The sequence below is a fragment of the Halichoerus grypus genome, chromosome 7 (assembly GCF_964656455.1).
Source record: "Halichoerus grypus chromosome 7, mHalGry1.hap1.1, whole genome shotgun sequence".
NCBI classification, from domain to species: domain Eukaryota; kingdom Metazoa; phylum Chordata; class Mammalia; order Carnivora; family Phocidae; genus Halichoerus; species Halichoerus grypus.
The window spans coordinates 145,531,141-145,603,229 of record NC_135718.1 but is presented as its reverse complement, the minus strand read 5'-3'; the positions used below and the strand labels follow the sequence as shown (position 1 = coordinate 145,603,229).

The following is a 72,089-nucleotide window of genomic DNA, read 5'->3' as shown; positions in this document are numbered from 1 at the left end:
CCCGCATCGGGCTCTCTCTGCTTGGCGGGGAGGCCGCTTCACCCTCTAACTCTCCCTCTGGGCTTTCTATTTCTCAAATGAATGAATAAAATCTTAAAAAAACCCAAAAAACAAAAAACAAAAAAACGAGCACTAGCATCTAGGAGACCAGAGTTCACTGCTCGTCTCCATCGTCTGCATGTGACATTGGGGAAACCACTTCAGTGCTCACTGCCTGTAAAATTCAAGCAATAATACTATAGCGTAGTGAACAAATGAACTGGTCAGTGTGAAAGCTTTGATTTTTCAGAAGAGAAGTGTTCCAGAAATCAAAGATGACATCAGTATGGCTGTCAGGCTGAGGTTTACTTGCAGACAAAAAAAGTGTCAATCTAAATACAGAGGTAAACTGAGGTCAGCTCAAATGACCAAAAATTGGGCTTATTTGGAAGTAACAGAGGAACTACAATTCAGGAAATGCAGGCTGGAGCAAGCAGCAGGCGAGTCTGTGGAGAGGTTTGGGGTGGGCTGTATATTTAGGGGCAAGGAGTGCAAAGAGGGGAAATCCAGTCAGACGTGAAGCAGTAAATTTGTTGGCTTGAGGATGGGGAGAGATTCTTGACAGATGTTCATCCGTCAGGAGATAAGTCTTGGTCTCCTGTCAAGCATGCATTTAATGGAAAGCAAGCTCTCAGCTCTTAAAGTTCCGGTTTTCTGAGGATACATGTGTGAGAACCTCCATTTCATGCTGAAATTCTTTCACAGAAGTGCTCTGCCTGGAGCAAGCAAATGCACCCCCGCTCCCCACCCACCCCTGCGGACTGCCTTTGGGGGGCGTCCCATTCTGTACTTCTGCGCATCTTTAGGAGGGATGAGGAGGTTAGCAATAGAAAGAAAAGGACGTATTTGCAGTTCCCGTCATGAGGAACTCTATCCCCACATCCGGATAGTTCTGTTTTCCCTTTGTCAGGTAGGGAGCGTGTGAGGTTGTGCGTGTTGGTGTATATACATGAGTTGGTGTATGAGTGTGAGTGTGTGAAGTGCCTGTGTCTGTGTGTGTTGCTGGTGTGTATTGTAGAGAAGGAATATTAATTTTCCCTCTACCCTTCTAGATTCTTTGCTGAGACCCCCTGTAATAAAAAGACAGTTTAACAGGAGAAAAACGAACAGAAGTTTAATATCATGTACACCTCCCGTAGGCATGGGAGAACCCCAGGAAGACGGACTAACTCCCTGAGACAGCCCACGCCATCACCTTATGTACCATGCCCAGCTAAAGACAGGAGAAGATGGTGGGGGCAGGCCAGTCAGGGGAGGTGACCAGTAAACTGGGGTAAGGCTGTTTTGAAGATTTAAGTCCTCATTTTCTTCACTGCTGAGAGTTTCTAGAGATGTACTTATCCTCCTTTTCCTGGAACCAAGAGGGAGATGCTCTCACAAACGGAGATTTCCCTCATAAATGTAAACGTCTCACAAAAGGGTATTCATTTTTCAGAGCTTCTCCCGTGTCTGCTGTTTCTTAAAAATAACCAGCCCTAGGGGCGCCTGGGTGGCTCAGTCAGTTAGGTATCTGACTCTTGGTTCCGGCTCAGGTCCTGCTCTCAGGTTTCTGGGATTCACCCTCAGCATGGAGTCTGCTTGAGATTCTCTCTCTCCCCCTCTCCCTCCCGCTCATGCTGTCTCTCTCTCTCAAATAAATAAATAAATAAATAAAATCTTAAAATAGATAACCAGCCCCAAATAATCCTTATGCCAAAGAAACAGATTTTGGGGTGGCATATTCTGCTCGCCTTCGATACGTACACGAGTGTGTCTGAGTGTGTGGTGTGAACGTTTGTGTATGTGATTGATAGTGCGAGCATGCCTGTGTGTGGAAGTACGCGCCTCTGTTGTTCTGTGTTTGTCTGTTTTTGTGTGTTGAGTCAGAAGTTCAGGCCTGCTGCCAGAGCACATGCTCCTTTTTTTCCCCTTTTCTCACTTGCTTCGTGCCTGATGGGTTACTTAATAGGTTTGATTATTTTACTTTGATGCTGATGAGTTTATTGGATTACGCATCAGCCCCCATGGGGTCAGACATTCTAGCCATTAGCGTCATTTCCTGCATGGTAGCTCACTTCACCGGAATCAGCATAATCATGGCAATCAAGTTTAACTGAAGATGCCTTTCACTTTGTACTTTGAAAGGAAAAGAGATAAGGTTCCATGAGAGAGAGGGTCGGATTTACTAATCCTCTGTACCCTACCGGAGTGCTGGAGAACATCCGTCACTGCGGTAATTACACCTGCCGCTGTACTTGCTGGTCTCAGTGCTGACAGAACCCAAGGAAACAGGAACTCTGAGCCATGGACTGGGTCAAACTTAGCTGGCACATGGCAGATACTCGGGGCTGGTCGAATAAATGTGGTACAGAGGAACAGAGAGGGCTCCTCTGCAAAGAAGTTTTAGAAAAATATAGAAAAAAAAGCAGCTTCCAGAACCAGTGTTTCACTTAACAAGAATGAAGATGTTAAAAACTAAAATATGATTTTTGTTATTTTTTTTCTAAAACTCTCTCTTTTTTTTTTTCTTTTAAAAGATTTTATTTATTTGGGAGAGAGAGAGGGGCAGTATGAGCAGGGGGGAGGGGCAGTGGGAGAGGGAGAAGCAGGCTCCCCACTGAGCGGGGACCCCAATGCGGGACTTGATCCCAGGACCCTGAGATCATGACCTGAGCTGAAGGCAGATGCTTAACCAACTGAGCCATCCAGGTGCCCCTGTCTACTTTCTTTATATATTCTGAACTTCTATAATAGTAAAATAGCTTTGCTGTGATATCATTTCAAATAAGTAAAAACCATGATTTAGCAAAATGGTATTTTTTTTTACACTCTAAGTAAAACAAATTATCTGAGCTCACGTGGAGGGGGTGCTGCTCCAGGTCGTGGCTCTGGCAGCAGTGCTCCCTTTGTGGGCTCCAGGAACTTAGCAGGAGATGTGCCCCACTCTCCTCTAGTCTCAGGGATGGGGTCTGAGAACCTTGCATTGTCTCAGCGCAAGAGGGAAGGCTCCGTAAGTGCGTAGGATGGGAGTTGAAACGGTAGCACACACACCCGAGTGGAGCAGACCTATTTGCCTGAAATCAGTTCATGGGATGACGATTTTCCGAACTATCATTCATTTCTACCAATGAATTACCTGTTGTTTCTATTCATTACAGTTTATAGTAACTTTTGTTTTACTACCACACAGCATATTTCAGGTTTTTCTGTCTTTGGGGCCTATGCTTGCTGGAAAAAACAATTTCATGTCCCTTTTGAATTTTGAATTGAATTCTATCATGATATGATTCAGGGCAAATAGCAGAGTGGGATCATCTCTTCTGCTGATTTTTCAACATAGTCATCTGCCTTTTTAATCTCCCTCAATTCACAGAACTGCTTTCTTTCTCTCCGCCTCCCCCCCCCCCCCCCCGAGAGAGCAAGTGAGCGAGCATGCATGCGTGTGCATGGGGGGAGGGGCAGAAGGAGAGAATCTTCAAGCAGACTCCCCACTGAGCACGGAGGCTGAGTCGGCTCAATCTCAGGACCCTGAGAGCATGACTTGAGCTGAAATCAAGACTCCAACCCTTAATGACTGAGCCACTCAGGCGCCCAGAACTACTTTCTTGAGTGGGAGACAGGGGGATGAAGTCATAGCTGGGTTATGAGGAATTGGATTTGAATTTGGGCTACCTGTAGGTGTCTGTCACCTGTGGTGCGTGTCGTGGTCCTCTGCACATCTCCACCCCCCCCACACTCATGTGTGCACACACAAACACAGACGCTTCTGTCCATTTCTATACAAGTCTCTTCCCCAGTCACATGTGAGCTCTTTCTGAAAGGCACATGATTTTGCTTGGTTAATTCAAGAAGTGAAAAAGCTGGGCTTCTGGTGAATTTTCACATATTCATGACAACTGAAGTTAAAAAAATAATAAAGCTCAGGTACCTGCTTATAAAATAATGAGCTTTCAAAAAGAGCTCAGATTCTGAACCAGAACGTATATATAAAATTGGCCTTTAACTGGGCTGGGTTGGCAAAGCCTAAAAAAAATGAGAAAATGAAGTGGAAAAAAGTGCAAACGGCTGAAGATAGTAGACGTACCTCAGAATTGGTTAGGAGCCCTGCGATTCTTTATATGTGATACCTTGTGGGACCTTTTGGAGACTGGCATTTCCGTTCTGCTGTTTTGAATGGATTCTTCTCGTGTTGTGATTTGATTTTGAGGGGAACATGCCTAGAACGTCACCATGCGCCTTGGCTTGGTAGACTCTGGTGGAAATCTCAAAGCAATTCGAGGCAGCAGAGTCTTCCTTCAGGGAACCAGAAGTCAGTGCCCTACTTCAAAGGTCCAGGGGCTTCCCTCACATGTCAAATAAAAGGTAACACCACTTACAGAGCTGTGACCTGCAGGCTGCACCCGGTCCTCAGCCTCTACTCCCACTGGGCTCCCTTCTGCCCCAACGACATGCACTGTGGCCACAGGTTTTCTCTCACCTCCCCCTCCCCGGCCCCACACAGGCCTGGTTCTCCCTCTGTCATGCCATGCCTCGCACTGGCTGCTTCCCCACTTGGAAAACCTTTGCCCCAGTTTTCCGTTGCTCCTTGTTGTCCTTTGGACCTCAGTTAATGATTACCTCCTCAAAATGACCTTCCCTGACCCCCTGCTCCTCACCAGCCCCAACTAATCTCTCAGGCGCACAGGGCTTCATTTTAATCATACTGCTCATCTCTGCGTGACATGAAAGACCTTTTTTTTCCTATCTGCCTCACTCATCACTGGATCATAAGCTCAGTGAGAGCAGGAACCTCATCTCCCTGCTTAGCTGTGTCCTTGGCACCTAAGAGCTCCTGACTGAGAGTGTCCTCAGGAAGTGTTTCTTGAAACTGCACTTCAGTCCAGAGAAGCATGAGCATCTTATTTTTCTCAGTCTCCTGTCAAAGAGGCCGTGCCATATGTTTTATTAATTTTTTTTTCTCTTTTAATGTGGGTGACAGTGGGTTTTGCCATCCAAATGTTTTGAATTCTTACGTGTTCAAATTTATCCTTCATGGTTTCTCATTCTGATGACATGATTAGAAAATTCTTCACATCAGAATTGTAAAAATATCCACCTAAATTTTCTTCTAGTGTTTTTATGCATTCGATTTACATTTAAATAATTAACCCATCCTGAATTTATTTTAGAATAAGACCCATGGTAAGAATCTAAATTAAATTTTATTCAAACTGCTAGCTAGTTGTCCTAACACCATTTATTGGAAAATTTTTCATTTCTCTACTGATTCAAAATGACAGCTTAATAATATGCTAAATTCCTCTGTACGCTGGTGTCTTTCTCAGGGCCTTTTTCTGTTCCGTTGATCTGTCAGCCTAGTTCTGCCCCAGAACCCCAACATTTTGGTTATCATAGCTTGATTATAGCATAGCTTCTAGTCTGGTAGGACAAGTTTCTCTTTCTCTACCACCCCCACCCTGCCCCCCAGCATTATTTTCTTTTTAAAGGTTTTCTTTTTTCTCAAATTAACCTTAGAATTCTTTCGTCAATTTTTTAAAAAAAATTGCTAGTGGGATTTATTGGGGTTGCTTGAGTGGACTATATTACTATTGTTAGGCTTGTTCATCTAAATATTTGGGCTGTTTCTTGATTGATTGTAATGGTTTGTGTCCTCCGGGACTTTGTTTTCATTTTCTTCTTAAATCCGATGTTCTCTGGAGAATAAGACACCCTTAAAGTCTTCCACCCCATTTATCCCATTTCCGTATGTTTCCTATGGCTTGCTTTATTGCATCTCTCTATACCCCACTATTTTCATCTGGGTTGAGTCAGGTGGGGCTAGAGTCAAATTGTTCTGAAGGTCTTGAGAGACTTTCTCTTTGAAAGAGTGACTAGAGCCTCCCAAGATCTTCAAGGTTTTGGAAAGCAGAGAGGAGCTTGCCAGGTGCCAGCCCTTCAGGTCAAACAATAATCCCCAGCAGGCCATGTGCTCATCTTCTCAAAGCAGGTAATTCGTTTGTCACACTGAGTTTGCGAAAGTAAGACAAACATTCATTTTGAACTCACTTTCCAGATGCACCAGCAGCTTGACTTGGAGGGCCTAGGTGTTGACAAGTAGCCACCTAACCTGAAAAGAGACATTATGTCAGGGGAAGTGTTGCATGGGGACAAACAAAAGCAAGTAAGATTAACTTCTGTTGGTAAGAGCTCAGGCTCTGGGCTCAGGCTGTCTTGTTCGATTGCTGACTCCATTATTTACCCGGCTGTCTCTAGGGCCAGGTACTTCACCTTTCTGTCCCTCAGTGGCATCATCTGTCAAAGCGGGGACAATGATCATCCTTCCTGCATGGTTTGCTAGGAAGATTACGTGTGATATGCCCTGTAAGTGCTGAGAACAGTGTCTCACTCAATACCTAATGACGATCATTTTCCTTACTCTCGTTCAGTTATTGTACTGGACTGAGAGGTCCTTAGAATCAAGGAGTATCCTCCTGAATCTAGCAGAGTGCTCAACATGTAATAAGGCACTCAGGGAATGGGTGCCAAATTCAACCTCCTTCCTATTCTTGGAGTAGAATTTGCACCACAACAAGCTATATTTACCCATGCATGTGTTTATAAATTTGTTCTGTGTGTTTTTATCTTCTTTCCTGAGTCTTTGGTTCCTCTCTCTGCTGGCTCTTTCTCCCCTACCCACACCCCCAAATATTCTTAATAACCAGCAGGAATAGTTCTGTCTTATTGCTGTCCCAGTTCTTGTATATCCCCAAACCCCTCTGACTGTTTCCATTTCTCCATGCCTTCCCGGAATTTTCCAGTGACCACCTACCCAATGACCACACTTGATGACGATTTTCATTCCTTCCTTATCTGACGTGATTTGTATGAATTTCCACTAGGTCACAAACTCCACGAGACGAAGAACTATCTGCCTTATTCTCTATTGAACTCCTGGTGCTTAGAACGATCTCTGCACATAGTAGATACTCAATAAATATTGTTGAATGAATACATTTGTAAATAGGAGTCACACTGTTGGCCATTCCTTTCTTCTTAAGACATTCTTTCCATCCTCATCCATAGAAACAGCACACTTTTGTTTTCTTCTGGCAATTCCTTGATTTCTTTCCTTTCTTTGTCCGTCTCTCAAATGTTGGTATCCCTCACAGTTCAGTTCTTGGCTCCCCTCTTCTCTTAAAAGCTTCCTCCAGGCCCTCTTATATATCTATGCTTTCAAACACCATCTACACAATACGGGTGACTTTCCCGTCTTCATCTGTACCCCAATTAATATGAACATCTTTAGACAATTTAGTCAATTGCCTGTAGAACACCTTGATATCTCTCTGACATTTAAAAAATATTTCCCAAATGAAGCTTATTATTTTTTTCAGACCTTTATGCTGAAAATGTAAAATAAAACAATAAGTGATTAGTTGGAAGCCAAATATTGTCATAATTGGTTACAAGTGTTAGTTTGGAGGGCACTATTTTGTGTGATAAATGGTCCTACTGACTGAGCCCCAGCATTGTTTGGACCTACATAGTTCTGAACTGAGTGAATTGAGAGTGGGATACTCCTGTTTACAAAGCAAGCACCTTCTCTTATGTGCAGGTGTAGACAGTCCTTGGCAATATGGTTGTGTGGTTGCTGAAGGCTAAGACATGATCTCCATCATATGTCCTTAGGCAATTGTGAACCAACTTGAGACCACTTGGTGGTGGCTCATTTTTGAGTTGGGAAGCACAACACCTAAATCCAAGTGTAGTTCCTCCTCCTTGTGTTCTGGCACTCAACTTACTGCGATGGTCCTCACCGGGGCACTCACCTCGGACCCCTGCCGCTGGCTGTCCCATCTCAGTGTGGCCGTCTGCTGTACTGCATGGCCATCCCCGGGTGTGCAGCCTGTCTGACACGGGTACGGTGGCTGCTATTCATCCTCATTCATTCTGTTTCTCTGGGATCAGTGCTCCCCTTTGCCTAAGGGCAATGTCCCAGGATTGTCCAGGAAAGTCTGTCCAGTTTCTCTCCATCGCCCTGTCCTATGTCATTGTTTTCAGCCAAATTGTCTACGTTCACAAAGGATGGGCTGGGCAGTGGTCCACTGAGCCTCAGTTTGCTCTTCTGGGCTCAGCGAGATTTGGAGCAAACCAAATCTGAGGCTCGGTTGCCTCATTTGTGGAAATGAGATTGGACTTTTGTGAAGTTGATGTCTGGCATCCTTTTCTGTTTCCGGGAGTCTAGTACGCACACTATGTAACAGTGGCAACAGACTGACCCATACACTCAGTAGTTGTCTACTGAACACCTGCTATAATGCAGGCATTGTCTTAGGTGCTGTGAGAAAGCAGTGAACAAAGCAGCCTTGGTTCTATGTGGGGGGCTACGCTCTGGCTGGGGTTGCCAGGTAAGCAAGTTCATGCATGCATATGTCAGGTGGTGATGAGAATGATAGTACAGTTACTGAGTGGCTGATGAGCAGAGACCTCAAGGAAATGAGTGCTCTTCAGAAATCTGCCTGCTAGCCATTCAGAGACAAGTGAACCCTCCCCCAAAATCCATTCCATACTTTTCTTCCCTGTCAGTCTGCTACTGCAAGCTTATATCCGTGGACTTCCCATTTCTCAGCAAAGCTCTCAGAAAGACAGAAAAGACAATGGGACAGGCTCTCCACTTGCCGTCATTCCCAGCTCCACTCCAAACCTTGAGCAGAGAGGAGGATGGCCAGTGGCCAGCTGCACCTTAAACCCCAGGCACAGCTTCTGGGACAGTGGAAGGAGATGCCTCACAGCAGAACAGCCTCCCTGTGTGAGTGCTCTCTTTGCCCCACACGTAGCACCCTGGAGCAGTTAGTGAGAGGAGACAAGTGTTGACACGGAAGGCTGTAGAAAGGACTTGTCAGCTTGTTTCGTGGGGCAAACGGCTACAGCTGGGCCATCTGCCACCTCAGCCTTCTTCAGAATACTCCACCTGCTCAGGTTGGGGTGCTGGGAAAATCACATGTGACTTGTGTGCCCTTATACCTACTTTTCATTCCACCTCCCATTCCTAAGGCTTTTTTGGGAAAAGGATGATAAAGTGAAGTGGAACTTCCTCTTGCCAAATTTATTTTCAGTACCCTTCTCTCCGCCTTATTTGGAGCTTCACTGCAATTTAAACAGTTGATGGTGATTTGAACATAGCTCTAATCTGGTGAAGCTAATGGACATATTTACCTCCCAGTTCCTCGGGGGTTCAAGGACAAAGAGGTAAGCTTTGAGAGGTCCCACTTCTGCTTCCCTTCTTTTGTGTGTCCCATACCAGGAACCCCAAATAAAACTAAGTAAGAGAATTGTGTTAGGAAGAAGGAAATTGCCCAGAGTCTTCTGTTCCTTGAAAGAACTCTTTGGGTAAACTATCAGTGGATCAATTTATTAGCCACTAGTGGGCTTAGGGTCATACATACACATTCATGACTTACCTACATTGAAAAGAAGCCAGTTTAAGGAATCTTAATACTCACTAGGTAAAATAAAACACTCAAATAATAAAGGAGATCCTCTTTTTCCACCTCATTTTTCAGAGCAAACATTTCAAGTGAATTTTTTTTTTCCTCAGGTAGAGCAAACCAATGACAGAATGGCCTTCCCATTCGTGAGGTAGTCCTCACCTGGCTTTCTCCTCTCAAATTTTCATAGATCCCAAAATGAACTAGCTGAATAAGGGAAGGGACATTTTATTTTTCAGTGGTAACTGAGGACAGGAGGAGGAAGTGAGGTGTAATTTAAAGGATTAGGTCCGAGCCAAGGTCCTTGAAAAGCTTGGGAGCTAGAAATTAATTATAGGAAGAAGTAAATAATGGTATGAGCTAACATTTATTGTTAATGCCTTTATTGAACTCTCATAATAATGAACTATCATTTATTGCTTAGTGTGTGTAGGTAATATGGTGAGCATTTTACAAGTGCTATTCATTTTATTCTCACAATTGTCTGAGGTGGAGACAACAATCATCCTGTTTATAGATAAAGGAATTGAAGCAGAAAGATATTACATATAGCAGTCCACTGCCCCCCCCATCCATGGGGGTTATACCAAGACCCCCAGTGGATCCCTGAAACTACGGATAGTACCAAACCCTATTTATAGGTTTTTTCCTATACACACAGACCTATGATGAAGTTTCATTTATAAATTAGGCACAGTAAGAGATTAACTACAATAATAATAAAATAGAACAATTATAACAATGTACTGTAGTAAAAGTTACGTGAATGTGATCTCTCCCTCCCTCTCTTTCTCTCTCAGAATATCTTAATGTGCTGTACTCACCCTCCCTCTTGTGATGATGAGATGATAAAATGCCTGCTTGATAAGATAAGTGAGGGGAATGACGTGGGCCTTGGGACGTAGTGGTGGGCTGCTATTGATCTTCCCACAGTGTCTGGAGGATCATCTGCTTCCGGGCTGTAGGTAACAAACCACCGAAAGTGAAACCATGGATAAGGGGGCACTACTGTCACTTGTTCAAGGTCATGTGCCTAGTAAGTGGAGTATTTGGGAAGGCCCCTCACTGGTTCCAGAACGAGCACTTTACCTCCATGCAGCACCGCCTCACGGAATGGCTCTCTGAGTTTTGGGGATGCCTGCTATAAAAGAACAGCTCTCGACCGCTCCATTTTTGCTGTAGTCCCCGATTCACACAGGTGTGCTGGCCACACCCCTTCCACGTGCTCACCGCAGGGTGGGGAAAATGCAACAAGAGGTGTCATCAGGCCAGGGGACAGGTAATGCCCTTTACCTGGAGTTTTTTCCAAAAGAGATAGAATATTTAGTTTTATATTTCAGTGGCTTCTAATATTGAGGGCTCTAGTTTGCACGAGATAAAATTTTTACAGTCTCCACGTCATCGTCATCGTGGGATGCCTGATGATGACATTTGGGCAGGGTTTGCTTAGGTCACTCCTGTTGGAGGTGGTCTCAGAGTCTGATTCAGAGGGAACTCAGTGTCTGGGAGAGCTGTGGGAGTAAGAGATGGATTTGTCTCCTCTGGTTTTATGTCTACAATAAGGCAATGAGTGTATTTCCTTTGGAGGAGGAAATAAAACAAGAAAACTTCCAAGTTTAGAGATTCAAGATACTGGCTTTCAAAATTTTACCATAAGCTCTAACATGAGGTTGACAATTTCCTGTTCTCCATTGCTGGTTCCTTTCACTATATAAATTCAGGTTTGAAAGAGGTATTACTAAATATTGGAGAGAGATATTAAAGAAATATCTTGAATAAATATATAATACCTTTAATAAAGAAACTGATATGGAGCTGATACTTTTTAAAAGAACTGAATGGATATTTAAAAGACTACAGATTTGGTAGAAAGGGAACATTTTCCTTCACCTGGTGTATGTATAAGGAATGAGTGTCCCAGTTAAAAGTCAAACCCAAAAATTTTTGCAACCATGATGGGTAAAAACTATACAACCTACCATTTAAACTTGCTACATATTTTATACCTAATTAAAATTGGAAATATCAATATTTCCTTAGGAAAGACTATCCCTTTGTTCTAGAAGGTTAGTTAGAATATGCCATCTGATTACCAGTTTTTAAGCAAGTTTTGAGTCAAAGTTCAAAAGTGTCATTAACCTGAATAAAACGGTGTAAGAAAATAGGTGTCTTGCTTGGTCATGTAAATTGTAATATATGGCTGGGTCAGAGCTATATTCACTTTTTCTTTTAATGCTCTAGAATTTTTCAGAGGAGAGGAAATGGGGGACATAAATGTTTCTGGCTTTGTGTGAGTGTAGAGTACCCTGGCTACAATCTGTGGCATGTTCCTAGGGGCTTGTCGGTTTTGGCTAGAGCAATGACTGACAGATGAGTAAGTAGTGATAAGATTATAGAAATGACTTGCCCCCACACTATTCACCACTTGATAGTGTAGGCAAGTTCAGCACAGCTACCCCTGGGGGAACTTTTTGTCCTAACTGTAGGGTTATTTTCAAACAAAATGACTAAGGTTTGGGGAAATGTACTAATGTTTGGTATCATATTCCGATAAGATTGTCCTTCTGGGTCCAGAGAATGAGGCCACACTTCCTGGGGATTCCCTGGATGGGTCAGGGAAGGAGGGTATGTGCCTCATTATGCATCCTGAGTGGAGGCAGAGATTGAGGCAAGAAATGGGAATTTGCGTGATGGAGTGAAGTGGACATTTTTCCCATGTGGGGTTGGTAGCCCCAATAGGGGGTATGAATTTTGAAACACAGATACATTTGGTACCCTTGCAAAAGTGGGATGACCCAGCCCAATCATTCACTTATTTATCTAATTTCCAAAAAATACGTATGGATACTATGTGCTAAGCACAGGAATACAACAGTGAAAAAGTAGACATTGTCCCTGTCCTCAGAGAGCTTATGGTCTAGAGGGGGAGATAAGTATTAAATGAATAGTCTTTTATGATGTAATGTATGGTGATTAACATAACAATAAAAAATTAAAAAAAATAAATGAATAGTCTTTTTAATTAATTAATTAATCAACCAATTGTGGTGAAATACACGTAACGTCAAAGTTATTGTGTTACTCATTTTTAGGTGTATACTCCAGTGGCGGGAGGTCTATTCCCGTTGGGCGCTTATCATCATCATCCATCCTAGAATTTTTCATCTTCCCAGACTGACACTCTGTATCCATTAAGCAATAACTCCTCATCCCTCCCTCCTCTCTAGGTCCTGGAAGCCACCATTCTACTTTCTGTCTCTATAAATTTGACCACCATATACATCTCACGTTAAGTATAGTCACAGAGTTTGTCTTCTTGTGACTGGCTTATTTCACTTCAGATAAAGTCCTCAAGGTTCAACTGTATTATACCATCTGTCCTAATCTCCTTTCTTTTTTAAGGCTGAATAATATTCCGTTGTATATGCAGACCACATTTTGTTTCTCTGTTCACCTATTGAGGGACACCTAGATTGCTTCTGCCTTTCAGCTATCGTGAATAATGCTGCTATGAACACAGGTGTGCAAGTATTTCTCTGAGACTCTGCTTTCCATTCTTTTGAGTAGCTAATGGCTTTCTAAATATGAAAAATAAAACATACCTCTGAAATATGAAATAAAAGGGCACACCAAGCAGTGAATATAAAAAGGCCATTGTTGTCTGTGTAGTGAGAGGCTCATCACGGCAGCTTCTTGGAAAAATGGCCACTTAAGACAAGGCCAAGATTAGCCCAGAGTTAACCAGGGGAGGGAATAGAAGGGAGAGCATTCCAGGTGGCCAGGGAACAAGCCAGAGGCTTGAGGCAGCCTAGCACAGAGCACTGGAAGAATCTCATGTGTGGATTGATCTGGAAGTCCACAAGGAGGTTAAGATTTCCTAGGAGGTGGACCTGTTGACTCTAAGCAGAGTAAGATATGCAAATACTGGCAAACCTCAGTTTACCCGGTTATGATCATTTCTTCATTCCTGGACGTTTAATAAAACCTTTTCAGAAAGTTCTACTGTATCTCAAGAATCACAAAGGCCAGGCTAATAGCACATCAAATTATTGCTGAGTATGTGTGAATCATGTTTAAGTTTGTGGCTATTAGCAGAGTCAAATACAGTGGTGAAGTTACAGCTATAAAAATTGGGCATAGGGGCGCCTGAGTGGCTCAGTCGGTTAAGCATCTGCCTTCGGTTCAGGTCATGATCTCTGGGTCCTAGGATGGAGTCCCACATCTTGCTCCCTGTTCAGCGGGGAGCCTGCTTCTTCTTCTCCCTCTGCCCCTCTCCTCTGCTCGTGCCCCCCCATAAATAAATAAATAAAATCTTTAAAAAATATTGGGCATATACTTCATAGGGGATGAAAAGCTTGAATCTTGGCCATTTGGGGTGTGTGTGTGTGTGTGTGTGTGTGTGTGTGTGTGAGTGATAAGAATGTAAAACACACATATAATAATCAGTATGTCTTGTTAATCAGTTAACTGCTGGGGCAAGCTCGTCATAGTAAAAGGATAGCAAGCTGAAAGTAACAGCAGTCTGGAGCCCTGTGTCCTTGCCCAGGGAAAGGAGCTTACAGTCAACACTAATATATTAAAATAATCAGACACTTTGTGTATGAATAGAGGACTCTGGTAGTGTTTTAGAAAAGGTTTTAAAAATATCTACTTGCAGGTCTTTTTAAAACCATTACCTGGTAAAATTCCCATCTCTACTGATCCTGTTCATCAGACCATGTACACTATAAAAATAAAACTCAAGGGACGCCTGAGTCGCTCAGTTGGTTAAGCGTCTGCCTTCGGCTCAGGTCATGATTCCAGGGTCCTGGGATCGAGTCCTGCATTGGGCTCCTTGCTCAACGGGGAGCCTGCTTCTCTCTCTGCTTGTGCTCTCCTGTACTCTCTCTCTGACAAATTAAGAAACAAAAGCAAAAACAAAAAATCCTCTGTCCTTGGCCAGTGAATATATTTTTAGGAATCCTGATAAATTTATGTAAGTGGGTGCATAGGATATATTCTACATACTACAAACGATTTGGATGCATATAAGATTGTGCTTTCCTAGTTAACAGACTACTGGAGATTGGAGGGTGCAGAGAAATGAGGTGTATTATTGCTTGATGGATCTCAGACCGGGCGTGTCATACAAAGAGAGTGAAACATCTCATTCATTAGCAGTGCAGCCCTGTGAGCTGTTCCCCTTGCAGTTCTTTTTTTTTTTTTTTAAATTTTTTTTTTTTTTAAAGATTTTATTTATTTGCGAGAGAGAGAATGAGAGACAGAGAGCATGAGAGGGAGGAGGGTCAGAGGGAGAAGCAGACTCCCTGCTGAGCAGGGAGCCCGATGTGGGACTCGATCCCGGGACTCCAGGATCATGACCTGCGCCGAAGGCAGTCGCTTAACCAACTGAGCCACCCAGGCACCCCCCCTTGCAGTTCTCATAGAACTGCAGGTGGTCTCTGTAAATGCTAACACCTTCACATTTTTTTTTTTTTTTACCACTTCTGGCATAATTTCTAAAGTTCATTGCACATTTCCTTATTGTCTTAAATGTTGGTAGACATTTGTGACATGGAAGAAACATACTTATTTGAGGTAAAAATAGCTGCTGGTGTCACTTCTCTCTGGGAATTACCTGTACCGTTCACAGTAGGTAAAGGGGTGGCCCCAGGCTGTTGTATTTTTTGAGGGTTATGATCCTCTCTAGTCACACAAGATGAAACCAGGAATGTCCGCCTGACTCAGGCCCGTCCCACAGATCCGAACTGTGAGAATTTAGGTTTGGGACACGGAGACACTGAAACAGACGAGTGAGGCTGGCTGAGTGGTGCCTTAACTCTGTTGGGGATGGCGAGCTACCCCGGGCCAGACAACGCTCCCTACTGGCAAGCTGAGGCTCCGGGGCAATGGAGAGCTGTAGATCACAGGAAAGCAGACAGGAGATGCGGTCCAAACAAAGGGGCCACCTCCAGGCAGGGTAACAGGGTCACATGACACCAAGCAGAACAACTTCTGGATAAGGACTGCCCCTAGGTTTTGTTTTCCTGTTTTTGAAATTGTTAGACACTTTGAAACCTCCTGATACCCAGTATTCATCTGCTACTTCACTTCAGGCACCATTCCGTCCCCTGAGCTGTGCTAGCAGCTTCTGATGCATGCTCCCCAGGTTGGTCTTTGCACCTGTGACTCCTTCCGCCTGAATTTTCTTTTCTTCCTCCTTGCATCTTGCATGTGTGCAATTCTACTAAGGCTTCAAGGCCCAGATCAGATCAGATTTTCTTCAAGGCTTCCTTGGATCACTGAGCCAAGGGAACGTCTCCCTCTCTTGAACTCCCACAGTGCTCTATGAACCTGCTGGTGGCTATCTGCTGTCAGAGTCATCCATACACATTTCTTCTGCCTGGTGATTGACTACCAGCCTCTTATGAGCAGGATCTCTTTCGAAGTCAAATCTCCAATGTACCTGGCATGGGACACAGGACAGAGTAGCTGTTCCTTAAATATATTTAAATGAATGAAAGCATGAACATCTCTTCAGCTACAAGAATTCAGGATCAACATTTTTTGGTTTATCCTAGATCTCACCGTAATTGTACAAAATTATGTTCTCAGAAATGTTTCTTGTCTCCACAGCCGCCATCTTTAAAATCAAATCTATGTGGTTGTCCAACCATAATAGGTAACGGTTTCCCCTTTGACCTTGTAATAAGAAATCCTAACTTTGTAATAAGAAATCCCCTTTAACCGTGTAATGAGAAATCAGAAATCTATCTGATTTTTGAGCTGGTACTATCTTCCTCTTTCCAGAGTAATCAGGCAAGTCCCAAAGGAGCCCAGCACCCGAGGCACTCCTGGTGTTGGGATTGGGATGGGGAGGATGCAAGGTAATGAGCAAAGTCTGGGCTGGGTGACTTAGCCATTGTTTCCTATCTATGACTTAGGGCTCTGTCGAGGAAAGGTACCAAATAATGCATTTTTGAAGTGGCAGCATTGCAAGCAAGTGATGATGACAGAAGAACTTTGATTTGCTCCCTCTCTTATTTGATTTAAAAAGCAGGAAAGGAGGAAGCAGGAAAAAGAAAAAAGAAAAAAACCCAAACCCTCTGAAGCTGCTGAGCTACTGACGTCCTTGCTTTCCCAGTGCAGCATTAAGCGTAGGCCAAGTGCGTAGTGAATGCGTAAGCAGGAATATTTAATATGCGTGATATAATTATGTGGTGTTGGTTCACTGATTTCCCAGCGTTATTCTGCACATCTCTCTCAAAGGAGCTATCCCAGTGAAATGAGATTTTAATAAAAGGAATCTGTATGGTATATTGTTGAACATTCAGGACACTGCCTGCCTTCCCCAGTGATGCTGGGCTGAGAACACGATTCTATTTGAAAATATGATGTTTAGATATAAATGTAATTTGCCAGAGCAAAATAATTTCTCTCCAGGATCAATTGAACACATGCATTTTATTAGGCTGTCCTTTTGTAGGACATTTTTTTTTTTGGTGGGTTCTGTTCATTTGTTTGAGTTCTTTCCTCCAGTTGTTGCATAGGAGCCTTGTGCTCCAAAGGTGAATCATTCTTAAAAATTCAGGAATCAATAATTTAGTTGGGTTCAGGACAGCTCACTGCAGCCTGCTCTTTGATGCCTGCAAATCTCCACGGATGCAGTAGCTTTCACAAATGTAACATACAAGCTGCTGTTGAAACCAATCTGACTCATTTAACATCAGTATGCACACTCAGAGCAAGGTGGACATAAGGATGATTTTCGATTTCCCTTCTCCTCCCTTTCTGACTACCGGCCAAGATGAAAAATTTCTTGGCTGTCAAGGTGTAAGCTGTTGTTGGTCTCCTTGTTAGAGTCATGCAGAGCAGTGTAATGCTGACCTTTGAAGAGCTCGGCAATCCTTGTAGACATTATCTAAATGAGTACTCACACCCAGGTTTTGGAGAGAGGCCCAAAAAGTCAAATATGTTTCTAGCCAGCAAAAGCGCATCTGTAGCTGGCCCTCCAGCAGCCTCATCAAGAGATGGAGATCTGCAAGGCATTAATTTCCATATCTCAGCCCTCCTACCTCCCCATCATTCTGGGGGTGTGTGTGTGTGTGTGTGTGTGTGTGTGTGTGAGAGAGAGAGAGAGAGAGAGAGAGAGAGAGAATGCCCTAGTCACAGCAGATAAAGAGGCAAAGATTAAGGAAAGAAGAAGCTTTGGCACTTTTACTCCAAATAAGGCTAGGTCACCAGTAAGTTCCTACCTGTCCTCAGGAATGAGGACCAGAACAAAGGAAAGAGCTGGGCTGGAGACATGAATTTGGGTTCTTTCCCGTCTCCAATCCATTCTATAACCAGTAGGATGTCCCCTGCCTCTTCAAGCCTCTACTTTCTTCCCTGTGCGTGGGGATAACTGGGGCACGTGCCTCTTGCCATGCGTGGGTTTGCTGGGTAGTGGCCGGGAAGGGCTGGACTGGGGAGAAAGAATAATCTCAGAGGGGGCAGAGCAGGGACGATGAAAGCCTGGAAAGTCAGAGAAAGAACATGAGTGACTGCAGAGTGATGTTCCAGAGAGATGGAGGTGAAGAGAACAGAAGGTGAGTTCTGACCTCAAAGGAAACCAAAGCCTGAGGTGATGCTGGGTTACCAACCCCACCCAACATGGGTAGTAGATTTCAGAGTGGAATCATAGGTCCCGCTGTGGAATTGCTAGGTCCTTCTCCTGGTTTATTGATTCCCGGACAACCCTTGTATTAGAGATGCTCCCACCACAAACACCTAAGACCTGACAAGACTGAGGGTCTGACCAAAGGGGGAATGGAGCATCCAACAGCAACTACACGGACAGTCAAGCATCCTGGGCACAACGGAGCCATCTTCACTTGCAATCCAGTTAATGGGGGAAGGTGATGGGGCATCTGAGCACAATTCCCAAGATGTTTCACTGAGTGCACTTGAGGGGGGTTCCACATTATGGGATTCAGGGGAGGGTGCCAGCTCTCAGGAGATGACCAAATTGGGGCTGACTCAACGTTTGGAGAAGAGTGGCATACAAGGTGATTTAATAGAGCTAAGTGCTAGAAACAAAGACCAAGGAAGAAATATAACTCTAGAAACTGGAGACCCAAAATGGTTAGAAGGTGTGATTTGGGGGAATGACAGCAGGTAAATCTATTTAAATATTTAGTTTTTAAATTTTGTTTATTTCTAAATCTCCCCATTAGGATGTAAGTACCAAGAAGACAAGGGTTTTTGTTTGTGCTGTCACTTGCTGTGTTCCCAATGTTTAGAATAAAGCCTGGCATCTAGAAAGTCCTCTGCAAATATTTGTTAAATAACTGACTCCAGATTGTTCAGGAGCTGGTGGGTGTGCTTGTGTGTGTGGTGGTTGTGGTGGGGCAGTCTGCAACTTCATGTGATTAAACATGTTTCACTTGAGGAACAGGGTCCTTCTGTGGCTGGCAAACCAGATGGGAGCAGACAGGCAATCTTCTCTGCCATGGGGCTGCCATTCTCTACATTGATTTCATTGGCCAGTTTTATTTGATATATGGTCACTGTGGCTTATAGTCAGGCTTTTGAACCAATGACTATTAAATAAAAGTAGGCAACATTCAGATTACAGAGTACAAAGGAGGAATTTGGGGCAACAAAATGGTTTTCATTTTAATTTGCCTCCAGTTTTATATCAGAGAGTAACACGATGTCAATAATCAGGAGAGAGAAGGGAGACCCAGAACTACAGCCTGGTGAATTCCCAAACTGGGTAACCTTCTGCCACTTTAACACCCCAAGAGACGGATATCATGTACCCATTCCTGGTTGTGTGTCTGTCTCACCCTAAGGAAGCTGCTTGTTGGTGAAGGGAGCAGGGGGCCCTGGTACCCTAGGGCTGTCACACCATAGAGGGCACTTTGAACCCAAGTTAACAAACCTTCCAGGTTCTAGAATCTTGAGAACTAAAAGACCTCTGTGGACACAGGAGAAGAGGATGATAGCAGGAGTCCTAACCTAGACACTGTCTGGGGGCTCTGTCTCTAATTCCTTCTCTGGCCTGGGGGACATCGTGGACCTCTCCAGACCTCTGTTTTCTCATCTTCAGATGGACATAGCTGGTTTCTCTCACAGCATTGTTGTGAGGATCAGAGGGGAAAACTCCGGAAGCCTTACATGATGGTAAAGGAGTATCAATACTTCTATATCTCAAATCTAATTAATGACTGGCAAATATATTTAAATCAATGCTTGTCTGGCTTTAGTGTTGGGACTATGTGTGCATGTCATGTAGATGAAGTAAGCCTCCAACGCTTTCTCCTGAAGCATTAAAGTCATCAAAGCCAACTGTGATTAGTATTATTACTTGGTGGGGAGGTGAGAGAAGGGGTTCTGTGGATGGTATTCTGAGGGGTATCATGGATCCTGAGGGAGTTATCCTGGTGATCTCTGGATAGAGTAACCACCACTGAGCTCACTGTGAATGTGACAGAGCAGGAAATACGGAGTAAATCTGAGGTCTCCTTGCCTCCAGCCGCCTGCCCCAGACTTCTGGTGGGAGCTCTATGCCACACGGGCACCTGCACACAGTGTTAAAGGCACTTAAAAAAATTTTTTTTTAAAGATTTTATTTATTTTAGAGAGAGAGAGAGAGAGAGCAAGAGCAGAAACAAGGGGAGCGGCAGAGGGTGAGGGAGAAGCAGACTCCCCACCGAGCGGGGAGCCTGACTCGGGGCTCCATCCCAGGACCTTGAGATCACGACCCAAGCTGAAGGCAGATGCTTAACTGACTGAGCCACCCAGGTGCCCCAAAGGCACTTTGTTTTTTTAAAGTTAAACATCAGTGTGAAATCACTGTGCTAGATCCCCAAGGAAAGCTTTCTCCTTACTGTGCCTCCCGCCTTCCGAAGGGTGACAGAGCTCCCACTCAGTAGAAACCCACCTCATGAAAGCCCAAGGCGATCCATTTTAGAAGGATCACCAGAAACTGCCCTTGTGACCCCCACAGCTTGGACTGTTTTCTGCTCCCAGCTGTTCTGTGGGCCCTGCGAGCTGGGTTCTGGCTCCTCCCGTTTCACACTATTTTTAAAGTTGTTACTCTTTTGGATATGACTGTTGATATTTTCTTAGAAAGTTACCATTTTTTCTTGGCAGTATACATCATTTCTTTCCTTAAATGTCATTTCATTACAGCCAGGGTCTAGAATGTCTCCCAGTACAACTTCTCCTCAAGAGTTACACAGGAAATCAGTGGGAAAACAGGATTCCTTCTCAACTGTTTTTTTTTTTTTTCCTTCTCTTGTCAGAAAGATGGATTCTTGCAACTTTTCTGATCTATGTCCTGCAGCATATACTTAAATTCTGGATCTTTCCATCTGCTTTCCCATCGCACGAAAACACATACGAGCTCATGGCAAGCTTTAGAGACAGGACAGGTATCATCATTACCATTTTACAAAGGAGAGAACGAACCTTTATATGCTGAGTGACTTTTTCAAAGTTATCAGCTAGTAAGCAGTGAGGTATTGAATCTCGGGTGTCCTGGTCTGGTGGTGGCAGAGTTGGTGGTGGTGTGAATGTGTTTAACTGTACCGCGTGCCATTTATAGATCGGGAAGTGGCTTAGCCAAGCAGTTGAAACTGCAGGCTTCTGGAAACTGCCTGGTTGTGACTTTGGACATGTAGCATATCTGTCTGCATTGGTTTCCTCATCTGTAAATGAGGGTAATAATAACACTCCTATGAATGGGGATAATACGAGTACTCATCTCATACTTACATGTAAAATACCTAAAACGGGGCACAGCACATCTTAAGCACTCAGTAATTAATTGCTAATATTTTAATATTTTATTAATCAGATTTTCTCCCATTTGAATTTATTTTAAAATTTTAACTTTGGGGGCATCTGGGTGACTCATACAGTTAAGTGTCTGACTTTGGCTCAGGTCATGATCTTGGGGTCCTGGGATTGAGCCCCATGCTGAGCCCCACATGGAGCCTCCTGTTGGGTTCCATGCTCAGTGGGGAGTCTGCTTGTCCCTCTTCCTCTTCCCCTCCTATGGCTTGTGCTCGCTCTCAAATAAATAAATAAAATCTTTAAACAAATTAACTTTTATTTTATTATATTTTATTTCATCTATTTATCTTTATTAAAAATTTGATTTGGGGTGTCTGGGTGGTTCAGTTGGTTAAGCGACTGCCTTAGGCTCAGGTCATGATACTGGAGTCCTGGGATCGAGCCCCGCATCGGGCTCCTCCCGCTCTGTGGGGAGCCTGCTTCTCCCTCTCCCTCTGCCTGCCACTCCCCCTGTTGTGCTCTCTCTCTCTGTCAAATAAATAAATAAATAAAATCTTTAAAAAAATTTGATTTGGGCATTTTGAATTTTAATGTTCTCATATGGATCAAACATTCAAATGATCAAAATGTATATTCTTAACATTTTCCCTTTTCTTCCTGTTTCCTATCCTTCCCAGTGTTAACTCCTGTCCTCAGAACAGCACCACTGTTACTAACTTCTTTTTGTGTATCTGTCCAGGGGTTTTCTCTGAATATCCAGGGAAATATAAATATTTAATTCCTCAGACTCACAAACTTTTACATGAATAGTAACTTACTCTGCCCCTTGTTTTGTGTCTTTATTTTCTTTCTTAATACTAGCCTTAGTGTTATTCCTATCCCATGTACTTAGAGCTTTCTTACATTTTTCTTTTCTCTGTATTCAATTTTACACCTGCATTCTATTCCATTGTATGAATGCATCTCCCTGATGGACAGGTAGGCTATTTCCTATCTTTTGCTATTATTACAAAACGTGATAGAATGAATGACTTTGCACCTACGTTATTTTGCATGAGCATATTTGTAACATGAATTGGACAGGTCTCAGCATCCAAAAGTATGTTTGCTTCCAATTTGATAAGTACCATTAGCCAAATTTCCTTCTATAAGATGAAACCAATTCAAACTCCTGCCAACAACGTAGGAGCATGAGAGAGGGCTTCCCCACAGCTTCACCGACACAGGAACAATTACATCCCAACTTTAAACTGACATAGGGAAATTGATATATTTTTGGTGCTGTGTTTTCGTGTTTTCCTAAAAACATAATTTTCATAGTCACTTGTTTTAGTCTTCGGTCATTAGAGGCTGTTTTAAAGTGCTTTATATATACTTTACCCCTTGCCCATTTCTTATGATACTTATTTCTAGATATTTTATCACATTTTGTTGCTAGTATAAATGGAATCTTCCATTCTCTTCTCTATAATTTGTTGGTGTTTGCACGGGTGTAAGTCATTGATTTCTGCATATTAATTTTGTTCTCCATAACCTCACTGAATTCTCTCATATATACAGTGCGTTTTCAGTTGATTCTCTTGGATTTTCTAGATATACAGTGATAGCTGCAAATACTGATACTTGTCTTTATCTTTCCATTTTTTTACCCTTCTCTTGTCTGCTTCCAATGGGTAGTAATTTATTACGATGTTAAACGAGAGTGGTGAAGTGGTATCTCTTTTATCCCTGGCATCAGGGGGAATACATGTGGTGTTTTCCTGTTAAGTATGGTGCTGGCTATTGGGCTTATTTTATAAATGTGTATTGGCTAGCTTTCTCCATAGAAACAGAAGCAGCAGGATGGTTCTGTTTCTAAAAGAAGATATATTATGAGGAATTGGCTTATACAATTATGGAATCTGCAAGCTGGAGACCGAGGAAAGCCAGTGGTGAAATTCGGTCCACATCTGAAAGCTTGAGAATCAGGGGAGCCAAGGATATAAAGCCCAGTCCACATATACGCATTTTTTTCCTGACATATGTACACGTGTATAGGTATAGTGTGTCTTTTTCTATTCTTGAGTGCCTTTTATCAATTCAATTATTTGAGTAATGTCAAATATCTTTTCAACATCTGAGATGATTATTTGATTTTCTCTTTCAATGTATGATTAAGATAAATTTTCTTAATATATTTCCCAATATTAAAGTATCCCAGGATAGTTTCATTCCCTGGAGTATATCCCACTTGCTTATGGTGTATGTATGATTCTTAATGCCCCACTAATTTGTTTTTGTTGTTGCTGACATTTTATTTGGGATTTTTGCATCTAAATGAATAAGTGTCTACATTAATAAATGTTATCTTTTTTTGTGTACTGTTGGTTTTTGTTACCAATGTTGTATTTACTTTTTATTATGAATTTAGAAGTTTTCAAATTTGAATTTATTTACTTGGAACTGAGAGGAAGAGTCTTTTGTGATTCTTTTGTTTTCTTCAGTTCCTGAATTATTTCCCACAAACTAGTTTTTTATTGTTTTTATAAGCTCTCCAACTTTTTTCTTGATTAGGCAATCTAGTAATCGATCTAGTTTTTGCTTTTGCTTTTTGGTTTATTGTTTGTTTATTTTTTCCTTAGATCCAGCTTTTGAATCTGTTTGTTGGTCCTACTATTTTTCTGTTTTTTTTTTTCCTAACTCATTAATTTCTGCTTTTGTCTTTACAAATTCTTCCCTATTGTTTCCTTCGGGGTATTTTGTTTATTCTCTTTCTAACTTCTTGAGTTGTATACTTATTTATTTTCATTCTTTCTTACTTTCTGATATACGTATGGGAAGTTATCAATTTATAAGAATTAAAGGGTATAAATGTACACACTTCGAAGGTGTAACATGTCATAGAGACCAAGAAGAGTCTGTTCCCTGCTCTCTCTCTTTGGTGACTCTCACAGTATTAGGCACGTACTATGTTCCCAATAATTATTTGATTCAACAAATGCAAAGTAAACAGATCCATGGCAGAAGAAAGTGCCCCCTTTTCTTGCCCTTCTACCCTGCAATACAAGTTTTGTTGCATCATTGTTGTTAGTAAGCCCATGGGCTTTTGCTTCAGCAGAAACACTGGAGTGCTTTAGCCAAGATGATTCCTCGCCAGCCAAGGATCCTGAAGATTGACTGCTTGATTTCTCAACAGAAAAATATTTTGATAAACTGCTTGAGTTGGCGGCAATGCTTCCAGATTCCTTGCCCGAGGGCACAGGGTTTAGGTCCATCTGTAGATCTGTTCAATAATAATGACAGCTTGTATTACAGAGGACTTAGTTTGGAAGAGTCTGGTGTTCCTTAAACAGACTGTGTCTTTCACCCTCTTACCATCCCAGAGAGGTAGAAGGAAGAACATCAGGGACATAAGGAGAAACTAGAATCCCGTCTCTTGCTAAGAATTTTTATCTCCTGTCAGTGATGGTCTATAACCTTTTTACACTAAATATGGTCATTTAAAATAATATATATTGTTATATATTATTATTTAACATATACATGTATATATTATAAAATCAGCTTTGAGGCATAATCTATATACAATTTACCAATTTGAAGTGCACAATTCAGTGAGATTTAACAAATGTATACAATTATGAAAGCATCATAAACATCCATTTTCATCATCCCAGAGAGACCTGTCATGTCCCTTCGCAGTCAATACAATTACCTAAATTCCTGGCAACCACAGAAATACCTCTTTCTTATCACTACACTTTTTTTAGAATTTCATGTAAATGAAATCGTATAGTATGTAATCTTCGTGACTGCTTTCTTTCACTTAGCATCAGTTCCTTTAAAATCCATCCATGTTGTTGTATCCATCAGTAGTTTGTTACATTCTTATGCTAAGATGTATTCCATTGTGTGGATATACCAGTTTGTATAAATATTCACCAGTTGATGGTTATTTGGATTCTTCACAGTTCTGGGTATTTTAAATAGTGTGCCATGTCCATTCACACAAGAATCTTTTTGTGAACATAGGTTTTCATGACTTTTAGGTAAATAGCTAGAAGTAGAATTGTAGTATGATATGTATATATTTAACTTTATAAGAAACAAATTATTTCCCCAAATGGCTATGCCATTTGCATTCCCACCAGCAAAGAGAGTTCCAGTTCTTCCACATCCTCATCAACACTTAATTTTAGCTATTCTAATGAGAATTAAGTGGTATCTCATTGTGGATTTAATTCACATTTCCTTAAAAAATAATAGTGATGTGAATTTTCATGTACTTTGCTGTTAGTATATCTTCTTTGGTGAAGTGTCTGTTCAAATCTTTTGCCAACTTTTTAATTGGGTTGTCATTTTATTATTGAATTGTAAGAGTTCTTTATATATTCTGGATACCAGATTTAAATTAGATGCATGTTTTGCAAATATTTTTCTCAGTCTGTTGGTTGCCTTTTCATTTTATTTTTTTATTTTATTTTATTTTTTTTTAAGATTTTATTTATTTATTTGACAGAGAAAGACACAGTGAGAGAGGGAACACAAGCAGGGGGAGTGGGGGAGGGAGAAGCAGGCTTCCCGCGGAGCAGGGAGCCCGATGCGGGGCTCGATCCCAGGACCCTGGGATCATGACCTGAGCCGAAGGCAGACGCTTAACGACTGAGCCACCCAGGCGCCCCACCTTTTCATTTTATTAACAGTGTTGTTGAAAAGCAAAAGTGTTTGATTTTGACAAAGTTCAATTTATCAGTGTTTTATAGTGTATGCTTATATATCCTATTTAATAAATCTGACTAATTCAAGTACACAAAGATTTTCTCCTCTATTTCCTCTAGAATTTTTATAGCTTCAACATTAGATTTAGGCCTGTGATCCATTTTGAGTTAATTTTTGTATATTATTGGGGTAAAGGTCAAGGTTTATTATTTTCATATATAGATATTCAAGTGTTCCAGCATCATTTGTTATAAAAATTGTCAATTTGCACCTTGTTGAAGATCGATGATCATATATGTTGGATTCTTTGTGATTATCTGTATAGATATTGGGTTGTCTGCAATACAAGTGAATCTTTTTCTTCTTTATTTCACTGTATGTTTTTATTTATTTTTCCTCCCCTTATTAAATTGGCTAGGACCTCCAGTACAATGTTGAATAGAAGTGATGAGAGCAGGCATTTTTGGCTTATTCTCAAATTTAAGGGAAAACATTCAGTTCTTCATCACCAAAAGGGATTTGTTGCCACAGAAGACCTGAAGGATGTTTAAGGCAAGATGTTTATGAGTAAGCCCAAACAAGCCTATGCAGAGAGAGGATGTAGGACCTGAATCTTTTTGCCACCCATAAGAAGAAATACTCTGACTCTCATGTCCCTCTTGCCACCAATTTATGATAAATTTGCCCATACTCCTTTCCTAAGCTGAGACCTGGAGAAGCTAGTTTAGTATCTCAAGGTCACCTGGTAATCCAGTGGCGCAATGAGGAACAGATTCCAGATAAAAAATTTCAGGCTCTTAAACTATGAAGCTGGGTTGGATCATCATGACGGTCTATGGGCCTGTGTAGGAGATCTCATGTCTAGGTAGCTCCAACTCGGCTCCCTGTGAGAACTTTAGGTACCCTTACCCTCTTCATCTCTGTCCTTTCTCCATGGCCCTGTAGGGGACCAGGACAAGCTATCCCAAAATGTGCCACCATGGCATATTGATTATTTTGAATTGAAGCTACGTGGGAAATGGCTGATGCAAGAACACCCAGACCCTCCTCTGCCCCCTGAAAGCAGGAAACAAATCTCCCACATGAAAGATACCCACCCTGTACCAAAAAGTAAAAAGACATCCTTATTGGCAGAGATACAAACTTTAAAGCTGAGAAAGCTGTAGAAACAAACCTTGATACTTTTTACTAATCTATTATTTCAGCTCAAATTCTGTTTAGAATTCCTTACTAATAAAGCTCTCAAACATCTGTCAATTCCTCATAAATTTATTATCTCTCTCTCTCTCTCTAAAATGTATAAAAACGGTCTGCTTTGATCATTTCTTTGGGTCTCAATTTCATTGTATGGCCTTTGTGCACATATAATAAAACTTTCATTTTTTCCTGTTAATCTGACTCATGTCAATTTAATTCCTAAACCAGCTGGAAGAAACCTGGAGGGTAGAATAAATGTTTTCCTGCCCTACAGTCTTTATTTTGTTATAGTTACTTCTCCCTACCATTGTAGTAAAGAGGCAGCATCAAGCCTAAAATAACTTTTCCCAACCATGCCCCTGCCTCATATTTCCATTTAGAAAACTCAGAAATAGGTCCTAAGGCTGAAATCTTTGTCACAGAGGGTTTTTTCTTTTTTTTCTCCCTTGATAATTGTCAACCAAAGCTTCCTCACTGCTGGAATCAATACTGCCCCAAATGGCTAACTTCTGAGGCCATTCACATAATAAAGAAGTGATTCCACAGAGGTTGCTAACATGGAGATCATCATACTGAAGCAGAAAAATCTCACACAATCGAAAATATGTAGCCCATTTTTAGAGGCTTGGATGCTGCTTGGAATAATCTCTAAGGTTAACTAGGCCATTTGCACGTTCAGAAGAAATACCTTCTTGCTTGTTAGGAAAGAGATATTGTTGGATTTTAGCAAGCATTTTGTCCTTTGTTACTAGAAGCTTTCCCAGTCAGGCAGAGGGCTAGTTAATTAGGAAGGCTGAGGTCACAAGCTGGTTTATTGGAACAGTAGCTGCTAAATGACAGATTTATTGTTTATCAGGCATCTTGAAGGTGATGTTTTGGTGTTCAGCTTCTCCTTATCCAAGATTTGGGGATATTACCACACTCTCAATCTTGCACCATCCTTGTTAGGATCTTGTTCAATGTATAATGGTGGTATAGTGGTTTAAGGTGAGAGTAGATCTGTTCCCTGGGCCTCATATGCTTGAAGACCTGTGGTCATCAAACTTTCTCTCTTCTGGCAAGGCAGAGAGGGATAAGAGAAAGCTGATGAAAATATCACAATTTTGTTTCAATTAGTAAGTCAGTCTGGTCAACAAGAAAGATGCCTACAGATTTTAATTGGTCTCAGGGGAGGAGATCAGAATGTTCTAAGATGTCCTTGCTCACCCTGATATTGCATTATCTGGGCCACAGGGCAGCTGCAATCTTTCCTCCAGGGCTCAGGATGTCTGCCTGAAAATAAAATTCAAACTTTAAGTATTAACCTTTTTACCACCATGTTGCTTCAAAACAGATACTCTTTTTTTAAAAATTTTTTATTATTATGTTAATCACCATACATTACATCATTAGTTTTTGATGTAGTGTTCCATGATTCATTGTTTGTGCATAACACCCAGTGCTCCATGCAGAACGTGCCCTCTTTAATACCCATCACCAGGCTAACCCATCCTCCCATCCCCCTCCCCTCTAGAACCCTCAGTTTGTTTTTCAGAGTCCATCGTCTCTCATGGTTCGTCTCCCCCTCCGATTTCCCCCCTTCTTTCTTCCCCTCCTGCTATCATCTTCTTCTTTTTTTTTCTTAACATATATTGCATTATTTGCAAAACAGATATTCTTAAGTGGAATTAGCGTTAGACATGCAAAGTCTGTCCCATTTCTAAACAGGCTGATCTTATTCCTAGAATACTAACCCCAGAGGACACAAATATTGGGGGAGAGGAAATTCCATCCAGGAAGAGTGATCAGAAATTGCTTAGATGAAATTGAGGTCTGTGTTCTCATGCTAATTTCACTCATAATTCCAGAAGCCAATCCCTTCACTTCTCTGTGCCTTGGATTCTCCATCAATATAATGGGGATGCTTATGTTCTCCTAGAAAATGACTTGTATTTGCAATCATCAAATCCATGGCACAAATCCTGACTTGTTCTAGGTTATGAAAAGGTTTCACTATCAAATGATAGCATCTATTCTAAGAGCTTCTCTCCTACCTACAATTTCACATGAAACTCATATGCTGTATTAGTCAGGGTAAACTAAGTTTTGTTGTGGCAACAAACCTTCAGATCCTGAAGGTTTATTCCTCACTTACACTAGTCTGATATAGGCCATTCTGCTTTGCTTGGTGGCTACTTTTTAACAGTGGTCAGATTTGAGTTGCTTCTAGCTTACAACTTTGCTGTCTCTGGGTTCTTTGCTTCCAGCCATAGTGGCAGGAGAGAGAGCATGCATGGAGCTCATGTCCCCTTTTTACTGCCCCAGACAGCAAATATCACACATTGCTTCACTCACACTCACTCCCATGAACCAGAATCAGTCACATGACCCCGTCACAAATGCAAGGGAGGCTGGGAAATATGGGGGAGCTTGTAGAATATTTGGAGAGCACTAGCGTTTATGTCACCTGTTATTATTTGTTTTGTTATGTCCAACCCAGGCAGGGATTCAAAAATGAGGAAAAGTCCATTCGAAAAACTTGCCAGGTACTACCAGCTAGAGATACAAAGATAAATAAGACTCAGGTCCAGCTGAGGAATTCTTAATTGGGGAATGGGGGTGGGGAAGGCTGCACAAGAGGAAATGACTGGGCTATACGTAATAGCCTGGAGGTATAAAGGAAATTTATGGAAGGCAGAGGCAGGAGTGATGAACCTTGTAATAGTCAGGCAAGGCTCTACAAAAGAACGGACTTGAAAGATGGTCCTCTGGTTCTTGAAGGAGAGTTAGGAGTTCACCAGGTGGTGGTGTTGGGATGAATGGATCCCATAGTAGAGAAAAAGAAGCTTAGAGTCAGACTTCCTTTCTTTTCCAGCTGAAGTCAACAGGAGACACTCCTTCAGTCCACCGGGGTAAGCCTCTTTAAAAACAGTGAGTTCGTAAACGCAAAGGCCTCCAGTTCACAGCACCCCAGATAACGGGTAAAAATGAGAAGAGAGAAAATAGATGGAATAAAGATTTTGAAGACAGCGGAGGAGAGGCCCTCACAAATTTTTTTTTTTTTTAAAAGATTTTATTTATTTATTTGAGAGAGAGAATGAGAGAGAGAGAGAGCACATGAGAGGGGGGAGGGTCAGAGGGAGAAGCAGACTCCCTGCTGAGCAGGGAGCCTGATGCGGGACTCGATCCTGGGTCTCCAGGATCATGACCTGAGCGGAAGGCAGTCGCTTAACCAACTGAGCCACCCAGGCGCCCGAGAGGCCCTCAGAAATTACTCCCTGCTAGGGTGGCTCAATAAAATTTTGGTTGGCACCAGTGGCCTGTTTGCTGTGGTATTCAATTATTGGGCAGAAAAGCTCTGAGAGTAATGATTGCTGCCTTTGCCTGAGGGTGCCTCTCACTCATTATTTACCACCCCTATCACCCTGGAAGACTGACATTTAGGCCTAAGAAAATAGGATCCAAACCCAAAAACATTATTTCCAGAAAATGACAGGATATAGAATAAAACCCTCTGGAGCGTACTGCCCCATCAGGGGCTTGAACAGCTACTTTTGATGTGGGGCCTTTCAGAAAAGGTTACTAGTCATAAGACCTGGCATTTGCATAGCATTTAATCATTTGCAAAGCACTTTTAAATATCCATTAGGTGAGCCTCTAAAAAAAATGAAGACCAGTGTTGAGAAGGATGGGGGGAGCTGGTCACTTCTTTGCATTATCGGGAGAAAATGTAAATCGCTGTAGCCTTTTTGGAGGGCAATTTGGCAAACCTAAGCAATCACACCTTTAGGGCTTTATCCTCTAACTACATTTATGCAAAAGCTAAAGAGGAACATACAAGTAAGTTTATTGCATGATAATGTAGAATAGAAAAAGGTGAGGGCAAAACTTACTACCAATTGGGGAACATCCAAAAAATTCATTATATGCTGGAACTAGGAAATAATACATATCTATTAGAAAATGAGAGAAATTTGAGGCCTTGCTATGGAAGAGTATCCACGATAAATTACTTAGTAGAAGTCCCAAGGATGTGCAGTGTGTGTGTGTGTGTGTGTGTGTGTGTGTGTGTGTGTGTGTGTAATTTGTATAAGCACAGGTATTGCTTCTACAATATTCAGTGGTTACCTCTTGGGAGTGGGCTTGAGGTTGAGAGGGACATTATATATGTACTTTACATAGTTCCTTATGAGAACACAAAACTGACCTCTTGCCCTGTTTTATAAGTGTGTATATCACCCTTAACAGGACAGGCAGGAGGAAAGCAAACAACAATAAGCACTAGGAGGGTTACCCTGTCCCCATGAAGTCCCCCAAATAAATGAGATCTTAGGCCAGTTGCCATAAGTTCCAAATTCCTTACCGAACAGGATTATCTACCAACAGTAGCTGGTGCTCAGGGATACAAGGGATGCAAGAACACCTGACTCCAGGGTCCCAAACAGGCCGGGTCTTGTCACTTGCCGCTGACAAAACCCAAAGGCAGAAAAACAAACAGTGGTGAAACAAGAAAGGGATTTATTTCAGTGAGGCCAACACTGGGAAAACAGTGGACTAACCTTGCAGACTGTCTCCAAAATGCAGAAAATATTTCCAGGTATATTAGGAAAACATGGGGCAAAAGTAGGTGCGTACCTGCAGGGAGGCAGTGAAGGTTCAATCAATCATGGGCAGAGTCAGTCACAGGCGGGCAGGGTCTTGCTGGCTCAGGGCGTTCCTGGCAGCTGGAGGGCAGAGTTTTGGTTCCCATCTGGGGATGCTTTGCCCACAGGGTCTTCCGCCTGAGCCAAGGGACAAGCTGGAAACAAGAACCCAACTAAAATGTTTGAGGTCAAAATGGAGGCAGCCAAAGTCCTCTTCCACCTTGACCTTTCCAATGGCTGATATCTGTGTGCGACTTTGCCATGTGCTAGCCATTTGTTAAAATGGCTCTTTTCCCAGTGTGAGCGGACAACCTGTAATCTGTGTCTTTTCTTTGCATACCTGGAGTATATATTCTTTAACCCGGTGAACTATCCTAGAACTATAGTTCTCAATCATTGCACATCAGAATCACGTGGGGAAGTTTTAAAAACGATTCATGTGTAGGTTCCATCCCCAGAGATCCTGATTTAATTAGTCTGGGGTGTCAGGGCACCAAGACTTTAAAATTTCCCCAAGAAATTCCAATACACAACCAAGATTGAGGACCACTGTTCCCAAATTTAGACTCACTTGTGCAAGTAAATGACTATCATTTTCTAAATGCTTTTGTCTCTACACATTCTTTTCAGCAATTTTTCCTGCAGATTATTTACAGCCACCATGTATTATTTTAAAATTACAGAAAAAAAGAAAAATGTTCTCGATACAAAAAAAAAATCATATTGCTAATTGATTTTGGAAAGTTCTAGATTTTCTCAATACTGTGTGCAGTAGATGTAAATGAATGCATCCTCTCCACTTACCAGTGAGGAGATTGAGGCACGGAGGGGATGATGGGATTCACTGAATTCTGCATCGACCAAACAAAGAATGGGATTCATACCTATGTCATCTCAGTATAGACCTGGACCATCCACAGAATGCCCTCTCTGGCACCACTGGGTTAGAATCAGGCCATAAATGAGACTCCTTGCCAACCAGCTCCAGGAAGTTGGGAAAAGAGAAAAATCTAGAGGCGGTCACTCCAATTAAAAGTGACAAAATTCAGGCTTCAGGTCCTGCTCTTCCACTGTCAGCCGTGTGACAATCTCCTGACATCTCTGGCCTCCAACTTTCCAACCTTCCTTATCCTGTATCCCTCCCTGCCCAGACTCCCCTCTGTGCTGTTCTGTGTGGGGCATCATGGGCCACAGGTAGCTATTGAGCCCTTGAAATGTGCCGAGTATGACTGAGGTACTAAATTTTTAGTTTGTTTGTTTGTTTTAAAGATTTTATTTATTTATTTATTTGAGATAGAGCAGGCGCTCGAGAGAGAGAGAGAGAGAGAGAGAGAGAGAGCACAAGCAGGGGAGAGGGGCAGAGGGAGAGGGAGAAGCAGGCTCCCCGCTGAGCAGGGAACCTGATGCGGGGCTTGATCCCAGGACTCTGGATCATGACCTGAGCCGAAGGCAGACGCTTAGCCGACAGAGCCACCCAGGCCCCCCTTCGGTTTGTTTTAAATTTAAATGACTTCAGACAAAAATGTATGTAGACACATATGGCTAGCGGTGGGGTAGTAAACAGTGCTATTCAGAGTGGTTTTGGAGAACACCCCACCCACCCTGAGAATGATTGCAGAACAGGCAAGGTGTATTTGATGACACTGGGCTTATACATAGGGTGAAGGCTGATTTTTTAAAAACTGGCTTGAGAACTGTTATGTACAGCATAAAGTCAAAACAAGTCAGCTTGGCATTTGCAGTCCAGCTGCTGTGTCTGCACTTACATTCCAGCCATACCGATATTCATTAGGCTCCAAAAGACCATCATTTTTTCTCATGCCGTTCCCTCTGCCTCTGATGCTGGCCACCATTCTCTTTACCTGGATTCTGCCGTTCCCTCAAGACATGCACCTGAATGCACCTGCACCTGGGAAGCCCTTTGACCTTCGCCAGCTCCCCGGTGCAGTGACCCACTCCCTACTAGCACTTCCAGCACTCGGCTAGCTTTCATCTCTTTACATTCAGGTTAGTGGTTCAGGTCTCAGGAGGAGACCCACGGAGATAGCACAAGGTGGTATGGTCAGTCCGCCGATGGAGAGAGATCTGGATTGCTCTGGAAACCCAGAGAAGGGGCCTCCAGAGCCAGGCTGGAGAGAGGGGGTCCTTTGAGAAGCAGCTGTGAAGACAGGATAATAGGAGCAACAACATTTTTTGAGGGCAGAAGCCTGTGGGGTAAAATGGGGCTGGAGCTGGAGCTGGAGAGGCTGAGCAGGACGGCAGACCACGCCGCGAACACACTGTAGCTTCCAGAGCAGCGTCCGGGCCCGGAGCCAAGTGTGCTCCCCGCGACTGAAGACCTTTGAGGTGCCTGAACCGCCAGCCGCAGAGGGCGATGCACTAAGTAAAAATACCTAGGAAATCACTTTGTAAGTGACTAAGTGCTACACAAATAACAGTCGTTTTTATGGTAAACCTGTAGGAACAGCTTTAGTGGCGACATCAGGAGAGCAATGCAGCGCTAACCAGGAGGCCCGCAGGTGGAAATTGAACAATTAAACTACAGAGTTGTTTTGAAATTGAATAAGAGACGGTATGCAAAATGCAGGCTTTAGTTTTGCTATCACAACCTCTTTCTAAATGAGTTTAGATTTAGGATTTGGCAACTGGTGAGGCTGCGAAACTCCTTTTCCCTGGGGTATTAAAGATTGAGAACAACCAAGCAACAAGTGTTGAGTAAGTGTCTGCCATGTGCTTGTCCCTGTGCTGAATGCCACAGGGGATTAGAACCCTGAGAGGAGGCTAGTTCTCTGGAGGAACACGTTGGCGAGAGGTGACCTGAACTCATAAACGACAGAAACAGAAGGGACCACACAGATATTTTGTCTGTAATCTGGACAGACACAATACAATCTGCTCAGAGGAAGGAAGCAGCACTTGTTATGGGCTGGGAAACCAGGCAGAACCCACCCGGGACTGTGTTCTATCAACTCCTCTAATCAAGGTTAAGTAACTGACGTGACAGAAACAAGATAAAGATGGGAGTGAAATCAGTGAGATGGAACGAATGGTAATCTGAAATGAAAGTTTTTCATTAGGTGACTGAGTAGGATCTTCCTTGGGATTCTGGACACAATGTCCCACCTGTCACCCACGCTTCTGGGATAAACTCATGTTTCCCTCTGAGTTTCTGAGCCACTGATCTGAACTTTACTCACCCCATCCTTCATGCTTTCCAGGTGAGGGGCAGTTCCGGTGCTCTCCCAGCCATAGATGGGTCTAATCGACAGTCCCCCCCACCCCCGGCCCTGGCCTCAGAGTCCCTTTTCAGGGAGTGGGAGGCTTGGGCTGAGTCATCCCAGTGATAAACGCTGTAGTCACTCTAGGGAGGTGTCCCCAGATGCCCCTTCTGGAGGGCAACCAAGTGAGTAACCCTGCCAGTGTCACATGGTCCTGGAACGGAGCTGGCTTGTGCTCGGGCCAAGTCCATGCGATGAACAAGGTTGCTCACAACACACACAAACCCTGATGGGTTCCATTGAAGGGACTGGAGGTCTGCCTGGGGGTCTTGTAGACTTACCTGAGCCTGCAGAAGGAAGGCTTATGACCCAGTGGACAGGCAACTGATTCTCCCATGATGGAGCTCTAGAGAACGTTCCTGGGGAAATGCTGTTTGCAAATCCCTGGGTGGAGATGTGAGGGAATCACCTGTCCTCTTCCATGTATTTCCTTGTTCTCCTCATCACAGCTTCTGTGGCTGACACAGAAATGTCAGCAGCTTGCTCACTCTGCGCAGAGAAGGAGAGAAGCGGCAGTCTCCCAGATACAGGATGGTGTGAAAGCTAAGAGCCATTGTCAGACTGTGAGTCAGGAACTCAGGTGACCAGAATGCTTCCCCTGGGAGCTGACTGCGGTGGCTAGAGTTGTGAGAGGCGGCACAGCAGCCCAAGAGCTGAGCTTTGTGTCCCTCACCCAAGGGAATTTCTTCCCAGGTCCCTTGTATTACTCACGGTGAGGTTTGGATATTTGCTTTGGGTGTTAGTATGCATGTCCTTCCAGCTGAACTTCCAGGTCCCTTTAATTCTCATATTCTCTCTCTTCCTCCCTCCTGCCCCATCTCCTCTTACTTCCTTCTGTCTCTCCCTCTCCCCACTCCCATCCCAGATTGACATCTGTGCCCTGCAGACACTCCATTTCATGAGGACCATTAGTTTTCGGTGGTCAGCTTGTTCTTTCTCTCTCTCTCTGCATCCCCTTCAGTGTCTGTCCAGGGGCTCATGGCCAAAGTCTGGGTACCAGAAGTGGCAGCCCATCAGCAGGTGGCAGAAGATACTTAGATTACCTGCTCCAAGGGCTTGTCCTGCAGAAGCACGCAGCTCATCATTTCCAACAGGAAGCCATTCCATTTTCTGGGGTTAGCTATGAAGGCCAATGCTATTCCAGCCTCCAAGAACACCATCAGTGGCTTCTATATCTGAAAATGGAGATAAATTAGAATAACTTGTATGTGTGTGAGCTTTGATTTTTTAAATTCTTTCCTTCTTTCCTTCATTCAACCAGTACTTTTTTAGCATCTTTTTTATTAGCAAAACATTCCCTTATATTCAGAATAATAGCCTAGGGACACAGGACCATGTGAACACTCTGCTCATTTTGTAGATGGGCAAACTGAGACAGTTAATTGTGGGTCACCCTGATTCCTGGTGGGAAAATAGGGTCTAGAGATTAGGTCTTCTGATCCTCCACCACAAGGGCCCCTTTTTCTAGAATAGGTAAGGTATACAAAAGTTTGTATATGTAAGGATCAGATTGGTGAAGATAAACAGTTCTGGCTTTGGAGCTAAGAAACATGAGTTCCAGATCCAGCCCAGCCCTAACTAGCTCTGGGGCCTAACAAATAACAACATTTCTCTGAGCCTCTGCTACAGAAAAAAATGAAGTGATGAGCATAAATGACTTCCAAAGTGTCTCCAAACCCCATCGTTCCAAAAGTCTGACTCCCTAGAACTAAGGAAACGGTCCTGAATGAAGAAGAGTCTGGGTCTTTCCATCTGGCTTAGCTACAGTGTGGCTTGCAGCATTCAGCCTGCACAGCCCGTGGGTTGACTGCCCTGGTAAAGCAGCAGGAATATTTTCTAGGTTGATCTGTCTGTGTAGGTACACCAGAAAGCAACCTAGAGTGTCCTTATTGAGTGTGGCCAAGGGCCCCCAAATAGCCCACGATACCTTGTCACTGGCCTATAGGGAGATCTCCTAGAGTGAAGACACCTTTTGGTATTGATTTCTCTTCTTTCTTTCTTTTTTTTTTTTTAACTACCTGGGATATTCAATTACCAGTGTTTCACTATGTGATGTTCACCCACCTTGGCAGGTCACCCATTAGCACTTATTAAAACACTGGCATAGATGAATTGATCAAATTAGCCCTATGCCTCCTACTTAAGTGAATAATTACCCGGAGAACCTGGGACTCAAATGGTGGGGTAGAGAGAAAGAAGGTTGGAGGCAGTGTCTAGGAGATTCAGACAAGATACCAGTGGTAGTGGGGGTAAATAAAGGGAGTGGGGCCTTGTAGGGAATAAATGAAGCATTGCTGATAATAAACTTGATCAATGTGCCAGGACAGCTGCAGGAGTTCAGCTTCTTTCAAAAAGAAAGAGGACTAGCGTTAGCAGTGGCTAAAGTCTTGGGACTGGAGGAGATGCCTGGAGATTACTTAGCCCAGTGACCTGGTTCTGGACACGAAATTACTTGTGTCATCTAAAAGAGAAAATTCTATTATCTACCATTGATTTAGTGTCCACTATGTGTCAGATATTATTTCTAAACTTCACAACAACCCTGAAAAAGAAATATGATGATCTCCATTCTATGTGAGAACCTGAGAACTTTGCCCAAAGCCACGTAGGAGAGCTCGGGTTTCTTTAACCTGACAGTTGATGTCTTCTCCATTCTACTGCAAGCCCTATCAGTGCCAATCTTGCAGACCTCCAAGGAGGAGAGCTTAGTAATATTTTCCACTGACTCTACACACAGCCAATGATATTGATACCAAGGGAGGTCCTTGCATTGGGTATAAAGCCCCTCTATATCCAGTACAAGTCTTCTTCTTTTCATTACGTCTTCATTGAAGATAAGGCCCAACTGATTAGAATTCTTTCTATGCTGCCTCTTCATAAAAATATCCTTCTGGGTCCCGATTTTGGGGAAATAAACTTTTGACTTTAATTGTTGGTAATTGTTTTTGGTGCTGTGATTTGAACTGTGGGTTCTTGGGTGGGTTTGGGCAGTGATAGTAAGGGGCCTCTCCTGGTCCAAGTCCAGCCTACCCATTGAGTTTCATTATAGTAGTCCGTCCACAATGTCCCCCAAGCCCTCTTGTCCCTTCTACTGCTTTTAGTGTGTACGCACCTTTGTTATGACACTTGCATTAGCACTTTACTTTGTTATGGAGTAGTTTGTTCACTAGACTAATTTCCTCTATTAAGTGGAGACTGAGTATTCCAAATGGAGCAAGATAATTTGCAGTAAGATTCATTTCTGTGTTGTCCTTTCTGACGTAAGTTGTTCCTCCTTTACATCCCAAGAAGATAGCCAAACCTTTCTATTACCTTGACTGAAATATTTATTAGTGGCTTTTGTGTTACAGGGCCCAAAGCAGATGTTACCAGACCCCCAGAGGACAATCTAAGGAGGTTTTTGTGATTGGAAGCTTCATCTGTGTAAGTTAGAGGTAAGTTTTCCAGTGTGGGGGAGATCCAAGTGTTCGGATAAATAGAATCTGCTGGACTGGGGTTGGGGAAGGAGTTTTTCTTGAGAGGAGACAAGATTCTGTAAGTTCTGTAAGCAGTGAGGCATACCTCACTATGACTCTAAGGAGAAGGCAGGCTCTCAAGGGGAGTGGTTTCTTGGTTACTTACACACGCTGGACAGTATTTGAGCAGAGGTTTGGCAGAGGACAGTGGGGCTGTCTACATTCATAGACAATGAGCAGGCCATCAAAAACTAGTGTTCACTAAAGGTCAAAGGCCTTTCTCAGAACTCTGGACTGGTTTAGACCCCAAGACTCTTCTATGAACCTAAGATAAAAAGCAGCCTGTCATAATAAAGATTAGAATTTACATTTACCTTGATGAGTGAAGGTCTCAAGCAGATTGAATTTGATTTAAAACAATAAAAGAACTCTATATTTCTTCTAGTTGAAAATAATAAAGTAAAAAGCAATACCTAATACCTTCATCTTTTCTCACCCTACCTTAACCATCATACAACTTCTCTGGTTCATAATGCTTCTCAGTATATCTTTTGGGTTATTTCAGCAGCCTATGACCAACTCAAGTTTGGTGAGTTGCTGTAAGGACTCACTTATTCTTACAACAAAGTTTATTATAGCAAAGATTAACAGCAAAAGCAACAGGAGAAGGATACACATTGGGTGGAGTCTAGAGATGTGAGATATAGGCTTCTGAGTCCTGCCCCATCTGGGGCCATGCAGTCTATACTTTTTCTCTAGAAAAACTACAGCGACATGTGTAGAATGTCTCTGCCCAGGGAGGACCATTCCAATCTCAGCATCTGAAGCTTCTAAGGAGGGCTGACCATATAGGTATATACTTCTATGCAGTTAGCCTTGCTAACCAAACTCCCCTAACAATGAAACCAGATACATCATGACTCTCGCTAAATAATCTTGCAAAGTCTTGACTAGCTGGTACAGCATGCCCCCTTTATCTAGGCATATACAACATCATCAGTCAGTAACGCGAGAACACAAGGAGTTGCCCAAGTGTCAGTTATGATTCCAGCCTTCCCTGGACGTGAAATAACTCAGCAACCAGACTTGCTGTGTCAATTTCTTCTCCATAGTTGCTAATTAAATGCATGACATTTATAAAGATATAAGAGAACTACTAGAATTGTCAAGTATTTAAATACCACCGTATCATTACCTGTCTTTCTGTTCTGGATCATTTTTTAAAATATATTTTTTAGGATTTTATTTATTTATTTGAGATGGTGGAGAGGGACAAAGAGAGAGGGAGTCTTAAGCAGACTCCAGGCTCAGCGTGGAGCCCAATGCAGGGCTTGATCTCACGACCCTGAGATCATGACCTGAGCCAAAACCAAGAGTAGGACGCCAAACTGGCTGCACCACCCAGGTGTCCCTGTTCTGGATCATTTTTTTACATGAATAAACACATACACACACAAACACACACAGGCCTTTTTAATTACTTCATTATATGCATGTTAAACCATTGAGAACAACAAAACTTAATTGAAGTGTGTTGTTGATATCAAACATGCCACCTCACTCACCAGGGTACTCTCATGGCTGGGTTGGAGCTCCTCCCAAGTATGTTCTCAGAACTTTATACTTTTCTTACTCACATCTCATCCATTTGTATAATTAATGCTCATTTATTGATGGTTCTCCCTCTCTAGAAGGTGAGCATCTTGGGTATCCAGACTATGTCCTGTTCATAGATATAAACTCAGCACCTGATGTAGGACCTGGGCCCTAGTAGGTGGTCAATAAATATTTTTCAAAGAATGAATAAATGAGTGAGTGAATGAATTTTTCTTGTCTGGCAGCTCTAAACCCTCAATTATGATCCTTTCCTGAGCAAACATTTTCTGCCTATTATGGATCCTTGTAATTCAATGGTCAAAACTGAATATTACATGTAAACTCTCCAGGCTCTACTGTATTATTAGGTGGAGACTTTCTTCCCAGCATCTTCTAGTTGATAGGAAAAATTCTGGAGCTTCGCCTGACATTAGCCCCCGAAGATTCAGTCTCAAGCACCTGTCATATGCCCAGCACATGAAAAGTCCACATGAGACTCAGAAGTCCCACATTTCAAGCTCAATTCCCCAGACACCCTATTTCTCCCACATTTTACCTTCTTCCCACTCCCTTTCCTTTGTTTTTGGCTTTTAAAAAATTTGACTTTTTTTCTAAAATTTCCTTCTCCTGTTTTCTCCCATAATTATCTTTTTTGTTTGTTTGTTTGTTTGTTTAATGGGGAGCCCATGGGCTGCCTCTCCCTCTAGGAACTGACAACACTGCTAGGTGGGGCTACTGCTTGCACAGGAAATGTAACACAGGGGATCCCATGATCCTTGAGAGTGGCCCAGACACTAGCACCAGAAACTCTGAAAACCTAAAAGCCAAGAATAATGCATTAGAATTTTCTTGCTCCCCCCAAATTCATGTTCAATAGTGAGATCTCTTTAAAAAGGGCTTCAAAAATAACTTCAGCATTGGTGTATGTAGAGTAATCTAGGGTGGAGCCCACATGACATACTTGGAACATGAGAGGAAATGATGACTCCAGAAGATGTCAGATTTGTGGTGCAACCTCTAGTTCACCATCTACACACATTCGGCTGTGGGCTACTGGGGCAGGAACTGTATCCCTATCTCTATATTTCCAGTCCCTGATATAGTGCTTATGACAGAATAAGTGATTAAAAATTATGGGTTGTTTGAAAAAAAAAGAAAACTTCAAAAGTAGTGCTTGCAAAATTTGAAATCTAGTCAATTAAATTAATCCAAAATATAAAGCATAAAACAAACAAGTTTCTTTTCTGTTCTGTCAGTATGAGGGAGAGATAAGGCAATGTTCTTAGATAATCAGTGTCGTGAACTTGGCCCTCTTTCATAGGTCCCAACTAAAATATATTCAAAGTATGCTTATAATTTGCCCCTAAAGTTCGAGGCAGACTAGAACAATCTGTGGTCCCATTTTGATTTGTATTGGAGGGGGGTGCAGGATGAGGAAGGAGAACAGATAATAGAATCCATACTAACTTAAGGAGAATAATGTGTAAATACCTCTTCCTCCCATCACCACCAACCCCATCCCAAAACATATTCCATCACACTGTATTTGAATCTCAACCTTTCTAAACCAAAACTACATGGAACATTTTTATTTGAGCAAATATATTTCTTACTTTGGTCAACTCATAATCTTTCCTAAATGAGGATTCTTTATCCATACTGATAACAAAAAAAATATTTTTAAAAAATCGAAATGCTGGACTTCCAAGAAATAAAATCACAAAAGTTCCTCTTGCCCATTGTAACCTGCTTTATAATCAGGTATTCAGTGGAGCAAACTACAGTAGACTCTCTTGAAATGAAACTGCCTGGATAATCATTATTAAATAAGAAAGACTTATTTTGTGCACAGCTTGAGCTAAAGAAAACATAACAGCATAGGTAGATGAGCTTTTGAATTCCATGGACTTGGGTTTGGGTCCCAAACTAGTACTACTTTACTAGTAGTCTTATATTGGTCAATGTACTTAGCTTCTATGAGCTTACGTTTCTTGCTTTGTAAAATGGATATATTGATAACTATTTCATTATTTGGGGTAAGGATTCATTTAAATAAATGAATTTATGTAAATTTCTTTTTTTTTTTTTTTTTTTTTTTTAAAGATTTTATTTATTTATTTGAGAGAGAGAGAATGAGACAGAGAGAGCACATGAGAGGGGGGAGGGTCAGAGGGAGAAGCAGACTCCCTGCTGAGCAGGGAGCCCGATGTGGGACTCGATCCAGGGACTCCAGGATCATGACCTGAGCCGAAGGCAGTTGCTTAACCAACTGAGCCACCCAGGCGCCCGAATTTATGTAAATTTCTGGGCCCAATGCCTGGCACATAAAAAGTGGTCAATAATTGTTAGCTATTATAAGGATGGAATGAGGTTCAAGGGATGATAAAATATAGTTCCCACCTTTAAGACGCCTTTCATCTAGTTCCAGAGTCAAAACCAACATTCACAAAACATGATGAATACTGAAGATTAGTATTGAAACAAATGTTAAATTATTTGATTGTAAGGATTAGGGGATTTGTCAGTGGGGCTTGTGTATCTATGAGTACCAATGCTGAGTTGCAATGTATCATCTTTTTTGGATATTAAATACAAAATGAATTTGATTACATTTATTAAAAAATTAATTAAATTTTTAAATAGATTTCTTACAGATTACAAATTAAAAATAAAAACACTTGATGTATTTTTCATCTCAACTCAAGTATTTCTAAATATTTGGACATCTAAGCAAGGAGGGCTATTCTTTCCTGCATAATTTAAGGACACATGTTGGTTACATGTGGAGGGTATTTCAGGTTGATGGACTAAAAGTGGCTCCTTTGCAGTTTTCTTGTGGGTCTGAGGTTGTTATTATGCTGTTGGTCACAGCTCCCAAGAATGGGTCACGGACAAGGGGCAAGACTGTAAACCAGGATACAACCCATAACTGAGTACATATTCCTAAATTCAGACTCTCTTCTGAGTTTTTGTTGGGTGAGGGTTCAGGGAACACATTCATCAAATGCTGTTCCAAGCACAATGTCAACCCTCCCCATAATTTCGGAGTAAACAGACCTCAGTAAGTGACAGGTATAAAATATTGTGGACAAGGTCAAGACCATTAAGAGATCCTTGAAGAACCTCATGTACTCACTGGGGTAAGAGGAGTCATGGCAGGCCCCTGTTTCACAGGGAGGTCACTGCCTGGAGGCATGGGACCAAAGTGCAGGACAAGACATAGTGATTGCCTGTGGTCAGGCGTGTGAGCCCTGCCCCCCATTGGGCTTTGACACTGGCTTGTCGCCAAGGGCTGCAGCTGCGTTCCATCCCCCCACCTCCCCCAGCCTATTTCTGGCTCTGGATTGGGACATAAATATTCAACACTATCTCCAGGAAGAAGTTTACAATCAGAGACTATTGGGGTTGGAGGGGACCTTAACGGTCACCCCATCAAAGGACCATCCTGAAGTGTGAGTCCCTTCTGCTCCGTCTTTCCAAGTAGCTGATTAGCTGTTGTATAAGAATAGCTGCTGATGGGGATTTGATCCCTATATAGATGCGGGCTTCTCTCTCAGGACTATTCTTGCAAATATCAATCCACTTCTAGATTGGATGGTCCTTGAGGACTGACTGTGTGCTATTTACCATCATAACCACGATGCCTAGTGCAGAGTCTAGCATTTAGTAAGTGCTGGTTGAATTATAATAATAGTTAACAGTTATTGAGTGCTTAGTGTATGCCAGACCCTATACTAATCACCTTCCCTGCATTGACTCATTTAACCTTCAAAACAGCCCTTCATGAAAAGTATTCTTCTTATCCCTGTTTTTGCAGAATAAAAAACATTAGATTCAGAGAGACTAAGTAAATTGCCTGAGGTCATGTAGCCAGTTAATGATAAAGTGGTGATTTAATGCAAGTGTGCAGCTCTGAGGTTGAACTCTTAATTGTTAGTGTAGATAAATGAAAATAAATAAATAAATACACAAATGAAAAATCAGTAGACCTGTAACTTCTACCATTATTCTTAAATCTCCATTTGTGGCTGGTCTAATGCTTTTTCATATGACACGAGTCATATTTCAAGCCAACCTCAGGTCGTTTCTCCCTCTTCTTCCCTTTTTCAACTGCGCATCATTGTTTATATGTTCCTTGTAGGAGTAGTTCCAAGTACCTTCATCTTCATCACCCATCTTATATGGACTCAGCTAGTGAATTTCCTTTAAATGATCTTGGCTATTAATATCAGATCTTTTACCTGGTAGGATTTTGAACTGCTTGCCCTTCCTCTCATTTGGCAAGCGTCTTCCTGATGGGCACTTTTGATGGGCCAAGCTTCTTTCAAGGATGGAGTCATGCATGCCCTGCAAAGCCAGGATCCAGCTGCTCACTGACTACTTACTAGCCCCCATGCCCTGTTGTGCTACCTGGGTGATAAGATTCTGCCCAATTGTACCCCCCCACACACACATAGACAGCTGGCTCTTCTGCAGATGCTGCAGTGGTGAGCCCCGAGGCACTCTCTCACCTCGAGTCCCTGGACCCAGAGACTCCATCAGCATGGAGCCTCATAGAAGATTACGTGTTTAATACAAATGACACATCTGAATTTTCTTTTATGTCATCTGGGGTACATTAGGTATAAAACTGATACACACACACACACACACACACATGCATCAGTTGTGTCATTGGATGCTCCTAACAGCTGCTTCTAAAGTGGGTTGAACTGGGGCTACATGACTTTCAAAGACAGCACAGCCCATCAGTGACAGATCAGGAGCCAGAACAAGGACTTGAGACTTCCGGGCCCCCAGCCCCAGGCTGGGGCTCCTTTTGTTGCACCACACAGCTTTCGAGTCCAGATGTCTAGAAAGCCACTTCCCACTTGGAGCCCTGCAGGCCTCTCCACTACTGATTTAACATGAAGCAGCTCTGGGAGCTGAGTTATAAATAAAACTCATGTTGGCTCTAGGAAGGAAGGAAATCAAGTATTCTGCCAAATTGCCATTTTTCACGAGGCCCTGACCAGCCCACTTCTTAACAACCCCTGGTTTCTCAGGTTGGTGCAGTTTCTCACCTCTCCCTCTTCTTTCTGCATTGTGCCGGGGTGGAGGTGACTAGGGAAGTTGAAGCATCGATGTCCCTCTACCCATATTGCTCCATTTTCATCTTACTATTCTTGTGCCTCCTAAATCTTGTGTGAAGCTAACAGGAAAAAGTCATCTATTTGGAGAAAACACATTCCGTGGCTCTACAAAGGAAGCACATTGTCTAGGGAAAATTAAAAAGGGAAGCATCTTGATCATTTATAATAATGTCCCCCCCACCCCCACAGACCTCATCCATGCAGACCTCATCCATGCAGCAGGCCCTGAAAACAGGCATGCTTACAGAGGTCAGGCAGGTGGGCCAAGGAGTGGAGCAGGCCAGGTGTGAGAAATGAATGGAGAAAGGTGAGGACTGTGCCATATCAGAAGGTTCGTGTCCAAGGGGGCAGCTGTTCACTCCAGTTAATTGTTGCTGCCGGAACTTCTGACTTGTCAAGAGGAGCCAGACATTAGGGTTTATATAAATTGTTAAATGTCTGCAATGAATTCAATTAAAAACAACAAAATGAAGGCACCATGTGGGACATGTGTGTCTCCCGGTTCTCGTTCTGCAACTCTGCAATAGGAATGCTCTTATAGATGAGGCAGAAGCTAATATTCCATTGTATAGAAAAGCTGAAGCCAAGACGGTTGAAGCACATTGTCCCATGGTACCACTGGCACATGGCAGAGCTGGATTTTGTCTAACTCCAGAGCCAAGCTCTTTCCACTAGGTTGTGTTGCCTCCCATACCAACAAGGACATTGAAACAAACCAGTCTCAACTAACAAGATGGGGTATTGACACATGGATCCTAAAAACAGGCAATTGGTCTACAAGTTACCACCTCCCAGAAATTCCTTGTCCTCTCTGGGCCTCCATGTCCTCATTGGTTAAGCGAGGTACCAGGATGAGAGGACAGCTGAGACCTCCAGATTGGGACTGCATGTCTGCTTTGTGAGGTATGGTATCCCCACACCCTAGCACAGCACGTGGCATGTAGAAGACCCTCCATAAACATTTCTTGTCTGAATGAGAATCTTACAAAATGCATTGTGAAGTACCTACAATGTCTAAAAGAAAGGTTACTCCATCCATTCATTCGTTCAATTTGCAGAGAGGTATTGAGCACCTGCCATGGATGGAGTGATGTTCTATGGGCTCCATGAGACTGCATAAATGAATTATTCCTACATAAGGAGGATAATAATGATAAGAGCCAAGCTTTGTAACACTCATCATGCATATGGTCAATACTGTCCCAAGCACATTGTATATAGTCATTTATTTAAATCCTTGCAATATCCTATTGGAATAGGGTCTATGATTCTTATCCCCACTTTACAGGTGAAAAAGCTGAGGTGAAAAGAAGCTAAGAAATATGCCCAAGGCTACACAGCTAGTTCAGCCGAGCCCAATTTTAACATCAGCTGTCAGGCTGCAGGGTCCACGTTCCTAACCACAGTGCTACACACTTGTCAAGAAAGGAAGAAAAATAGCATTTTAAAATATCCTGCTTCTTGCCAGGTACTGACTTAACTAGACACTTCTGAAAAACACTAAGGATTTATTTCTTATAGTAATGCAATAGGTTGATACTTTTATCCCCATCTTCTTATCAACTTGCTCGGTTGCCCAGCTAGCAAACTATAGCACAGGCTAGAAATGACAAGGCTGCAAGTGAGGGCCGGTGACACTGCCCAGGGAGTTCACAGAAAGGGGACTTTGGGTCCAGGCCAGGGGAAGAAAACCCCGTTCTCTGCTCCCATTGCTGTCACATTTGGCTTCCTGTTGCTTTGGCCCCTGGATGGAGTCATTGCTGAGAGCTTCACCTTCCCTGGTGGCCCAGAGGGCAGCAGTGGCCAATCTGGGGCCCTGGACCTCAAGCCCCTTACTTGTTTGTGCTTCCAATAGATTATCTGTGTCAGGCTCATGATTGGTCATCCAAAATTCTTTCCAGAATTATCTGGTATTTCCACTACAATGCAGAGGTGCTTTAATTCCTAGTACAAAAGTGGATTTTCTCTGAAGACCAGACTTCTGAGGAGCTAAGGGTCTGCTTCTTCCTCAGATGGGGAGGAGGCACTCAGGGCAAGTAGGCAGGGAGTGGGGGTGCCCCAGAGGTCTGGTCTTGGAAGTGTGGCTGGGCAGAGAGGAAAGCAGTTCATCATTGTTTGGGTTGGTGAATGCCTGGCCCCAGAGCCAGGCCTGGGTCTGTGTGGTCTTCGGCCGGACAGTAAGCCACAGTGGCAGGGCTGTCTCCCAGGATTAAGCTCTGGGAGTGGACCTCCAGGCTGTGGCCTGGGATGGGAGCGCCCTCAGTTAATAAATGAAGCAGAAAGCATTAGCCCTCTGGGTTCCTCTGACCCTGTGATTTGCTTGATTCTCCAGGAATAAACAAAATCCAACTACTACCCGATTCAACATGCAAAGTGTTATCTCCAGCTCAGAGAGAACTGAATGCAAAAGCCATTGTGTCTAAACATTGACCAGATGTGTGAAAAACTTATTTTAATGAGGGACGCTGTGACTCACTAAAGCAGTAAAACATGGGTCCTGATGTTTTAAATTACCTTTTGATGGTTTGAAAAATCCATGTGCTCTTTTAGTGGAAAGACCACATTGGAACATTGGAATCTGAATTCATGGTATGATTTTCAGACAGAGCTCTTGTGTGCTTAAAAACCATCACTCAGGGACTTGGGGGCTGAGAGCAAAGCTTGACTCTCTGCCCCCAATTCTGGTCTTAAAAAAAAAATTATTGTCCTCTCCTGCATGTCCTGAGCTTTCTGTCCACTCCCCTGCCAGGATACTTGTCCCGACCTCATCCCCATTAACCCCACTTCCAGGTTAACCCCTAACAAGTCTCCCTGCTTCCCACCTCACTGTCACTTGGAGGAATGCGGCCACACAGATCCTTCCTTTTTGCCTTCCTACTCTGCCTATGGGCTTCCATTATGCCTTCTTACTGGTGAATGCTCGAGTCCTATGCCATGTTGAGTAATCCACTGGAATTTAAAACATGAGGAAGACTGAGTGTCTCTACTTGGAGACTTAAGAGGAGTGGAGGAAGAAGGGCCTGTGTAATGAACTGAGTGTTGATGTTCCCCTGTTCCCCCCCAATTCATGTGTTGAAACCTAACCCCTAAGGTGAAAGTGTCCTGAGGGCGGAGCACTTAAAGAATGGGATCAGTGTCTTTGTAAAGGAAACCCCAGAGAACTACCTCATCCCTTCCACTATATAAGGTTCTAGCAAAAAGATAACCGTTCATGAACCGGGAAGTGGGTTCTGAACAGACAACAAAACTGCTAGTGCCTGGATCTTGGACTTCCCAGCCTCTGGAGCTGTGAGAAATAAATGCTGGTTGGTTATAAGTCATCTAGGCTATGGCATTTTTGTTATGGCAACCCAAATGGACTAAGACAGCATGTAAACCATTGAATGCAATATAATGTAAATTCTATTATAGAAATGTATGCAAGGTTCAGGTGGAAAACTCAAAGATGAGAGGGATCAACTATACTTAGAGCAGGTAGTCATGGAAGGTTTTCTGGAGGAGATGGTATTTGAGTTAATTACTTAAAAATGTAAGTCGCTATTCCCAAGAGGGAGAAGGCAGAAAAGGACATTCCATGCAGAGGCTTAAAGAGAACTGTCACATAACAGAACGTGAATATAAGGTGGGGAGAGACAAGGCTAGGGAATCAGGACAGGCTGGATTATGCAGGGTGTTAAGTGCCATACCGTGGTCTTCACATTTAGGTTTCAGGGAGCCAGGGAAGGATTTGAAGGGGGGAGAAATATATTTGGGTTTTCATTTTGAAAGGTCACCATGGTTGTAGGGGGGAGGAAAGAAAGTAGCAAGACTGTCAGCATGGACATGGAGTTCAATGGTCCATGAAAGAAACAGTAAGTCTTAAATCGAGAAGGTCACAGTGAATGTGGAAAGAAGGGCTTGATAGAAAAAGTGAAGAAAAGGAGAATCAACAGTACCCAGATGGTGACCAGAATTGATGCATCAAAGAAAGAGAAAAACAGGGGTCAGCTCCAAGGTTTCTGGCTTAATGAATGATGCCAAGATCCACTCAGTCACAAGAATAAGAAAAACAGAGGAGCAGATTGAAGGAAGTAGGATCATGGGTGGTCAGTCCCATGGGACACTGAGGCAGACATGTCCAGTAGGCAATTGACAGTACAGATAAGGCATTCTGGGGAGCCCTGGCCTTCAGCCACTGACTGAGAATCCGGATCAAAATGTTATGTTTAAACCATAAGAGCGTGTGAGATCCTTAATGGGAAACATAACTCCATGCGTCTATCAGAGATGCCATGTGACCATAGCCCCCACAATCTTTATGGCTTTGCCCTGTCTCCTGTGGACAGTCTGACACTTGGACAAATGTATCATTTTCTCCTTGCCCTGCTTATGGGCACAGAGCCATACTGCATTTCAGATCCCATCAACACCCTAGATTTCTGGATAACGAAAACAGCAAATATATGTAAATGAGCTGTACCAAATGTCTCGAGAGGGAATAACTCCCCTCCAGCCTTATGTAGGAGCACATGTAAAACAAAAAAAAACAAAAGCAGGAGGGCATCCTGGGGCTTGTTGATCCTGGCTCTAGGATTGACTGCTTAGGAAGTATGCAAAGCCAATAATGACTTATGTCCTCAAATATTACTTATTATTCACATAGCATAATCACAATAAATACTGAGAGGAGCCCACACACTGTTTGTTTTGCCATTTGAACCACAATTTAATGTCTATCCAGAATGGCATCTCCATAGAAGAGCTATTAGTTTGCCGAGCTAAGCGATATTTAAGGAGCAGTCAATTCTACAGATTCTTTGTGCTTAATTTGCAGCTAAGTTCCAATTAAACCTATGTTGTATTTCATCAAGTTAAATTGCAGCAACTGTTGAGTTAGGAAAAAATGTAAAATGACTTTGTCCGGTACCCAGTTAGACTGTGGTTTGCCCTGATCATGATTAGCGAAGGATATGGGGATACTTGGAATTCTAGAGCATAAGTCCATACTCGTTCTATGAGAAGGTACGATTATTTATGTCTAGACAGTAAGTATTTACTAAAGACTCACAGTCTGCCTGGGCATTGTGGAGATCTCCAAAAATATACACAATATAGTTTATTGCTCCAAGAATTGACACTATGGAGAGTGCTATTGCTGAGGGCACACCCATGAAATGTCAGTTGGGGTCATTCCGGCTGTCATAGTGATCAGTTGTCTAAGAGTAGACCAGGTTGCTTGATAATTGATCTGTTTTCCTTGTCCATAATATAAGAGATAATAACACTTGCCCCTCTCCATCTTTACAGGGCAGTTATCCAATGGCTAATGTCTACAAAATGCTAAATGCATTCCAGCACTATTTAAAAGATTGTACACATATTAATGAATTCAGTCTTCACAACGTCCCCCAAAAATAGATATTATTCTAGGGGGGCACTTGATGTAATGAGCACTGGGAGTTATACGCAACTGGTGAATCACTAAATTCTATCCCTGAAACTAATAATACATTATATGCTGACTAAATTGAATTAAAATTAAAAAGTAGATATTATTATCCTCATTTTGCAAATTAGGAAACCTGGGTGGCTCAGTTGGTTAAGCAACTGCCTTTGGCTCAAGTCAGGATCTTGGGGTCCTGGGATGGAGCCCTGCATCGGGCTCTCTGCTCAGTGGGCAGTCTGCTTCTCCCTCTGCCCCTCCCCCTCTGCTCATGTTCTCGCTCTCTCAAATAAATAAATAAATAAATAAAATCTTTTAAAAAAAGGAAACTGAGGCACAGAGAGTTTAATAAAATCCTGCTGGTGAAGATTATTTTATGAACTGCCCACAGCTCTGAGGGTTAGAAAGTTCTTTCCATGTTGAATCCAAATCTGTCTATAACTCCTACCTGGCTGGTCACACTTCTGTCCTCTGGATCCAAACAAAATAAAGGTAACTGTTCTTCCCCATGTCAGCCCGTCAGTATTTGAGGATAGCGGTCATGTCTTTTCTCCAGTGTTCTGTACTCAGCTAAGTAACCTCAGTTCCGGAAACCATTGCAAATATATCCACTTTGAAGGGGTCCCTCCTGTGCTATTATCTGAGCGGTAGACACCATGCAGTCAATGTGCCAACAGTCAGAAAGCGTTCCTATTTAGCATTAAGCAGATCACTCCCCATCCACAAAATGGAGAGAAAAGCTCGTTTCTGTAAGCATTGCTTCTTTGCCTCTTCTTAGCTCATACCGGTAATACTAAGACCCATAAATATATCCTATCTCAGTCAATAATAAAGACAGCTAACATATATTATGGCTTTTTACCGGCCAGTCACTATTCTGTGATGTATGTTTTAATTTAATGAATCATCGCAACAAACCTATGGGTTAGATGCTATTTTTATTCCTGTTTCAATGAACGAAGAAACAGGGCACAGAGCAGTTAGGGCTTGATGCTGTACCCTGCAGCGTAGGACTGCGCAGGGACTAGCTATTCGGAAGGACGGATGATGCAGAAGTACCACAATGGCTTGAAAGAGTACATTTTTCAGGAACTCATAGAGTATGGTTTTTAATAGGCACTTTTTTAGTATGTACTTTGTCTTTTTTGTCTAAGCAACCTCTTGTCTCGTGAATCTCTCACACGATTCTCAGATTTGAAGTTGAATATAACAAGAATGAAGTACTTCCTTGAACTCAGACAAGACCAACCACCTAGGGGCCTCCAGTCAAGCTCCGCTAACATTCCACCTGCCTGGCTGATCAGGACCTGCCCCAGCAATGAGCCACAGGTCAGTTCGAGAAAAGCCCAAGGTCAGTGGGAGACAGGTTGTCAGCCCAGGAAAGGTGTGTTATGTGGTTGTGAAATGTGGCCTCTGCCCTCGAGTATGTTTCATGATGTCAGGGTGGCATTTTTTGGAAGATACTTTTGTATCTTGGAAACAATAAATAGGTGTGTATTACCTACTTGTCTTATATCTGTCTATCTATCTATCTATCTATCTATCTATCTATCTATCTATCATCTATCTATCTATCATCTATCCTTTGTAGTTGGTATCTGGACTTTGTAGTTCTAGCATCTGTTTCACCTAAGAAGATGGGATTTTAAAGTGAAAACATTCTTGGGGCACCTGGGTTAAGCGTCTGACTCTTGATTTCGGCTCAGGTCATGATCTCAGGGTGGTGGGATCAAGTCCCGCATCCAGCTCTGCACTGGCATGGAACCTGCTTAAGATTCTCTCTCCTTCTGCTCCTCCCCACCTCTAAAAAATAAATAAAATAAAGTGAACACATTCTTGTAGGGGGGCACAGTTCTGCCCCTTTAGTGTGATAGCACAGGAAGAAAAAACAGAATTCTAAAGAAGAAAAATCCCTGGAATAAAAGATCAACTGCAGGTGATTAAAAAAATGAGGGTAGAGGTGGGAGAGGTACAGAGAGAGAGGAAGGAAGGAAGAGACAAACTTGGATAACCTAAGAATCTAAGAAAAGGAGGGTAAAATCAAACCCAGCCCCCAGGACCACAAAATGTCATCCCCTAAACACATGGCCAAATGCTGATGCCTACATAATCATATAAACTATTTCTAATGTAGTAGCTTGACAAGGGTGAAGAGCAGATTCATCTGCCAGTGGAATGGTCGATCCAGGTCTCCAAACTATTATCCATATTAATTTGAAGTGAAAGCCTGCTACTTAAATCAGTGTGGAAAGAATTTTTCACAGGATATCTGAGTAATTGCCTGCCAGATACCATGCTGCTTTTTGGGGGGGCAGGCGGGGTGGGGGTGGCAGGGTGGAAGTGTGATGACCATGTTTCCCAATGACCTGGCTGTAACCTGGCCCCAGCCCCCAGTGACCCACATCTTTCCTTTCTCCTTTTTCTCTTCCCATCACCCAAGCAGAGAGGCTTCTCTTGCGGATATAAAGTCACAGACATCTCCCTGGTCTGCAGAATGAGGCAAAGCTACTCTTTCCTTTTGAGCAAACTCCTGGTGGCTTGCTCTGGAAGGACACCACTGGCATTGGGTAACTTCAAGTGCCATGGCAATGCATTTCCAGGCAAGATGGGCACACCCCACTTTCCCTGGTGGTATCTCGCCTTTCAGTGCAGTTAGCACTCAGCAAAACCACACGACATAAGAGAGGATTGCATGTGTTTCCTTCCATGGCCACCCCAAGGCAGGGCAATCATTCCATCTTAGGGCCCAAGCTGGCCAGATAATGGGCAAAGTGAGAACAAGCTGGGATTTGCTCCCTGCATCATCCACCAGCTGTCTGCACAACCTCAGAGGCAGACCTGACCTGCTTTCATGATGGACCGTGATGTTAGGAGAAGGGAAATCCAGCTGGATGAATCAGTCCCAGGTGGACTTTTCAGGCAGCAGCATCTGGAGACTTCATCTTCTGGACTGCACATGGAACACGCTCGGTCTGGAAGTCATTAGACACAAGCCCAGATCACCCTGATGTCATCTTTAAAAGGTGACCTGATCCCAAAGGCATAAAACTGACCCTTACACGACTCTCCCAAACTACACGCTTATGGCTGACCCTAAATTTCCAGCAGATGCTCTAATCTTTTCACCACTGCCATGTTTGGAATAGTCTTTGGGGTACCTAAGCACACTAATGAGCTACTGCTGAGCTTAACTTCAACTTTGACTTCAATGCAGCCGCCAGCCAACATTTACCAGCTTATTTCAGCGTAAGCCGGGGTTAAAGGGCTAGCTCCTTTTCCACATCCCTGACACAAAACGGATGCTACTATGGGCAACCAGGGAGGCCAGTGGTATGGGATCAGCAGCCCCTTCTATGTGGGATCAGGAGCTACAGAGCCCATGCCACACCTGAGCTCAGATTACTGTACATTGCATCCATTAACTGGCTCTTCCTTTTGCTAGGAGACCCACCAGGGGGCTAACACTCCACACAGGAGTCCCACGGACCCACCTGCTCTTGTGACATTGCTTTATATAGACCATCTTGGCAACCATCTCTTCTAGCAGTTATCATAGGGAAGTTGCCAAATAACTTCAAAGCAATGCTAGCAAATTTGCTTCAAAGCAGAAGGGCCATCCACTTCCTTTGCATTTCTCCCTCTCTCTTTCTTTCTTCCTTCCCTCCTTCCTTCCACCCTTCCTCCTTCCCTCCCTCCCTTTCTTCCTTCCTTCTTTCTTTACTTCCTTTCTTTCTGTTACAGAGTTTCAAACTTTACCTTAAACCTATTGATTTAGTTTAATAAACCCTTGATGTGTTAATGTTGTGCCAGCCAGTTTTGTAACCACTGATCTAAAATGCCTTTCTTAGTTTTAATCTAGTTGTAAGAGTCTACAACATGAATATGATCACAGGTACAAACTTAGGTCTATAATTCTCTGATTGTGTTATTCCCTTGGCTGGGTTGATAATCCCCTTTCTCTGCTTCTTCATAATGAGTCAGGCATGAAGAAAGGCTATGCTGTAATTGCTGTCCCACTTCCACAGGCTGAGAATCTATGGATGATATCTGTACTTGTGCTTTCTCATTTGTAAAAGCAACTTCCTAGTCCTCCCCCTAGATCATGATTTATCCACAGAAGTGTTCACTGAAGCAGTATAACAGAATATATTGGAAATCAATAAATTCCAAACATCGAGAATTTATTAAGTACATTATGACACATCCCTCAACACAACGCTATGCTGCTTTAAGATTATATTTGCAAAGAATCTTGTATAGAAAACCTCTTTTTGTAGTGAGTACTTATGGTATAATATTAGCAGAGAAATAGTGCATAACATTTTATACATAATATCATAACTATTTAAAATATGCATGGAAAAATAATGAAAATAGATTCACTAAGATATTAACAGTGGTTTTCTCCAGGTGGATGTATTTTTATATTTCTAATTCAATTTCCCTAGATTAAAAAAAATTCTACAGTGATTATATTAATAACTTCTATATTAACATGTCAAAGGCTATTCGACAAATTTTATGTGGATATTATGAGAATAAAATGAGATAATAAATGGAAGGCAGCTGAAAAAATGTGGTAAGCATTGTTGTTTTTATGGTGATTACTCAACTTCAGGGGAAGCAGTAATAAAACCTTAATGTAAAAATTATCCAAGAACAGATTGTACCATCTCCATAGACAGGTGATAACTGTATGTCAAATTAGCACATCACCCTTCCAGTTCTGCTTAAAATGATGATGTCAGTCCTTAGAAACCTCAGTGGAGAATACTAATCTGTACCTCAGAGGTGAAGTATGCTATGTCTCAAGCACCTGATGTCTATCGGTGTACTTCACATTGTCCAAGATCACTCTCTGGGGAAAGTGCACCATGGCTTGGCTCAGGCTCCCTTGGTCCAGGGAAGGCTGGTCCAGCCCCGACTTCAGGGACTGTCCCCTTAGCACCTTGGGCAGTGGAAAGATCTAGGGATGGGTGAGCTCTGGATTTCCCACCTTCCGTGCCTTCTCAGCTCTGATGTGCACCTGGGTGAGAAGCATAACCACTTTGGGAGATGACATTTGCCCAGGCCAGATGCTCAGCTATAATATCTCTTCCTCTTCTTTCATGTCTCCCAGGGGGCATAATCCCAGTCTCTAAATATAAACTGTGTCATCTTAAAATATATACCCTCTTCTGCCAGCGTTTTTATTTTCTCCCAGATGACATTACCCAAGTTTCTATTAATAAAGATAAGGCCAAGGGGGCAAACATGGCTCTCTCCTCCTCTACCAGGGGGGCGTTAGGGCTCCAGGTGTGCAGACATGAGCTGCCCCATTGCCTTTCTCTGGGAAAGTCTGGAAACTTCTCTCATGAGACTCTGGCAGGTGGCATTAGCCATCTGGGACCACACACATGCTTGCTACTCATTTTCACATTGTAATCAGCCTTGACCACCAGCATTGCACCCATAGAGAAGAATCCCTGAGGGATGGACCCAGCAAGGAGGAGTGAACAGTAGGAGCCCCATAAACCCAGCCAGGCCCCAGCTGTCCAGCATAGCTGCCACCTACACTTTCTGATTCCCACCATCAATGGCAGGGCTAGCCCTTCCTAATATCAGGAAGGTGCCAACGCAAGAGCAACCTAATGGCCCATACAGCCCTTGTCCTCACCTCTGGCCTTGCCCCAGGGAACACACAGGGAAGAACTCGATACTCATTCTCACTGATCTCTGCCCATACCATCCAAGAACCTCCAAATAAACCCTGCTTACTCCAGTTCTAATAATAGCCACTTCGTATTGAGAGCTTACTATGGGCCAGACACTTCAAGCACTTATGACTGATCTTCACAATATCCCTATAAGGTGACCAGTATTCTGTTTAATAGATGCAGAGATCAAGGCTCAGAGAAGTTAAATAACTACCCCCCGTCACATATCTCGATGTGGTAGTATCTGGGTTCAAACTCTGACCCACTAGACTCTAATTCTCCTAAACCATTTCACTTTCTTCCAGTGTACTATTGCAAGTGTTTTCAAGACTTTCAATAACTTCCCATCCTCCGAAAGTAGAGGAGTGGGGTCAAGGACATGCTATACTTATTTGCCCCAGGTTCACTTGAAGTGACCGCAGTGAGCCGGACATTAATTTGTAGCTATCCTTTCTGCAATTGAGAAGGACCGAAATGTTACCCGAGCTGCCCTGGTGGGGATTATCCTTTCGGGGACTTAGGACATCAAGCAGTCTTCTTAAAAGGGGAACTGAGGCTGTGCGGTATCATTTTATACCGGAGTGCACAAAGGCTGAGGGAATTTGGTTCTAATATTAACAGCTCAGGGTTCCTCTTGCCAGAAAGACCAATGTGACAAATGTCCCTCCTGAGATAACGCGTGGGCTAGGATATAAGTTTATGGGAAGAAAAGACCCTACGAAATGATCCACTAGCTAATGGCTCGTGAAATCTTCACAAGGAAAGTCAGACCAGATTGTCATCCCAGGACGGCAGCTTGTCGCTGGGCCTCTATTGCTCAAAAATGAACTTGAATGGGTTCTGGGAAATTTCTCGTCTAGTTATATACATCATGGGGAAAGAGTGGTTGTCGTGGCACTGAGGGTGTCAGCTTGTGCCCAGTTCCCTCATGACCTTCTGCCTAGTATCTTAGCTGGGACTGCCATTCTGATTCAAATGGAGAAGCTGGGTGGGGGGACCCAATCAAATGTGATGGGGAGGGCTGGCCTCCATTCAGTGCAACCCGAGTCAGGGCAGCCCTCTCTGGAAACTGGCGTCACAGCCCTCTAGTCTGTCCTGTGGACCCGCAGTCAAGGGTCCTGACCAGCAGCCCTGGCTACGTTAAGGCATTTTTTTTTTTTAAATCACATCTACATTCCCCATCTTCTATCCTCATGTGTATTTTGGTATATGTTGTCAGAATCCAACTCAAACAACATATTACGAGTTACCTAATCATGGAGTGAAAATAAGGAGAATCAAAAGGACTTATTCCCTACACCCTGGAAAAGGTCACAATCTCAAAAAAAAGGCACAAAATAAGTTACTAGAGGAATATAACAGCAACCCAGGATATGATGCTGTGTCATTTCCGAGGAGGAAGAAGTAATGTTCTCTCCGAAGACTGATTCTTACAGCAGCACGTGGGAAAGAAGCATCACAAGTCACTGGAGCAATGTGGTATTATCCACACTCTTTATGGTGGCATGAACACTATGAGCACTGAGGGGGAGAAAACAGTATAGGCCTTCCCCTTTGGACGTACAAAATAAATTAGAACTGGAAAAACAAATGAATTAAGTATTTAAAAAGAAAACCACAGAAAAATGGCAAGATAATAATAGAAAGAAGTGATCTGAAACCTCAAGAGGTAAGAACTTTTTAAGTATAAAAGGAATGGAAGAAGTCTCCAAGGAATCTGGTCAATTACAGATTTGGGTCCTCCAAAATTTAAAAGTTCTATGTGCTTAAAAAGTCACTGCAATATATCCTCAAATGAAAATATTTTTCCCCCAGTTAATTCAGAACAAAACTGTAGCAAGCTGGACTGGCAAAAGATTAATATCTTTATTCATCTCCATAGCGCATGGCAAATGCCCAGTCAACCCATTAGAGGAATGGGTTCCTCATCACTCCATTTTGCAGACGAGGATACTGACACCAAGCAGCAAAGGAACTCACCAAAGGGACAAGAGAATTCACGGCGGAGCTGGAGCCAAATTCATGGGGCTCCTGGCTCATGGGCGGGACTTTTCCACCTGTTATCAGCTGCAGAACCGCATGTGAGTTTCTTTAAGCAGGGACTGGGGACTAATCACCTTCTCCATAGAAAGGAGGATGACCACCCGTAGCACAACTGCAATCAGGTCTGAAACAAACTGAATTTTTGGAAAAGATTGGGATTTCAGAGAGATGGTTATTTATCTCAAAGAAAGTAAATATTATGTAACAAGGAGAACTGAAAAATGATTAGGCTGCAATAACCCCTCCAACACAAATTTATATACGTTGTTGTTCTTTATTATGTAGCTGTTCTTTTTTTAAATTTAATTTAATTTTATTGTGTTATGTTAGTCACCATACGTAGCTGTTCTGAAGTATAATGTTGAGAAGACAGAACACATACTGATTAAAATTAGAATGTGCTAATAATCTTAAAGAAGACTTATTTAAATGCTCATAATGTGTTAATGTTTAGTTTTTGATAATAAATAAGGAAATTATTATAGAAATCTTTTGAGGGATTTTGGAAAAAGTAACAATACATTCAGAGTAGCATATACACACATGCACACACACACATGCACACACACAGAGGGAGTAATATGTATATATGTATATATATATACATATATATATATATATATATATATATATATATATATACATTGTTTCTATTCCATGGATTCTAAACAATGGACTGAGTGTACTTTGTAATCCTTCTGCTACATATATACACATTTAGGTTATAATAACCTGTGATGTGTGCATTCTCCTGGGAGAAAGAGGTCAGGGTGATAAGGTGAGCTTTATGATCCCAAGTCTGGCGGATAATGACTGTCAGACAGAGAAGAATTAAAAGAAAAATTTCCATAAGCCCCAAATGCAGCATTCGAAAGCAACATTTAAATCAGATCATTTCATATTTTTACAGAGGAGTCATCTTTTACAGGAAAAAATTTTTTTTTCTCCAACACATGAAGGACAAAAAAATGAGACCCATGAGAATGATTCTTCCCAATGCAGCTATTTAATTGATCTATTTGGAACTCTTATAGCATGTTGCTGCATGCTAATTGGAAGTCATTTTAAAGCAGAATCAGCTTGGATCACAATTGATTTAATGCAGGGTAGCTGGTTTGCCCAACTTGGGAGGAAAGTATGCATGAAAACCCGGCTTTTACAAGCCCCAGGGAGGGAGCATTTATTTGGATGAGGCAGAACAGCAAATCTAGAAGAGCAGGGATGACACAGACGTTGGCGGCCTTTCGGAAGTGACCTGCCAAATCTTCAGTTACTCACTCCTCACATCCCTCCAGTGCGGGGCGACAGACCCGCGGAGCTCACTCTGCCCACAAACCCTCCCTGCTGGAGATTTCCCAACCCCAGTGGCCATGTTCACAATGTGCCTTTTGGAAAAGATGGGTTGGATAACTCCCAATTTACCATACTGACTCTAGATACCTGACAATAACACCACTAGAACCTCCTCTTGCTGGGTTATAAAAGTTTGCTTTCTTTCTTTTTTGTTTTGGTCTTTTTAAAGTGCACCTAAAATTCAAATTATTTCAGGAGGAGGAGTTAAATGTGCTGCCCTGAAAGATGACACCTTGGGACTTTGTTAGCTCATCTGTGAGTATGAATACCTACCGGAAAACAAGAATGATGCTCAGCCAGGTACCCGGATATTGGGAGTAGTAAGATCATCATGAAGGAGAAAAAGGGCAAAAGAAGACCAGGACAAGCCTGAGCTGGGCTACATGGACCTTGTCTTTCACCTTGAACGTGTACAACATAAGGGACCAATCTCTGATCTGGGATTCTAACATTTTCTCTGTTGGACTTACTGTGCAGCTCAGGAGGGGAGAATCATCATTTACCACCTGTAGGTATTAACTGTAAAATGGATGCACCAAGAGGATAATTTTGCTTCCCCAGATATTTAACTGCTGAACTTGGCAGTGCCATAATCGTGTTAGGTAGGCAGTATGGCACACGCCTCTCCAACCCTCCACAGCCCCCTTCTCTATCTGGTACTTTCTTCCCCAAACTCTTCTTCGTTAATATTCAAAATGCGTATCTTGATGTGAATGTTTAATAAACAATTTCAGAAGCAGATACCGTATTTAATGCCATTGGATAAGTTTGGCAATAGGACCTTTCTTTTGGCATTGTGGCTTCGTTGAAATGAATGAATAGTGACAAAGTGTGACTGTGTAATATAACCAGGGAATTTAGTATGGAATTGTATACTTTTTTTCCCCAAAGACAATGTGTGTCTCTTTTGAGTTTAAAATTGACTTTAAATTTCCAGTTACTGAAAGTTTTGCTGAGAGGCTAGGGTGATACAGACATCATGCAAAATAAGTGTAATAAAAAATGGGCGATTGGCTAATTACTTGATCAATTCACCGATGTCCCTTATTTGGAGTACTTTCACGTGAATTCACGGATTCTGGAGCGGAAGAAGATGGAACTATTGTATTGTTAATACATCTACACGTTTATTAAGCATGAGCTTGTTTTAACTGAGTACCTACTTTGTGTGTTGTGCGGTTCAGAGCTCTGGAGTTGCAGTGCTGAGTAAGAGGGATTTTCCCTGCAGGGATTTACAGAAGAGCAGGTGGTAGACAGTGATACAGGCTGATGCAGACACATAGGCAAAGTGGAAGAGAGCAGTCCCAGATAGCTGGGTCTCCTGGAAGGCTTCCCAAAGGAGACAGCACGTGATCTGGCCTTGGAGGACGAGTGGAATTTTTACAGGGAAGCCTGCCATGGGGGGGGGGGGTTCTGTGGGGGGATGAAGAGGGTGAGTAGGGGTACAGGAGGTGGAGGAAGAAGTGTAGCAGCAGGTGGTTTGATTTGGGTGGAAAACACTCCAAGTGAAAAGGCATTGGACAGATGGGAATGACCTCAGTGGGAACCGGGTCTTGGAGCTTTGCAGGCTCCCTTGGTGGGAAATGAGGAGCTGCTCTCCCATACTCTAGGTTTTTGTAAAAGGAAATGAGGTGATCGGCTCTGTGCTTTAGGACATCCTGGATGGGGCAGAGACAGCAAAGGGCAATGGGATGGGGGAAGGAATGTCTCATTTCGAAGAGTTCAAATCATTCTGAGGTTCGGATGGATTTATTCCAGCTAATCAAAAGGCACAGTGCAGTGAAGAAAGGCATTAAAAATTAAGAGGTCTGAGTTCTAGCCTTAGCTTTGTTTCTAATTAGTTTTGTATCAGGATGAGTCACATCATGTCACTGATCCTTAATGTTCTCATCTGTGCAGGAGTGTGTGTGTGTGTGTGTGTGTGTGTCGATTTCTAAGTTGGATCACTTGCATTCTAAGGTGAGTTGTATGATCCTGTATGATGAGTACATCCCTCATTTCCTCCTTCCATATTTTCATCTCAAAATTTCCAAAATGATTTAAATAGGATACTTAGATATTTCTGCCTTATTCTAGAACAAGCCATTTCCCTTGAGATGGCTACATAGCATTTACCCCTCAGATGTTCTCTCATTGTGTTTTTAAATTTGTCAGTTACATCTGATATCCAGGAAAAGAAGAAGCCAACACACTACTGCCACCGTATCTCTCTGTTTTGGTCTCGGTCTCTAAACTTTAGGGTCTAATGGACCGGACAGCAAAGAGACACCCCTCTGTATCACTAGTGTGTTCTTAAGGAGAGCTAGTCACTGAGCAAAGTCGGGAGGTAGTACCATGAAGGACAACTAGTCCAGACTAGAAGAGAGGGTTAGCTCGTTTTCCCTCTGGTCCTCACGTGGATAAACCTCTCCTTGCCATTTTACTCCATCATGGCTATCCTGCTAAAGACAATGCGCATTTTCCAAAAGAAGACTTTACTGACACCTTGACTGCTGTTTCAAAATGGAGAAATGTTAACAGGATGAAAATTATGTAGGGCAAATATTCATGAATAAATGTGGGCTAATGGAAGTTGCTTCTATAAAATATTTGATGCTTAGAAATAAATGAGAATTCTGTCAGTCATCTAAATGACTATATATTGGGGATTATATAAAGCAGATTGCCTATTTTTTTAAACTTTGTGTCCAGATGTTTATATATGGTCCTTACATTTTATTATTTGATTTTTATTTTATGTTTAATTTATGGACAGCATTTTTCACCAACCCATACAGTCTACTAAGAAAAGCAATCCCTTCTGGGCAGGAGGAATTTGGCAAAAAGACAGAACCATCAAATGCAGCGGGTCTCAGCTTCTTAGACTCTACCATCCTAACCTACTCTTGTCAAATCCACTCTGCGACCATAATTTTTCACAGTCAGATGTTTTCAGTTTGTCTTCGAATATGATGTTGACTCAAACATTTGGCAGATTTATAATTTCTCCATTTTCCCCTGCCACTCATTCTTGGGTTTTAGATTTTCTCATTTAATAGTTGTAGCAGTGTTTTACACTTTCTATAAATCTTCATGAAGTTTCTCAACCCAGTGTCATACAAGTTGAGAATTGCTATCTAACAAAATCCTTTCAGGAACTGAGTGCTGTATTTTATAGTTCTGCATTAATTAATCCTCCGCCTAAGGTAATGAGTAGGTCTGAAGGTACTTTTTAAACTTACAATACACACAGCTTGATTCTTCCCACTGGAGAACAGAGCTGGGGCAGGCAAGGTCTTCTCCTCAACCCTGTGATTTGCCTGGGAGCCCTGACTTTGTCTGACCTGGAGATGGGAGCAGTAGGTACCCGAGGTTCTGCCCTCCTCCCATCCCTGTGCTTTGATATCACAGAGAATTCATTTCTTCGGGGCACCTGGGTGGCTCAGCCAGTTAAGTGTCTGCCTTGGCCTCAGGTCATGATCTCAGGGTCCTGGGATAGAATCCCTAGTCAGGCTTCCTGCTCAGCAGGGAGTCTGCTTCTTTCTCCCCTTCCACCCCTCCCCCTGCTCATGTTCTCTCTCTCAAATAAATACGATCTTTTTTAAAAAAGGAATTCATTTCTTCCTCTGCCTCTGTGTAAGCAGACGTTTCCTGGGCTGGCACCGTCACCCCTTCTATGACTCCTTCCCTGCTCGCTTCAGCCACCAGGAAGCTCATCTACCTCTGAGCATCTCTAGCACTGAATACCTGTTTTACCATTTAATCATACTCTGCTTTATACCATCTCCTGAACGCTGGGTCTACTCTTGACTGAAATTCCCCAAAGATAGAGAGCACAGCCATATTGGATTAGGGATGTTCTGTTATCAATCTCAGCAATTTTTACAGCAGTAGACATAGATAGATAGATGCATGTAGAATAACTACACAAGTGAAAAAAAAAAGAGAGAGAGAGAGAGAGAAAGAAAGAGAATGAACTTCACTAATCCCAGACACACTATCCAGTCCACTATCTCTGGGATATTCCTAGCACAGCCAAGATAGAGGGGCATCAGAGCTATATTTAAGTTCCTCAGAAGGAGATTGAGAAGTGTGTGTGTGTGTGTGTGTGTGTGTGTGTGTGTGTGTAGTGTCAGGGATGTCTTTATGCAAGTTACATGCTTTGTAACTTACATGTAACTTATACATGTACATCCTTAGCAACATGATATTCTGTGATTATATGACACTTTAGGTTTGTATTTAGAAGATATAGAGCCTTTATGGGTCTCCCCTTAAAGGAGAGGCCTGGCAAGCCACAAGCATCTCCCAAAACAAGAACTTCTCTATGGTTAGCTACCAACTATTATGTGACCTTGAGTATGTTACTGTTCATCTGTGGCCCTCCAAGTCCTCGAGTGAAAAGTGAAACAAGTAGGTCTGATGACCTCCAAGTTTCCTTCCAGACCTGGGTCCTGAGCACCTGCTCATTGTTGCTATTGTCTCCATTCTTCAGAAACTAAGGGAATGCTCATGACATGTTAGTCCGAGTTTTCTGAAGTTCAGGGACACAGTGGAGCAATATACCTGGAGCTGCCCAAGTGTTCTAAGCTGTCTCTCCACTCATATCCTCATTCTCTCTACTACAGTGTAGTAGAGGAGACTCTAGTCTCCTAGGAGACTAGAGTGCCATATTCTGCCCTCATGCCTCATTTGGCTGACATCTGTTCTTTTCATGTCATAAACAAAAGCTTCAAAGCTAAGTGGCCCACCCCACCTGTTTCCTCAAAAACATAGCAGTGTTCGGAGAGATCATGCAGGGGTGGCTCTTGTGTCCTAGGTGAAAGAGCGGGATCAGCTGTGATCTGGAACCACAAGGATCTGGTGTGGAACCCTGAGATTTTATGCTTCTGCCTTTTCTGGGCATGTCAATTCAGCTAACATTTACTCACTATTCTCAAGTGCCAGAGGTTGTACTTGGTAAGTACAAAGATATATGAGAAGCAGAGCTATCTTTCAGAAACCCACAGCATGATTGGAGAGTGATACAAAGCAATGTGGGAATGTGGGGTATATAGAGGTCTAAACCACATGCCCACCTCCAGAGACCTGGCACAGCATTTGATGAACTTCAGACAGTGGATAGCTCTGTGGACTTTGAGACCAAGGACCAGGCCTGGGAAACTGGGCTTTAGATCCTAGCAAAGAGGCTAGACCATGCCAGCTTCCCTCAGAGAATCACTAGGTGAGTTAACAACTCACCCTGATGCCTTCTGTCTCCAGGATCATGGGTGTTTTTAGCAGACAAACATGATTTTGTTTGGAAATTTGGTTGGTGCCGTACGCATTTAACCCAGCCTAGAAATCCTGTGCTGAAATCCTTGGAGATAGGTTTTCTAAGAAGACAGAGAATGTGCCCACACTCTGGGGAGCCTTTGACTAAGTTGCAGCCTTAGTGGGCAAGTAGCCTTCTCTGCTATCAGCTGTCATTTTATAGGAGGAATGCTCAAGCAGACATCATCAATGCAACCCACTGTCACAAACAGGTGGTAGAACAGGAAGTAGTCAGAAACTTCCACGGTGTGACAGAAATTGTCAGTGCTCAGACTTACATCTCCTGCTCTTTCCACCTCAGTGAATAAGAGCCACCTTTCAACCACCAAACTTTGCATCTCTTTGCTCAATGGCTTTCTCTGGCCACCAGAGGCTGCTTTCCCACCTGTGCCATGGGTCCGAAATACCAGGGAATTGATGTCCCCCTCACAAGAGCTTTTGACCTATACCAAGGGAGTGAGCGTATTAATACTCCACTTCCCCCACACCTCTGGACATCTGAAGGGATGTCCTCTGAAACATGCGACCCATGGAGCTCCCAGCAGGAGTAAACTTCTGTTGCCCAAAGTGGTCATTTATTCATTACTCTTTATTAGCCACCTTTTCTTGTCATCCCCAACCCCACTCCCTACAATTGTTTGCAATCTTCTCCCAAATAAATGACTTGCTCCCTAGTTTCTGTCTCAACAACTGCTCCTGCAGGTGAGGAAAGACCCAAACTAAGACACGTCTTCAACATGGCATTATCAGATACCTGGAATCAGGGACTCACAAGAAAGGATAGAAACCGGGTCATCGCATGCTCAGTAAATCTGTGGGTTGGAGACTCAGAGCTATGAATGGCTTATGTTACTACCATGATTTTTTTAAAAAGGTTTTATTTATTTATTTATTTATTTATTTATTTATTTATTTATTTATTTAGAGAATATGAGAGAGAGAGAGAATGTGTGCCAGGAGAGGTGCAGGGGAAGAGGGAGAGAGAGAGAATCTCCAGCAGACTCTGTGCTGAGTGTGAAGCCAGACTCGGAGCTCAATTTCATGATCCTGAGATCATGAGCTGAACTGAAATCAAGAGACTGGGCCACCCAGGTGCCCATCACCATGATTTTTACCTTCACCATTGCTTCCCCTCCTACAGGCAGGTGTGACACAGGGAAGTAATGGTTTCAGGAAGTGGAGACAGTGGTTATAGAAACAGCAGAAGGGCCCTGGGGTTGGACAGGAAGAAGCCAGTATCTTACCAGTATGTCTGCCCATGGCATGCTTGACTGGGTGGGCTGTGGAAAGAAAGTGCGATGGACTCTTAGTATAAGAGCAATTCCCTGAGGGACTGTCTCTGTCACAGATGTGACATTTTCCCCTCATAAGCAAACCCGTTCACAAGACAAGGTTGGCATTTTCTTGAGTTTTACCCATAAAGACATGAGCACCCAACGCTTCTCCTAAAGCTGCTGGTTCCCTTGGGCTTGGAGGGTTCCTCCCCCATTGCAAGGCTCCTGGCATGAGAAGTGGGTCCTCAGAACAATGAACCCCCTAGATAGAGGTCTATAAGCACTTGACTGTCCCAATCTCCCCCTGTCAGCAGCCCCTTGCTGGGATTTTCAGTTCTGTTCTTAACCTGGATATTTCCTACATGAGTTACACTATAAAAATAAACTAGTCATGACAATAATAAGAAACGTAGACTAAAAAAATATATAGAAATAGCAAATTGCTCCGTTTCATTTGCTTAAAATTCCCCCAAATCCAATTTGAAGGAAATTGCTAGTAACCCACGAACTTCCCCTAGGCTGCCCCCCAGGTCTCCCCACCAGCTATGGGTAACCTTTCCTTCCGTTGTGTACTCTTTTACTCTGTGGGTCTTTGCCTCTTTTTCTAGAGCAACAAAGTACTTGAGCAACTTCCCAGGTCTGCTGGCGCTCTCTCCTACACATTCTACTTGTTGCTCCCCAGCTTGGTTGATTGAAGGTAGGAAGTCTGGGACCCAGGCTTCACTCTGGGTACCACCCCGGAGGGCTGGACCTCATGTTGGAAGCCAAGCTACTGCCCTCACTGTCTGGCTGCTGAGGAGCATTTATCATGTTCTGATTAATTAGGATTGAAAGTGATTCATAGAACAGCAGGTACGGGGGCTGGAATCAGGGAAGAGGGTAAAAGGGCACTCAGAGTTGATGTGTAACACCGCTGCCTCAACACAAAATAGATTGACTCTGCAACCTTCACCCACAACATGGGAGGGAAGGGTTAGTTGGCATTCCTCCAGCTGGCTATTAATTGAAAACTGAACATAACTTTGTTGGAGGAAAATAAAGAAAAAAAGGTGTATTGTTGAACATTATCATTACCCTTGAAGATATCAGAACTAGGGGTTATGTAGTTCTTTTGTCTGTGACACCCTAGGGTCAGTAACAACAAATATGATCTCATCTTTCCCCATTCTATTCCAAGGGAGTCTAATTAGGATATTTTATAGGTGTGCTGTCAATGGTATAGAATAGCTAAACCAATGTCACTTAGTCATGTCTGTGATAACATCTTCATTCAAATGATAGAAAAATACAAATAAAGAAAATTTAAAAATTTTTACACTGCCATGATTTAGACTCTTTGAATATCCTGCTTTCAGGCTCATTGAATTGTATTTTTTCTTTTTAAGCACTCAAAAAATGATTTTTCTTATTACTATTTTTTAACATTATCAGGGTGTTTTACTCTAATTGACTGAGGGTTTTTTTTTTTTTTAATATAAGGGAGACTTATAATTTATTGGCCAGAAATCTCTTTTCCCAATTAGTGGTGAATTATTTATTAGAAGCCACAAAATGACAAAGACAATCTTCCACCTCAGAACTTTTAAATTATGTAATTGTTCATCAAATATTTTTCAATTCATTTGGTTAAAATTCTCAACATGTGTTCAAGCAAAAGGGTAGAAATCTAAGCCTATTTGTAGAAAGAATAGCAGTCATCATTCTCATTGTAATGGAATAATTCAATATTTATTTATTTGTTTGTTTAATTGCAGTGGAGTTGAGACACAATGTTACATTAGTTTCAGGTGTGTTACACAGTGATTCAACAATGGTATGTGTTATGCTTTGCTAACAAGGGTAGCTACCATTATCTGTCACCAGGGATGGCAAGTTGGATCTTTTAATAGTCAATAACAGCTATTTTCTAGAGCAGTGATAACCACTTAGAAATTTTAAAAGAGATTTAAAAATATTTTTTATTGTGAATACTGATCCATTATTTTAAATATGTTATTCCTGGATTATAGTTACTTTTCATTATAAATAAGTGAGAAAAGATTTGATCTTTTATAAAAAGATATGAATTTCATTGATCTGGAATTGTACAGCAAGGATCCAGGGTATTAATAGTATGGAACGACTAAAGGATTTTTTTTTTTAAATTAAAAAAAAATTTTTTTATTATGTTAGTCACCATACATTACATCATTAGTTTTTGATGTAGTGTTCCATGATTCATTGTTTGTGTATAACACCCAGTGTTCCATGTAGTACGTGCCCTCTTTAATACCCCCTTTAATACCCATCACCTGGCTAACCCATCCGCCCACCCCCCACCCCTCTAAAACCCTCAGTTTGTTTCTCAGAGTCCATAGTCTCTCATGGTTCATCCTCCCCTCCGATTTCCACCCCTTCGTTTTTCTCTTCCTACTATCTTCTTCTTCTTCTTCTTTTTCTTTTTTTAACATATAATGTATTATTTGTTTCAGAGGTACAGTTCTGTGATTCATCAGTCTTACACAATTCACAGTGCTCACCATAGCACATACCTTCCCCAATGTCCATCACCCAGCTACCCCATCCCTCCCACTCCCCACCACTCCAGCAACCCTCAGTTTGTTTCCTGAGATTAAGAGTCTCTTAGGTTTGTCTCCCTCTCTGGTTTCATCTTATTTCATTTTTTCCTCCCTTCCCCTATGCTCCTCTGTCTTGTTTCTTGAATTCCTCATATCAGTGAGATTATATGATACTTTATCTTTCTCTGATTGACCTACTTCGATTAGCATAATACCCTCTAGTTCCATCCACGTCATTGCAAATGGCAAGATTTCATTTTTTTGATGGGCTGTATAATATTCCATTGTATATATATACCACATCTTCTTTATCCATTCATCTGTCGATGGACATCTTGGCTCTTTCTATAGTTTGCTATTGTGGACATTGCTGCTATAAACATTGGGGTGCACGTACCCCTTCAGACCACTGCATTTGTATCTTTGGGGTAAATACCCAGTAGTGCAATTGCTGGGTCATAGGGTAGCTCTATTTTCAACTTTTTGAGGAACCTCCATACTGTTTTCCACAGTGGCTGCACCAGCTTGCATTCCCACCATCAGGTAAGAGGGTTCCCCTTTCTCCGCATCCTCGCCAATATCTGTTGTTCCCTGACATGTTAATTTTAGCCATTCTGACTGGTGTGAGGTGGTATCTCACTGAGGTTTTGATTTGTATTTCCCTGATGCTGAGCGATGTTGAGCACTTTTTCATGTGTCCGTTGGCCATTTGGATGTCTTCTTTGCAGAAATGTCTGTTCATGTCTTCTGCCCATTTCTTGATTGGATTATTTGTTCTTTGGGTGTTGAGTTTGATAAGTTCTTTATAGATTTTGGATACTAGCCCTTTATCTGATATGTCATTTGCAAATATCTTCTCCCATTCTGTCAGTTGTCTTTTGGTTTTGTTGAGTGTTTCCTTTGCTGTGCAAAAGCTTTTTATCTTGATGAAGTTCCAATAGTTCATTTTTGCCCTTGCTTCCCTTGCCTTTGGCAATGTGTCTAGGAAGAAGTTGCTGAGGCTGAGGTCGAAGAGGTTGCTGCCTATGTTCTCTTCTAGGATTTTGATGGATTCCTGTCTCACATTTAGGCCGTTCATACATTTTGAGTCTATTTTTGTGTGTGGTGTAAGGAAATGGTCCAGTTTCATTCTTCTGCATGTGGCTGTCCAATTTTCCCAACACCATTTGTTGAAGAGACTGTCTTTTTTCCATTGGACATTCTTTCCTGCTTTGTCGAAGACTAGTTGACCATAGAGTTGAGGGTCTGTTTCTGGGCTCTCTATTCTGTTCCATTGATCTATGTGTCTGTTTTTGTGCAAGTACCATACTGTCTTGATGATTACAGCTTTGTAATAGAGCTTGAAGTTGAGAATTGTGATGCCACTGGCTTTGCTTTTCTTTTTCAACATTCTTCTGGCCATTCGGGGTCTTTTCTGGTTCCATACAAATTTTAGGATTATTTGTTCCATTTCTTTGAAAAAAGTGGATGGTATTTTTTTCCCTTTTTTTTTATTATTATGTTTTGTTAATCACCATACATTACATCATTAGCTTTTGATGTAGTGTTCCATGATTCATTGTTTGCATATAACACTCAGTGCTCCATGCAGAACATGCCCTCTTTAATACCCATCACCAGGTTAACCCATCCCCCCACCCCCCTCCCCTCTAGAACCCTCCGTTTGTTTCTCAGAGTCCATAGTCTCTCATGGTTCGTCTCCCCCTCCGATTTCCCCCCTTCATTCCTCACCTCCTGCTATCTTCTTTTTTTTTTTAACATATCATGTATTATTTGTTTCAGAGGTACAGATCTGTGATTCATCAATCTTACACAATTCACAGCGCTCACCATAGCACATACCCTCCCTAATGTCTATCACCCAGCCACCTCATCCCTCTCACCCCCCACCACTCCAGCAACCCTCAGTTTATTTCCTGAGATTAAGAATTCCTCATATCAGTGAGGTCATATGATACAGGTCTTTGTCTGATTGACTTATTTCGCTCAGCATAACACCCTCCAGTTCCATCCAAGTCATTGCAAATGGCAAGATTTCATTCCTTTTGATGGCCGCATAATATTCCATTGTATATATATACCACATCTTCTTTATCTATTCATCTGTCAATGGACATCTTGGCTTTTTAAAAGTAGATGGTATTTTGATAGGGATTGCATTAAATGTGTAGATTGCTCTAGGTAGCATAGACATTTTCACAATATTTGTTTTTCCAATCCATGAGTATGGAACGTTTTTCCATTTCTTTGTGTCTTCCTCAATTTCTTTCATGAGAATTCTATAGTTTTTTGAGTACAGATTCTTTGCCTCTTTGGTTAGATTTATTCCTAGGTATCTTATGGTTTTGGGTGCAATTGTAAATGGGATGGACTCCTTAATTTCACTTTCTTCTATCTTGTTGTTGGTGTATAGAAATGCCACTGATTTCTGTGCATTGATTTTATATCCTGCCACTTTACTGAATTCCTGTATGAGTTCTAGCAGTTTTGGGGTGGAGTCTTTTGGGTTTTCCACATAAAGTATCATATCATCTGCAAAGAGTGAGAGTTTGACTTCTTCTTTGCCAATTGGGATGCCTTTTATTTCTTTTTATTGTCTGATTCCTGAGGCTAGGACTTTTAATACTATGTTGAATAGCAGTGGTGATAGTGGATATCCTCGCCATGTTCCTGACCTTAGGGGAAAAGCTCTCAGTTTTTCCCCATTGAGAATGATATTCGCTGGGGGTTTCTCATAGATGGCTTTTATGATAATGAGGTATGTACCCTTTATCCCTACACTCTGAAGAGTTTTAATCAAGAAAGGATACTGTATTTTGTCAAATGCTTTTTCTGCATCTATTGAGAGGATCATATGGTTCTTGTTCTTTCTCTTATTAATGTATTGTATCACATTGATTGATTTGTGGATGTTGAACCAACCTTGCAGTCCAGGAATAAATCCCACTTGGTCGTGGTGAATAATCCTTTTAATGTACTGTTGGATCCTATTGGCTAGTATTTTGGTGAGAATTTTTGCATCCATGTTCATCAGGGATATCGGTCTGTAATTCTCCTTTTTGATGGGGTCTTCATCTGGTTTTGGGATCAAGGTAATGGTGGCCTCATAAAACGAGTTTGGAAGTTTTCCTTCCATTTCTATTTTTTGGAACAGTTTCAGAAGAATAGGTATTAATTCTTCTTGAAATGTTTGGTAGAATTCCCCTGGGAAGCCACCTAGCCCTG

General features: G+C 42.4%; 2 long non-coding RNA genes across 6 annotated transcripts; one reads left to right on the top strand and one right to left on the bottom strand.

Moving 5' to 3' along the window:
- Window positions 1–27,937: 27,937 nt before the first annotated feature.
- On the bottom strand, window positions 27,938–35,108 carry LOC118539235 (uncharacterized). 4 transcript variants are annotated; one of them, XR_013449967.1, is made up of 4 exons: window positions 34,963–35,108; window positions 32,570–32,616; window positions 31,758–31,920; window positions 27,938–28,415 (listed from the first exon to the last, which is right to left on the bottom strand). It is a non-coding gene; the product is annotated as an uncharacterized LOC118539235 (long non-coding RNA). The 4 variants fall into 4 exon arrangements; XR_004919061.2 differs by lacking the exon at window positions 32,570–32,616 and adding an exon at window positions 31,486–31,588; XR_013449968.1 differs by lacking the exon at window positions 32,570–32,616 and having other exon boundaries at window positions 27,938–28,226; window positions 28,350–28,415; window positions 34,963–35,105.
- LOC118539236 (uncharacterized) lies at window positions 33,571–60,761 on the top strand. Of its 2 annotated transcripts, none has more exons than XR_004919065.1 (5): window positions 33,571–33,772; window positions 38,394–38,477; window positions 51,841–51,977; window positions 58,227–58,425; window positions 59,936–60,761. It is a non-coding gene; the product is annotated as an uncharacterized LOC118539236 (long non-coding RNA). The 2 variants fall into 2 exon arrangements; XR_013449970.1 differs by lacking the exon at window positions 33,571–33,772 and adding an exon at window positions 34,529–34,748.
- Window positions 60,762–72,089: the final 11,328 nt, after the last annotated feature.